The 60,948-nt window shown below is 38.6% G+C and overlaps 5 protein-coding genes and 2 non-coding genes across 7 annotated transcripts; 4 read left to right on the plus strand and 3 right to left on the minus strand.

Moving 5' to 3' along the window:
* The first annotated feature begins 3,751 nt into the window (after positions 1–3,751).
* On the plus strand, positions 3,752–11,399 carry LOC128226559 (protocadherin alpha-12-like). The gene is made up of 5 exons (XM_052936496.1): positions 3,752–6,888; positions 9,259–9,450; positions 9,697–9,829; positions 10,050–10,631; positions 10,898–11,399. Exons 1-4 carry the CDS (start codon positions 4,186–4,188, stop codon positions 10,523–10,525), a joined length of 3,504 nt encoding a protein of 1,167 aa, XP_052792456.1. The 5' UTR covers positions 3,752–4,185; the 3' UTR covers positions 10,526–10,631; positions 10,898–11,399.
* A 3,664-nt stretch (positions 11,400–15,063) lies between these two features.
* On the minus strand, positions 15,064–39,951 carry LOC128228281 (sushi, von Willebrand factor type A, EGF and pentraxin domain-containing protein 1-like). The gene is made up of 37 exons (XM_052939498.1): positions 39,738–39,951; positions 39,364–39,522; positions 38,997–39,164; positions 37,493–37,660; positions 37,137–37,292; positions 36,532–36,699; positions 36,136–36,303; positions 34,759–34,914; positions 34,351–34,518; positions 33,487–33,654; positions 33,102–33,269; positions 32,570–32,737; positions 32,189–32,356; positions 31,807–31,968; positions 29,523–29,693; positions 29,092–29,259; positions 27,878–28,033; positions 27,488–27,649; positions 27,138–27,305; positions 26,698–26,853; positions 26,181–26,348; positions 25,526–25,693; positions 24,746–24,913; positions 24,150–24,317; positions 23,415–23,582; positions 23,030–23,185; positions 22,635–22,802; positions 22,318–22,485; positions 21,933–22,088; positions 21,550–21,717; positions 21,132–21,299; positions 20,630–20,797; positions 20,246–20,413; positions 19,663–19,830; positions 19,336–19,497; positions 18,701–18,898; positions 15,064–18,400 (listed from the first exon to the last, which is right to left on the minus strand). Exons 1-37 carry the CDS (start codon positions 39,949–39,951, stop codon positions 17,742–17,744), a joined length of 6,687 nt encoding a protein of 2,228 aa, XP_052795458.1. The 3' UTR covers positions 15,064–17,741.
* Positions 24,974–25,045, plus strand: Trnaa-ugc (transfer RNA alanine (anticodon UGC)). The gene has a single exon. It is a non-coding gene; the product is annotated as a tRNA-Ala (tRNA).
* On the minus strand, positions 26,438–26,509 carry Trnaa-ugc (transfer RNA alanine (anticodon UGC)). Its single transcript has one exon. It is a non-coding gene; the product is annotated as a tRNA-Ala (tRNA).
* A 46-nt stretch (positions 39,952–39,997) lies between the features above and the next one.
* On the minus strand, positions 39,998–45,428 carry LOC128228197 (uncharacterized). Its single transcript, XM_052939360.1, has 8 exons — positions 45,041–45,428; positions 44,098–44,293; positions 43,606–43,709; positions 43,219–43,347; positions 41,632–41,814; positions 41,320–41,444; positions 40,792–40,924; positions 39,998–40,135 (listed from the first exon to the last, which is right to left on the minus strand). The coding sequence occupies exons 1-8, from the start codon at positions 45,108–45,110 to the stop codon at positions 40,119–40,121; spliced, it is 957 nt and encodes a 318-aa protein (XP_052795320.1). The 5' UTR covers positions 45,111–45,428; the 3' UTR covers positions 39,998–40,118.
* A 2,556-nt stretch (positions 45,429–47,984) lies between these two features.
* LOC128228287 (uncharacterized) lies at positions 47,985–50,858 on the plus strand. Its single transcript, XM_052939511.1, has 7 exons — positions 47,985–48,088; positions 48,319–48,502; positions 49,134–49,240; positions 49,445–49,576; positions 49,880–50,065; positions 50,320–50,429; positions 50,682–50,858. The coding sequence occupies exons 1-7, from the start codon at positions 48,019–48,021 to the stop codon at positions 50,856–50,858; spliced, it is 966 nt and encodes a 321-aa protein (XP_052795471.1). The 5' UTR covers positions 47,985–48,018.
* Positions 50,859–51,263: 405 nt separating this feature from the next.
* LOC128228198 (uncharacterized) lies at positions 51,264–56,289 on the plus strand. The gene is made up of 5 exons (XM_052939361.1): positions 51,264–51,414; positions 51,755–51,916; positions 53,172–53,342; positions 53,526–53,754; positions 54,020–56,289. Exons 1-5 carry the CDS (start codon positions 51,312–51,314, stop codon positions 54,396–54,398), a joined length of 1,044 nt encoding a protein of 347 aa, XP_052795321.1. The 5' UTR covers positions 51,264–51,311; the 3' UTR covers positions 54,399–56,289.
* Positions 56,290–60,948: the final 4,659 nt, after the last annotated feature.

A 60,948-nucleotide genomic window follows, 5' to 3' on the forward strand; every position in this document is an offset into this window, starting at 1 on the left:
GGCGATGACATTTATTCCACTCTATATATACTGATAGCTGTGATCGCTAGAAGAAATAAGTGTTAAAAGGTGCATACGTTTATTTAATTGGATTAAAGACGAAAACAAGAGGGTCATAAGCTTAATCTTGTGTTCAATAAATCCCTATTTCGGTGAAAGGTCTTTAATTTGATTACTTCACCAAAACAAACATACCATATTTTACTACGAAACATTGATTCTAGATTAGGGGACTGGTATTTTATTCATGAACATTCATTACAGAAGAGAAAACTTGTCACAATCACATTTTTTTGAGAAAGGAATGAATATCTCCATGATGAATGGCCCCAGAAATACCTACCCGACATACATCAACGTGTTTTACTTACTGGTCAAATCAAAATGATAAAAATTATGGCTACAATCAATCATCCAGGCTGATTAGGTCGAACCCAGCAGACGGCACATGTAAAACTCTGACAGGAAGCAGTGGCGCGTGTGCGCGCGGACATCTTGTGCATGCTCCGCGTCATTTATCGTCTGCTAATGAGCGGTTGAGTCCCCCAACTGTCTGTCTTTTGATCCAGTTATTTTTTTAATATATGGAAATCTTAATAATCGAAGATTTCCAGAAATTCCATATCACATTGGATATTTTGCTACCGTCTTATCTTTGCTCATCAAACAGACAGACAAAATGGTGATACATTTAGTGAGTAAGTGATACACGAAAAGTAAAAGCTTCCATAGTAAACTACTAGAAATGAGGTACGCTATTTTCTCAGTCTTTTTGTATTTTTGCAAAAGGTTTTTGATTGACATGCATACAATTGAAAATAAACCCGGTACCCGTCACATGCTGTAAGTGTAGAGAAGGTACAAATGGTGGAAATGAAGCTTGGCTTATCAGTCAACTGATTCGATTGACCCCACGTGAACCTGAGGTAATTTGATTCAAAGGTTTTCGAGCATTTTCTGATAGTCAGTTGATAAAAGTGAGAAAGAAATTGGCAGGCTGGTCCTTGGTCACGATTTGCACCATTATGAGTTATATTTGAAACGACAATATATCAGTAGAGCGAATAATGAAAGATTTCAAATAATACGAGAGTAATACAAAAACGCACGTACAAACCTCTTAACTGTGGTATACTTCCAGTTATTGTATTGTGTTTTGTTTGTGTTCATTATAACAGTTGTGTGATACTGGCTGAATGATAACTCAGCCCCATTGATTGTCAACCCTCTTATCAACCTCTCTTGTACATATACAGTCAATCCCCGACAATCCAAACCAATCGTCCAATGTAAGAGGCCGCCTCAACTGATGACCTTCACCTTGAATGGTGGGTTTGAGAACAACTACCTATCAACGAACGTTACGTGCCGCACAGGGGCTTGGAGTGGCTGCTGATTGCTGCGAGCAACAGGCTAAACATAGATCCATGTGCATGCAAACAATGCCCTTAGCCGTTGATTTTTTTATGTTGCAAAAACAGCTCGTGAGAACATCTCCAGATTTGCCTTTTACAGCACAGGAGGGTGGGGATTGCTGATGATTGCTTTATAAAACAGGGATAAATCTGACTCGTGTATTACAATTTTATTACTTTTGGATAGTGGTTAATAGTTAGGAAATGAAAACGTCCAGAACCAAACCTTTTCTAAGTTATTTTCATTATTTAGGATTTCACTTTTGCGTTTCTAAAGATAAATATGTGTTGCATTTTTTCCCAACAGCTGCGTTAAGCTACACATGAATATTATATATTCCGGATTTTCTTCATGTAATATAACGTCAAAAATGCCGAAGATAATTTTATGTTCTGGCAAGTATGTGCATAAAAGACATAAGAGCTGTTTTTTATTAAAACATGCAGCTGCCAAAGTATGTCCGAACGACACCCATTTGGTGCGCAATATAAATGTCTGTAGATTACGTTTGGCGGAACTCTATAATTATGAGTCCTTTTATCGCTAATATCTTCCCCTGAACGTATCGATGACACTAAACTCTGACAAAATTGTCACTTGTTCATGCCCAACCTTCTATTAATTCCAATTAGTGATTTTGGACGAGATATGATCATAGAAGCTCGTCGGTTTAAGGTCCCCTTCGTGTTTTTATGAGATATCATCTTAAATCATAGCTTGAGGTGTCCTGCATTAAAGCAATTATTGAGTATTAAAATCATAAATTGATAGTAATAATGACCACGAGTTGTCACTGAGGTTTCAGTGTGTTTTTTCATGTTCGAAATGGGAAATAAATGAATTCGTAATTGCAAATATTATTATACTTTAATCATAGTCATTACTCCACAACATATTTTATTAAAAAAGACAAGCAAACGGTTATTTCAGAAAATCTATTTTAAATTATTACGAATGAAAAATGACTGTTTTCAAAGGAAGAATATTATGTCCTATACAACCTGTGAGGAATTATTACATGAAACATTAGGTTTGATAGCGATCAAAAGACCAGCCAATTTCCTTATATCTTACCTCGGCTTTATAGAACTACAAATATTGAAGAAAAATAAATTAAATAACTCAGAGCTTTATAAAATCGAATTTTCAACCCAAACGGTCGAAATAACCAGTGCTAGATATTTAGAGGTTTGATAGTTTTTGATGGAAAAATTATAAATCATTTTGCTAATCGGTTTCCAATCGGAGCGTAATGTAGACCCGTAGAGCCCATGAAAGCCCTGACTTTGACAGTGAAACCTAAGCAGATAAGCACAACAAAGGATGGGATTATCAACATTGTGTCCCGTATTATAACTGCTGAGCCGGGCACTTTGTGTTCGAGTCCCGCTTCCTCCGTATTATCATAAGAATTAGGAAATGTGCGATGGCTCACTGCTTGAGTCTTTTGAAGGGCTAACGTGCTTGATTTCAAAGCATCCGTATGGAGACATTATCCTATATTGTTCTGAAGAGTTCCGTTCTGCACATGGCATATTTGGGGAGATAATCAATTCTTTTTTATCTAATAGCATTAACAATTAATCGCAATGTTTGTTTACAAGTTGCCTTTTAAAATTGTCCCTTTACCCTTTACAAAATTAAAATAGTTCATAGAATAGGTGTAGAATTCTTTATTTATTATTATTATTATTGTTATTATTATTATTATTATTATTATTATTATTATTATTATTATTATTATTATCATTATTATTCATAACATTTTATTTGCATTAATTACATAGTACATTTGTAATACATCTTTAAATTTATTTATTTTTTTATTTTATTAAGTTTATAAAATCCAGAAGTCTTAAAGAGGTCGCAAGTTTGATTAGAAATGAAATGACTAAACGGACAGACTGATACCAGTGTAAACATATGAGTCATCATACAAATTATATTATTATTTTTGTTGTCCATATATCTCTAAAATTTTCAAATCTTATATATCAACATTTAAATATATTACAAAAACAAAAATATTTTAAATAGAAAGTGAACTGACTAAACAGACAACAGACGTTTCGAATTATAAACTGTAGGAAGTGTCATCGAGATAATTCTGAATTATCCCATTAACTATCTTGATTGCTGTAATGATAATTTTAAGCATAAAATTAAGAAACAAAAATGTTTTCTCGCTTGAGTCGATAATTGGTCCTATTGGTCATGTCACTGCGTATTGATTCCGATAGCGCGCTCTGATTGGCTGAGCGCTGGAGTAGGCGGGGCCAACAGGTGTAAATCAGTACTGTAAATATCTGCTTCAAGCCATAGAGCAGTACACAATTCAATTTCATGTGCATTGACAAATTGTATCGGAATTCTGACTAAAAAAATAACAATATCATTGGATTAACTAGTGCTTATTTGATATTACGAGGGAGATTCATTTACTGACTATTACAGGAGAAAATCCTTTTAGTAAAGTGGACTTACACTGTAATAGGATAAATTAGGTTTACTGTTTTCCTTCTGTTGAAAGGAAACAAATGTGCCAAGGGCTGTGTGTATAGACGAACTTCTACGTGAATAATAGAATTACATTTGTTTGTTTTGATGAGAAAATAATATTTATATTCGGTATTGTACAAATCCATCTTTGACAAATAGTGTAAAACCGACCCGCGTCAGATGATAACAAGGATCGGTGGTGGTCAGATGACAAATAAGGACGTAATATTTCATCTCAGCAAGCCTTGAGATACTTGAAGAAGCCTTAGCATGGCTGCTGCAGCTGCTGAGTTCCGTCGGATTTACAGTAATGTCATCGTAGTGTTAATGTTATGTTTGTATTGTCGGGGACAGGAAGTGTTGCAGTATTCCATCTATGAGCAGCTGCCTTCGGGATCTTTCGTCGGGGATGTGCGGGAGGACTCTCATCTGCGGTCAACGGCGTCTGCGGAAGAGTTTTCTCAAATTGACTACAGTCTTCTATCTCAGGGTAAAGTCTACGAGCAGTATTTCCATGTGGACGGACTTAATGGATCTCTCTTTACCAACACTGTCATTGACAGAGAGACCATTACGGAGTGTGTTTATGAGACCGAATGTGTTCTACCTATCAGCATTGTCGCCAAGTCAAAAATCAGTGCCTTCTTTCGGACTTTAAAAGTAACAGTGTCAATCGTGGACATAAATGATCACTCACCAAAGTTTCCTGTGGAATTCAAATCCCTCACCGTATCGGAGGTGGCCACAGTCGGTTCGTCCATGGCCCTCGACGGTGCCACCGATGCCGACAGCGGAAACAACACACTGCAGCGATACTTCATCTTAAACGAGGACGCCCTTGATCTACCATTCACAACAACCTATGAAACCTATTTCGACGGCAGATCTGTTGTCAAACTGCAGATCAAGGGTGACCTTGATCGCGAGTCACGTGATAGCTACAGCCTCGTCATCGTGGCAGAGGACGGTGGCTCCCCGCACCTAACCGGAAGTATGACGGTAACCATCACCATCGATGACGTCAACGACAACCCACCAGTGTTCGGCGAGTCCGAGTACAAAGCCACCATCAACGAGACGCTTGACGTTGGAGAAGAGATCATCCGCCTTCTGGCCACAGACGCAGACATTGGCGTTAACAGCCTGATCGAGTACAGACTCAGCAAGAACCAGATCGGCAAAATCCACGAACAGTTCAACCTAGACATCACATCCGGTTCGCTGACACTGAAGGAAAGATTTGCAAGCGGCGGCGAGTACCGGATCATCGTGGAGGCAAGCGACCGCGGCTCCCAGCCGCTTATGTCTCAGGCGGTCATTATCATAACCGTCCTCGACTCAGACAACAACCGACCTCAGATCAAGATCAACCTTTTCACTGACTCCGACATGGGAACTGTGTCTGAGTTTGCAGACGTGGGGACGGTCGTGGCTCACGTTGGCATAACCGACGAAGACACGGGGGCGAATGGCATCATTTCCTGTGAAATGAACAGCGACAACCAAGTGTTCAATCTGCAGAGTTACGATGACAATGAGTACAAGGTCACGGTCGCAAAGCAGATTGACAGAGAGACAATGGACTATATTTATGTTATCATCAACTGTCATGACAAAGGCACCCCGCCGCAGAACACATTTGTGGAGTTCACTGTTCAAGTTCTCGACGAGAATGACCACTCACCAGTGTTCCTTCAGGAAATATATTTTGTTGACATTATGGAAAATAATATAAAAGATACAGACATAGTGCAAGTTTCAGCCAAGGATATTGACCTTAATCAAAATGGGGAAGTGACGTATTCACTTTGGGCGTCAGGGGAATACCGGTTTACCATGGATCCCCAGTCCGGAGTCATCAAGACTCAGTCAGTGTTTGACCGCGAAAAGAACGCTTCTATTATGTTTTACACCTACGCGATTGACCAAGGCAAGCCAGCACGCACGTCCACTGCCACCGTGCAGATCAACGTTCTTGACCAGAATGACAATGACCCTGTGTTTGGGAAACCAATGTATGAGTTGTATGTATCCGAGAACGCGTTCACTGGGCTTAAGGTAGGAAATGTCACCGTCAGTGACGCCGATGCCGGAAATAACGGTCGCGTCGGTCTGCACATCGACCCAGCGCTTCCGTTTCACATGTCCACTTCCGGAGACCTCACACTAAAGAATCGCCTAAACAGGGAAGCAACGGCAACGTACAGCTTTCTGGTGACGGCGTATGACCACGGCATCCCAGCCAGAAACACGTCAGCCAACGTAGTGATCCACGTCACCGACGTCAACGATAACCCTCCACGTTTCGTATTTCCCGACTCTGAAAACTATACCATAGAGGTCGACAGCGAATCTGCACCAAGATCGGTTATCGCCAAGATCAAGGCCTTCGATCTAGATCAAGGGGTGAATAGCGAATTATTCTACTCCATTGAGAACCACAACGTGACGGAGCTGTTTGCCATCGACGCCGAGACCGGGGATTTGATCCTCACACGGGTGCTGCACGCAACTGATCGCCAGATATACAACATTTTGCTGCGGGTCGAGGACAAGGGAAACCCTAGCTTGTATGCCACCACTTCCATGAACGTTTTCATCGTCAGAAAGGTTCGACCTTCTCCGGTAACCGACACAAAAGGTGAAAACTTACTGATTGCCATCACTTTGGGAAGTGTGACCTTCGTCCTTGTTTTCACTATCGTACTTGTCCTGTGTATACTCAAGAGGCGCTGGAATAACAAACGAAACGAGTCCGGCTCTGAGGATGAATTTTGCGGCTCGGCCAAACCCGGGAGAAGAGTCAAGTTTGCCGACACTGTGGACGATAAATCTCCGAGTCCCGTACGTGACCACGGGCATCCTCCGCTGAACTCCATGACGACATTCAGCTGTGACGGAAACGAAAGTCGCGACTCGGATATGACGTCATCAACGGTTGACCTAGAAACACCGATCCTTGAGAAGCAAATGGTAAGTGTAATAAGAACAGCAATTATTGCAATTAACTTTCGAATTTGCAATAAAAGTAATTCAAATAATGTATTTGCTTTCGTGGGGCATCTTTCTTTTTTTTCGAAACAAATTGGTAATATTAGTACCTTGGTCTATTTTTTCTACTTAATTATTGTTAAATGAATGGACAGGGGGTCATAACTAGGAAGCCAAATATAGTTATTGTCCATATTTATCCCAGGAAAGCATGAGTTAAGAAGTTTGAAGTAATTGTAGATATAATAATAAGTTCCCGTGACTAATCTAGCCTGGCCTTTCATGTCGAGCTATTATATCGGCAAGCCCATATCTGAAATTAAATCTTTTAAAACACTGTCAGGTAAATTGGTGAGAGTTTCATTAGAGTAGATTTAATGCCTCATCATGGAAATGGAAAAAATAAGTAATTGGTGATTTTTTTACCAAGTGAATACGGTAAAACAAAGATGAATATTACAAGAGCATTTTTCAGGATGTCTCTGCCCTACTTTTGAGAACACGTTAGTGGCAACGTAAGCGTTAAATGTGTACTGAACTTGAGCGAAGGGTTACCCTTAAATGTTGAACGAAACAATCAAATAACCCTTACACTTAATTTCATTCAAATAAAGAAACATAAAATTACTAACTCTTACGAACTTAAGATCTCAACATCTTTCAACTGCATCATACCACAAGTGTTAAATTTAACGACCCAATGCGAAATAAAATTACTTTCATATAATGCAAGAATGAGCTTTCATCCTACCCTTATTCAATTAAGCTACACTTTTTATTGCCAGATTTTAAACCTAAGTTTGAAGTTCAGTTTGTAATTGAAATGTTTCATGTAATGCATGGTTTTAAATACTTCTGAATCTTGAGATTGGGTCGCATTTAATGTGCTCTTAATTTTTCATTATTATTTTAATTGTTTGACAAAAACTTTAAATCCCCAAAAATAGTTTACTAAAGGCCTTTCATATCTATTGATGTGGCACACATGAATATAGTTTTTCGATGTTCAATATCAATTACTCACAGTTCCATAAGAACGTGTATGTTCCTTCAAGGAATAGAAGACACAGTTTAAGTATTTTCTGTAAGGCAAAAATCGAACTCCAGCATCGATCAGTTGTTTTATCTTTACATATTAAGCATCATAAAGCGACAATTTAGTGAAACGTAACCTCAGAAGGTGAGCATTTCTCATCTATAATTGATCATCATGGCCGTCTTGGTTCTGTTCCATCAGCAACATTGGTGCACATAGGAAGTAAATATTTACTTGATGTTTTTATTTATTTCATTTTCTGCATGATTCAGTTAGATGGAACTGTTGTTTTATGAATACAGCACTGCGTTTAGTTGAAGGTCGTTCATTGTAGCCTACTTGAGCTTTCACTTAAAGCCATCATGAACCCACCAAAAGAAGCTAACATTAGTTTTCATTTCTATGAATGAAGTACTAGAAAGGAAATCTTAAGTGTGAGAATTTTGTTACAAACTACTATACAAGACTGGTGCAGAATACTTAACGACCCCTAGGATTGGTAAAAGTTTTAGAACTGACCCCACTCTGCTCATAAAATGGTAAGGAAGTCACATTCTGTTAAGAGCCCTAGTAATAACTGGGTGTCCTATCCACTTTGTATTTCAAATATTAACGGAATAATAGGCAGAGCTAGGAAATCAATTAGCGATCGTGTCGCTGTGTTTAACTTTCACGCCTTTCACATTTAACTATTTAATATTACAATTAATAAATACAAAGGTACAAGACTCATATGAGCAGATGATTAAAGTGATGCATTTTTATTTGACTGTGAAAATTAATCTTTCATCACTCGTCGCAGTGAGCCCATTGTACAGGCTGGAAGAAAAATCTATGGGCAAAATTGGGTTCCATTGTGGGCATATAATACAGCTGGGGTTAAGCAAATAGAATACGATGCCCTCAGTATCTCAACCAGACTTTTATATTTCATAAAACTTGTTTATTACATTAACATTTTATTCTGATATTTTAATTAAGAGGTTTCGGTATATAACTGTCACCGACGTGCTCTGTAAATTGACTTCATATTGGACATCATAAAAAGTCGATTTCCTAAGCTTTTAGGAAAACTCTACATTTCTTATTTATATAAATATTTATGTTCAATGCTTGGCCGCATTACCTAACACATAATCTGTATGCGATTTTAAGGGTTACAAAAACAAGAAAATACAATGACCATACAGACTCTTAAAGAAGTAAGACATATAAAAATATTGCTTATTAATTGTACCGTATGACCGAACTGTTGTTATCATTTGAATACCGATAAATTTTCAAATAAAGCTAATCATTATGACTTTCTACTTCAGAATATTTCGAAAGACAGTGCTTCTCCGTCTAGAAGATGTGACGTTTTACCTGGTATCTCGGAAAGGCGGGAAATACATCATTCCACGCCTCGTTCCGGTGACAACCAGTCTCGCTTTGAAAATCAGCCTCGATCTGACTACCAGCTACAGACTCTCCAATCCCATAATTCCCTACTCAACTCCACAGTCAAGGTATACATAAAATAATCCCAAGCTTTTTAAAAAAACATAATATTTCCAATATAACAACAGCCAATTTTACTCTGACATAGATCACAGAAAAATACTCTGGTAATGTTGCTGTAAAATTTTGATTGCAAACGACACACCGCTGTAAAAATATAAACATCTTTAAGAACACTATTGGAACAAACTATTACATAAATTGCGTGTCTTGAACTTTTGCACATTCACAAACTTCTCTAACCATTATTACAGCCTGGAAGCAGTGTATTCGCGCATGACGACAACCAGTCCCAGACTTCCGGTGAGACGGCCACCAGCGACAGTGGACGCGGTGGCAGCGAGTCAGACATCCACAGTGCCAGTCTCTCACAGTCACATGACTCGGGTACGATACTTAATGAAAGTTGTTAAAAAAAAATAATATTAAAATAAAAAAGAATCAAAACCTTGTATACGACTATTTTTTGTTGTATTAACTTTTCAATTGTCGACAGTTTCTGTCGAATCATAACTAACATCTTGTCATCCTGAAACACCCCCAATCAAGCCTCTTTACATCACAGCTGTATCAATATATCTTTTGAACGTAGTCTTATATGTTTCAGACGTGAAACCCACGGCAGAAATGCGGTACCTAGACGGCCCAAAGCACAGTACCTTCATAGACCCGCCCAAACCTTGGTTGAACCTGGCAGATCTCCAATACCACAACTGCAACAAACTTCCAGTTGTCCAACAGCTCCACGATGACCGGAAACACCGCCTCCAGCTCCGTAACCTTGGCGATAGGAGAAGCAGCCGACCCGCATACACACCTTCAGAACATTTAAAGACCGCTCCAAGAACACAGAGCGATCGGAATTTCGACAGGAATCGACTTCCGGGAATCGCGAAACAGGTGCACCTGTTTCCACCTCCTCCTAGTGACATTGACCGGAGTTTTATGACGTATGAAGAGGAGGAAGATGATCTCTCAACTACCACTTCCGGTAGCTACACGATTGACCACGACGATATTAGTCTCGATTTTAGATCGCCAATTTCAAAGAACGGTTCGGGTCTTCGAGGATGTCTTGTATGATGACGTTATTAAATTATAGTGACGTCATATGGCGGGGCTGAGTCGCTGGCGCTGCAGGTTGAATTCAAAAGGATCTCCCTCAAAGAGAATGATCTAACTTATTAAGGTAAGATCGGTTTGTTATGTTGTAGTAAAAATATACAGCAATGATAATGAAAATATAAAAGTTAATGGTGCTTTTTATGAACATACACCTTACATGTACATGTATATCAATTTAACATTAAATCAGAGTATAACAAAAATGCACGTTTCTGTCCCCAGTCAACTGAAAGTGTTACAGCGATAGTTAAAATTATGAGAAAAAAAATCAAATTGATACGATATCATAATTATATCTTTTATTTAAATGTGTTCCTATTTGTCTTTCAGAAATCAGACGTTACGAGAGGGCAAGTGGCGATAACTCGTGTCTGGTAGAGGGAGGGATTCAACCTTGTCGGCTGGCCGGCGCTGGGTGGCTCATGTGCAATATAGACTGTATCTCTCGTGGTGCTCGGATTGTCATTATGATGGACAATGTTACTATTGGTGTAAAACAATAACAAGACAGCTATAGTGTGTTTATTTATTTTTGATATGTACACCAAAACCTTCCCCTAGCAGAAGGATTGAGACGTGGGTATATTCTTTGAGTACGTTAATTTTCTATATAGTATAGTTTTCGAGAGAGTGATAACATATAGTACTAGTTTACATTTTCTATTTTATTTTCAGGGTATCTCATTTCTTTAATTGTATATTATTTAAGATGTGTTCATATTGTACATTGTACTTGCATGATAATGCTAACATTTATTGTTATTTTGTATTTATTTTTCTACGCAATGTATTGTTACCGTTGTTAAAGATTGAAGGATGATAAAACAGTGAATAAAACTTATAAACATGTATAAGTGTTATTGTTATCAACAAGAAAGGTGAAGGTTAAAAAGAGTCACGATTGACAACAAACAGAACACGGTAGCCCGAACATGGTAGCCCGAACATGAGAGCCCGAACATGGTACCCCGAACATAATAGCCCGAACATGATACCCCGAACATGATACCCCGAACACGGTAGCCCGGACATGGGAGCCCGAACATGGTACCCCGAACATGGTAGCCCGAACATGATACCCCGAACATGGTAGCCCGAACATGGTAGCCCGAACATGGAAACCCGAACTTGGAAGCCCGAATATATAGGTTTCCGGCAAGACAGGGCCGTTTAGTTTCCACTAACAACTTTGTTTGGGTGTTCAAGTTTTATAGGGTCAGACATCGACAAATAAAATTTCGTGTGAAATGTGAACAAAATGCTTGTCAAAACACAAGTTAAGAAAAATTCTGTATCCAATTGTATAGAAGGTGGATAAATTATCCATATCTAATCTGTTGGCGAGTTTGCCCATTTAAATGAGTTCATTAGTCAATATTAATAATTGGATATATACATGGACATGCATTGACAAATCAATGAACATTTTGGCTAATTTTGACCAAACGAAAACGTTAGTCCTAGACAATTGGCTGCTTAACATATATTGACAAATGTCGTAAAAATGCTTTATTTTGCCGAAAAGCGCCAGCAAAGCAACAGAGAGTTATGGCTGAACACTTTAGATGAGAACCTTTAAGATGCTGTTTGGTGGTTGTTAAATACATGTACATCAACACTAACACAGTTTAATTGTCGCCAATAAAAACAGCACGTAAACCTGTCCCTTTAAAGGTTTTTAGTCTGAAAAATAATGATTTTAAGTATGTGTTTTTCTTCCTTTTAATCAAATCGTCGAGGGTGGCAGTGTTTATATATTCCCCGTTATTGTTTCTGTGTCGTTTATAAGTCTGTCAATTACACCTCTCCTATTATTGCTGTGGTCACTTTACACTTACTGCAGTTCGAACGAAGTTCAATACCTCATAAAACTTGGACTTAGGCGACAAAAGGAATATAAAGATGACCAAATATTTAAATGTACAGTTCTAAGGTGTTTGTTGTCTTCTCAAACCCAGGTTTAATGAGTGTCAACCATGTAACTCGAGAAGGCGCGAAAATGTCGTCTGCAGGAAAAAATTAACACTAAAAATGTTTCTAGAGCCCTAAAAAAACCTGTAAACGGAAACTCTGATTCACCAACATGGTCTCCTATTCATATGCGCCCCTTTTTGGACCCTAGCAAAGCCTGATGGGGGTAGAAGAAATTAAACTTGCTATTTTATGACTAGATTTTTTGACGACGCACATCTGTTTCGATGGGCGTTTTCCAGGAGCATTCGTCCGTTTGATCAGGGTGACATAGGTGCTTATTGGGAGACGTTGAAAAACCGAGTGTGGGCTCGCACTCAAATAAATAGCAATAAAACCTACATAAAAAGTGGTTTCTTTGTGAAATTCAATTTCGGAGGCCGTATCAATGGTCTAACGCCATGTAATTAAACTTTTAAAAGTTTATGTTTGTAGTAAATTCAGGTCACCTGCAAAATTTGTTGTGACCACAAACAACAAAAATGTTGATGCCTTTAAAGTCAGTTTAGTTGACAAGTATGAAAGGTTATACCTGCTATAACGTCCCTGTATTTTGAATTTCTATTTAGGTCTGCCAGGAAACTTAATACTGTGCCTACGTGCTACTCCTTTAATAAACGCATTGACTTCTTTTGTCATCAAAATATTTCGCAAATTAGTCAACTCATAATTTTCAAATCGAAACGTAGATTTTCTGCCTAATCATTGAAATTGGCCAATTGGTCTTTACGACAAATTAAACAATTTAATTTTTGTGATCAATGTTTCATAATGAAAACTGTTTCTTTGTAGTTTAGATCCAAAATCGATGTAATTACTATTTTTACGTTTTCATTTTAGTTTATTTTGTTCATATTTTGTCGGTAGACGCGTATGATTAGGCGTTAAATTTTATAAATTTAAGAGCGTACATTATGAATTCATTGGAAAAACAATATTTGGTTCAAACATCCCAATGGAACCAAGCAGCTGCAAAGCTTTTAAATTGATTTGTTGGACAGCTTTAAAACCGAATAATAAAAGAGATATTCATGCAACAAAGCACATGTGGCTTTAACCTTCACACGAAAAAATGAAACGTTTACTCGAATGAAATGTTTGGAACCAGATTCAGCCAATATATTTACTTCTAAGTAACATCGTCGTCGGTCATTATTCATTAGAGGTGTTAGGAGAAGCCTTGGATCTGTCTAAGAAGACATATACGTGTATCCCGTCCAACTAGAAAGACGGGTCTAGCCTTGTTCATGATCAAATGCAGACTTTTATGAAAACACAATTAACCAGACAGGCAGGTCAACTGTGTCCGACAAGTACATGTTTAAGATATAGCAGTTTATTTTGATTGCCTAAACTTAAAAGAAACTTATTAGCCGGTGATCATTTGTGTGGACAGGAATGCTAATTGCTGCTGGTGTATGATGAGATGGTAAAGGATGAGATCAATCGAGACGTTGGAATGAAGGCCCGGGCCGGGGCGCGGGCAAGGCGCCTCTGGATATGAATAGGACATCAGTACGGGCCAGTATTTGTATGGCCAACACCTTTGTACGTTAGAATAATTCATTCGTAATTAAACAAGGATTATTGAACTCCTCCAAATGAAGCATATATCTGCATGTACTGCTATGTATTGGTACTGAATAAAGGTTCTTCTATGCCAACGGCACATCCTGGTAAATAAATTGGCTACAATACCTGAAGCGAGGTCCTTCTTGCATTTCTCTAGATGGATATGTAGATTGGTTCTGTTCAAGTGGCACATATAGTGTAGCTCATGGGTATATACTCTGCTTACGGTTTGCAAGTTTGGTTTAAGAAACAAAGATGTCCTCGTATAATATACTGGTATAATGTTAAATACAACAGTTAGATCCTATGTACGATGCCTCGGTGGTGCTCTATTCATCGAGGTCCGTTTTAATTGACTAATATACCTTTATTAGAAGTAAAATGCATACAAAGAGTACTCAAGTTTAGTGGGCCCTTGTATATTTCAAGTCCATGTTTGAATACCTGTTTTTTGCGTTATGCTAATCACAGGTGCCCGACGAAGATAACCCTTCTTATAACGCGCCGTAATTGACTGTCAATGATATACCAAATATCGCTTTAAAGGTAATTATTATGTTTTTTATGATCATTTACTGACAACTAAAGCTTGATCCCTATGATCTTCAGTTTTCAATAGCAAAACTGTAAAACGACCAATGCGCAGTGAAACGTACATAATAGAGGCATAAATATTTAATATATGAGAGAATACGGAGAGCCCGGGCTTAACAACCCAGCAATTAATTCGGGTAGGCGGTGTGCCCGTTCTTTGAGCGGCGGGGATCTAACCCAGAATTATAGCACCATAAACTGGCTAAATTAAGGGCCAGTGGTGTCGAAGACGCGCGGTGGTCAACACAGGTAATGCTTGATCCACAGCGTGTCTAGTGTTTAATACAGCTGACCTTCAAGAAAGAATATGCCCATGAAAAGGTTGATATGGATTGGAAGAGAAAAGAACAGATGCCCCATTCCATTGTTGATTTATTGTTTTAGTATTAAAGATGATACAATTGCCTGAAGGGTATACGTAGTTGAACATCATATCACACGGAAATGTCCACTGACAGAAGTTTAACAGCATATCACACGGAAACGTTCAATGACAGAATATACACATAATGTTACACGGAAATGTCCAAGGACAGAAGTTTAACATCATGTTACACGGAAATATCAACATCATGTTACACGGACACGTTCAATGACAAAGGTTTAGCATCATAAAACACGAAAATGTTCAATGACAAAAGTTTAACATCACATCACACGGAAACGTTCAATGGCAAAAGTTTAACATAATTTCACACGGACACGTTCAATGACAAAAGTTTAACATAATATAACACGGACCCGTTCAATGACAAAAGTTTAACATAATATAACACGGACACGTTCAATGACAAAATTTAAACATCATATAACACGGACACGTTTAATGACAAAAGTCTAACATCATATCACACGGACACGTTCAATGACAAAAGTTTAACATTCTATCACACGGAAATGTTCAGTGACAGAAGTTTAACATCCTATGACACAGAAATCTCCAATGACAGAATATACATGTAATGTTACACGGAAACATCAACATCATGTTACACGGACACGTTTAATGACAAAGGTTTAGCATCATAAAACACGAAAATGTTCAATGACAAAAGTTTAACATCATATCACACGGACACGTTCAATGACAAAAGTTTAACATTCTATCACACGGACACGTTCAATGACAGAAGTTTAACATCATATGCCACAGAAATCTCCAATGACAGAATATACACATAATGTTACAGTGCATGTTGAACATTACATCACACGGAAACGTTCAATGACAGAAGTTGAACATCATAATTATAAAACGAATACGTTCAATGACAGAATATACACATCATGTTACACGGAAATATCAACATCATGTTGCATGGACACGTTCAATGACAGAAGTTCAACATCATATCACACGGAAACGTTCTATGACAGAATTAGAACATAATATTATACAGAAATGTTAAAACAAAAGTTTAACACCATGCTACTCGGAAATGTCCACTGACAGCAGTTTAACATCATATCACACGTAAATGTCCACTGACAGAAGTTTAACATCATATCACACGTAAATGTCCACTGACAGAAGTTTAACATCATATCACACGTAAATGTCCAATGACAGAAGTTTAACATCATATCACACGTAAATGTCCACTGACAGAAGTTTAACATCATATCACACGTAAATGTCCAATGACAGAAGTTTAACATCATGCTACTCGGAAATGTTCAATGACAGAAGTTTAACATCATAATACACGTAAATATCCACTAACAGAAGTTTAACATCATATCACACGTAAATGTCCACTGACAGAAGTTTAAGATCATATCACACGGAAATATCACAACTGTGTAAGTATTTGGACGAATTTATAAAGCAAAAAAAATATCGCAATTTGAAATGAATCATCATTATGATAATGTCATACACAAGAAGTATCAAAATGCATGTATATAAAGGACCTCGGCCGCCATCTACCTCAATTTGCTTATCATAAATATGTTATAACGTGTATAATTGTGTAAACATTTTCATATGATAAATAAACCAATTGTTCTTTATGTTTTAAAACGCAAAACTCGTATAATATTATGGAATAATTTAAGTATTTTTAACTCTTATGTATTTCACTTCACGTTAAAATGAATAAGTTTCTATTAAAATTAAAATTGGTCTCCCTATGCCCCAAGAAAAGGTGTCACATTGATGTGTATTATATTAAAACATATCTTCATATTTGGTGAATATATTTTGTTGATGCAAGGAGATGACCGATACTTTGAATCCGTCAAACCTTCTACAGTATGGTCTACAGTATGGTCTACAGTATGGTCTACAGTATGGTCTACAGTATGGTCTACAGTATGGTCTACAGTATGGTCTACAGTATGGTCATGCAGCTTTCTATTTAATTGCAACCCCCCAATGACTGAGTATATCTCATACACTTGCTGAACAAATGATAACTAAGCTCCATAGTATATATGACTGAATACGTTCATACATGTAGAAGGATTTGTTTTAAGATACTAGTATTTTAATGTTGTTGTTTTTTGGTCATTTAAATGCATCACTATTTTAATGTATGCAGATTTGTGATATATTTCATAGGCTTTAGAATGGCTAATAAATGTTTAATAAATCATAAGGCTATTTCCATTTAAATCTGCCCCTTTAAGGCACATGCGATAGCAACAGTGTGATGAGTTTAGATAAAATAAAATAAGGTTCATCTTGAATGACAAGAACACTAATAATTGCACTTATATATAGCCGATACAAGGATATGAATTTAACAAAAAAAAATCGACTTATTCGAGATTAGCTATATTGTGCACCGACAATAGGCAGATTTATAAAGATGAGGTACTTGTGTTTTAAAAGCACTGTGAAAACGAAAACACCAAATCTAATCTAATGACCCTGAATGAGTAAGAAGTAACAAAACGGTACGTGTTTGTGCAGCTCGCACATAAACATGGAACCGACTTCTACACTCAATTATTCATATACAATACACATGTTGATATATATATATATATATTCTGAAAAAAATATTATATAAAATTCAACGCCAATGTTTTATTATACAGAGCTTTCCGTGCTTGATGTACGGTTCATCATTCTCTGGATGGCGGACAGCGTTCGGCTTTGTTCGACGCCGGACACAGGGCGGCTTGGCAGCGGCGTATCCATCTCGTGGCAATAAACGCGCTGAATGTAGTCGAGGTTGTCAGATTGTAGCATGATGGGCGTGTCACCCCGACCCAGCTGGATCTCTATTGGCGTAGAAGTGGTCGTTTCCGGGAGCGACAGGGATCCGTTAGAGGCACTCGTGTCAGTTGGCGGCCTTAGCGGCTTCCGTTCTTCATCTTTGCGGCGGCGCTTCCGGCGCGTTTTGCCCGTCTTTGACGGAGATTTTGTTGGCGTAGATTTTGTAGGAGATTTTGGTAGCTTCTCTGGAGCGGTCCTAGGGGATAGCGCCGGAAGCCTCACGGCGGCTAGGGGAATCTTCCTTGCCGGAGTCCCGACATACTCAGGCAAATTTACAGCTAACATTTCTGGGGCAGAATTTTCAACAATCGCACCGTTGTTTTTATCAACGGATGGTGTAGACAGCGCCCTGCCGTGCAGTGATTTTGCATTGAATGTTGTTTTAGTGTTTTTATCAGACTCTTCGTTTAGCAATAAACTTTTACTGTTGGTGACATCTGGATTGACGGTATTGAAGTGTGACCCAGCCGCTGGAACAGAAACATGAAATGGTTTATATATATCCTTTGCATGGTCACAAGTATAAACTCAAGCGAGGTAATTCAGTCGGTACCCTAGGTGCATTTTCTCAAAGTACCTCAAAATGGCCACAAGTAAATATAAGGTAACAACTATAACCCATCAATGGTCATTTAACGATGATTAGGAATTTATTTTAGTCAGACAAATTAGTTGTGTGAGTTGTCCAGCATCCTCTGCCAATTCTGCCATCATTGTTTATGAAATTAAAATTTACCTTATTAATGATAATAACTCAAGTAAATGTTTACCCCCGTTGGGAATGATTGCGGCCGATACGCGATACCGCTCCTTCCGGTATCGCAGCCAACAACAGGCGGCGGTAATGGCGAGGGCAACAAGGAGCAGCAACACGAGCACCACAACCGCTATGAAGGCCGGCGGCGGAATGGACAACACTGTGTCGTCCTGAGACTTCCGGGGTGCAGGCGTCGTTGGCTCGATGTAGTCTGGAGAAATATAACTTTAAATATAAAGATCAAAGGTGTTTTTGTTGGTAGTAAACTAGTTTTTGTTTTATACCGGTTTCTCAAACGGTGTATATGTTGTGACATTTTCACTAAAACGAAAGCCTTAGGCATTATTTCTGAATTTATTCAATAGCCCGTTTACATGCAGAATAATGCCGTTGAAGCGGTACACAAAACCATGCATTTGTTACTTCAAACGAAACTTTCGAAACCACCGAAACCCTTGATACCAAAACTGAAACTAGTTTGGTATCAACAAAAACGCTCTTAATAAAAGTTCAGGGGAGAATACTGTTATTCAGGAAACTTTTGAACTAGTCACCCATGCTAAAATGTTTGAAACTGTTAAAGGGAAGTAATACAATATATTTCATTTTAAACAAAATCAAGTAGTTATCTCCTATTATTAATCATACCGCATCTAGGGTCGGTGCCGTTCCAGCCGGTGCCGTCCGTGGAACAGAGGCGGAAGCCGCCGCCCACTAGCTCGTACCCTGAGTCGCACGTGTAGTTGACCGCCATCTCCCCGTGCATGAGCACATAACCGCCGTTTATAATAGCTTTGGGCGGGTCGCAGACTGAAAAACGGCATTTGAAATGTTTAGATCAGCACATAAATAATTGAAATAATCGAAACTTTATATTCATACTTAATATGCTTAAACATCCGGATACTTAAAACAAAGAGGGCACGTTAACTCTTTCCAAAGCTATAAATCTGCTATGAAAATGTACATTCTTACCACAGAAGGGGTTCGGGAGGTCCCAGTCACCGTCCGTGCCACATAAAGTGACGGTGGTCGAATTGGTGCTGTAGCCCGTCACACACCGGAAGCTGGCAGACGTAACAAGGCCGTCCGTGCTTAAGGTCACACTGCCGCTTGGTGGGTCGTACTTCGTGGAACATAAGACTGAATAATATCGAGTAACGCATTAACACATCATGTTGTTAGGCAACGTTCACAGTGGCGTGATTATAGGAGCTCAACTCCATCCAACCCGAATTCCCTTTCTTACATGTCATAAAATGAAGGAAAAAAAAGGTTATGGTATGTCACAAACGGGAATTTGTGCTTGATGGACTGTTTCGACTTATGAGTTCAGCTGCTATCTTCAAGCCACTGTGGCATCGTGGTAGTACATGCAACGCTTGTCAACTGGTTTGGGTAGAACTCCGTGAACTAAGTTGATGCTGTGTTGGTATTTGTAGAGCTGTCTGAATTTGTTTCGAAGATCTTTAAACATTTTTAATATTTAGTTTCGGGCGTTAATCAAACGAAAAAGATTTACAACTGTAAACCGGTTATGGATGACATTACTACTTACCACAAATAGGCTTTTGGTGGTTCCACACTCCCGTGGATGTACACGTGTGCACGTGCTCTCCAGACAACGTGTAGTTCAAGGCGCACGCATATAATGCACGTGTGGAACTACCGTTTGTGCTTTTGACAACCGTCAGCTCTGGTGTTGTAGTTATTGTATCGCATGAAGCTGAAACGAAATAATATTCTGAAGTTCAAAGTGTACATACGGAAAAATATCTACAAAAACGAACATTGACTCAATCGGTGAGTTTGCAACATTTCCCGCTGTCGCAGAAGTTCTAAATAAAGAGTTTGAAAGAACTAACCATCGTTTCTTTTAAAACTATAAACTTAAATCTGATAAGGTTAATGGTTTTATGTCGTTGTTGAAAAGCAGTCTTACTGCATGAAGGATCCACATCCTCCCAGCCACTAGCATCATCAAGGCAACGCCGCTGGGTTAGGCCGGAAATGCTGTAACCAAGGGCGCATCCGTAGTTTGCCACCTGGAAGCCGGAAGTCTCCGTGATGTACATACTACCGTGCAGTGGCGCACCCGGTGAGTTACATTCTGAATGCAAATAAAATGTACTTTGTACAATGGAATCCAAATTTGATAAATATTAGAAACTCCAGAATTTGGGGCCTGGATTAGCATGCAAGATATACGACCAGACAAAAAAGAAGGTAATAATAGTCCGCAAACTTCACGCCGCTAGGCCGCTTACTTCACGCCGCTAGGTCGCTAACTTCACGCCGCTAAGCCGCTAGGCGGCTAACTTCACGTACATAAGGTCTTCTTAAACAAACCTGGTATGCCGGTGACAAAGGTTTAGGACCAAACTCTCTACAGCAAAGGTCCATTATACATGGAGCTTATCTTAGTGCATAATTAATCAACATACTGCATGTGGGTGAGGGGTTGCTCCATTGACCAGCTGAAGTGCACGTAGCGGTCCGCTGTCCACTCAGGTAATAATCGGCATCACAGGCGAATGTCGCCATCGTCACCAGCGTGTTTGAGGTCAACGACACGTTACCGCTTGCCGGGCTTGAAAGTGTAGGACAGGAAACTGCAAAAAACACAATTTCTTAGAATGTATATTTACTAATACTAATCCGACATGTTTTTTCTATATATTTAGACTAGTTCAACAGATAGGAAAATTCAGAATAACCATTCTAGTTTTTTTAATTCCCTAAAATATTTCTTATATTGTAACACATAGTTATGACCAAAACATTAAATTCTCACTATTTTTTCTCAATTTAATGTAATGTAACAACATTTGCAACAATATCAACATCAAAACAAGGACGTACCACACTGTGGCGGACTAAAGTTCCACGTCCCGTCTCCACGGCACGTTATAGTCACGTGACCGTTCAACGTATAACCTTGTATACAGGTAAATGACGCCGACGTTTCCACGCCGTCAGTATCGAGAATCACGGCGCCGCCACTTGGGATTGAGATCGTCAAGCATGTTGCTGAGGAAAATAATATATGAATATGATTGACCATTGTATGTTACACGTTAACTGTTTGATTTATTGATCGGTTAATTGATTGATTTCTTTCACTGATTGATCAATCGAAATATAGTCTATTACATTTCGTTAAGCAAGAAAAAAATAGACAATCATATAATAATTTTGTAAATGAATCGTCACGATGATCATGATGATGATCATCAAACACCTACTGCATTCAGGGTCAGCTCCGCTCCAACCGGAACCGTCATTTGCGCATACACGCAGATGGTCGCCTTGCAACGAGTATCCTACGCCGCACGTGTAAGTCGCGTGGGAGTCGTTTGCCGTCATTGATCCGTGCTGTGGCACCGTCGGGGAGTTACAATCTACATTAAAATGAAATCGTGCTTGTACGTCAAAGTTATGTCTTATCTAATAACTGATAAAAATATCCAGCTGTAGGAAATACTCTAGAACGGGTGTAAATAATCGTCGAAGAGGTCAAGGTCACACTCACATTACTAGCAACCGCTGCCAATTGGGAAAGTGGCTATTGAAATTAAAATACAAATTGTATGAGGGTGTTATTTACGTCATCAACATATGTGTTCTTACAGCAAGATGGCGTTTCCAGGTCCCATGATCCGTCTACTTGACACACCCTCTGTCTCGCCCCCGCCAGAGTGTAGCCCAGAGCGCACGCGTACTTCGCCAGGGTGGCGTAACCCGTGGACGCCAGGTCAACAGTCCCGCTGTCCGGGGTTAGCAGCGGATGGCACATGGCTTTCGAACGAAAAGTAAGGGGAAAACCGTGAAATGTGGAAAAATGATTTAGTTTTGTTTTTGAAAATGGACACACATCTAATTTCGATGGAATTTTAGACACGAAAACAGTAGCAAATCTGCTACAAAAACAAATATCCAGTACATACAACATGTGGGTGGTGTCTCCCAGGCGCCGCCACTGCTGCTGCAGTACGTCTTGCTTATACCGGACATGGTGTAACCCTTTTCGCACGTGAACAGTGCAAACGTCTGTGTGCCCGTTGAATTCAATGTGTAGGACCCGCCATTGGGGGCTGCCAGGGGGCTGCATTGCGCTGTAAAGCAGTGAAGTGATCTCATAGAGGTCATATTAATGTAAATAAGTTTTGGTCTATCTGAGGAGATCGAAGCACTTTAAAACTGATATATTCATCAACACAACTAGATGTACACGGCAACTATCATGAGTCTATAAAATTCTATTGACTGTGATTTCATTTTTTGGTGTTCTCTTTTGCGGTGCTTTAATGGATGCAAATTATATCTAAAAATGTATGGTTACTGCAAACTGGATCGGTGTCGCTCCATCCGGTCCCGGCAACGCTACAAGTGCGGATTATGTGCCCTTGAAGCGCATACCCGACGTCGCACGTGTAGTTAGCTGTTTTTCCGTCAGACACCATGGTCCCGTGCAGTGGGGTAGCGGGCACCTCGCACTCTGTGTGAAATCAAATAATTAATTGAAAGTTACTATGCAAACTTTATCTACTATAAGTGGCTAGTTCACATTTTTATCGCTGTTGTTATAGTTGTTGGTGTTGTTCTATTCGAAATTAAGTATCTCTTCATAGTTATTTTATAATTTGGATTATTTTGATAACCTACAGATAACCAGTCAGATAAAACATAACCATGCTCATAAAAAATGCATTCGTTTGCCTGCGTACCACATGTGGGTGTCAATCCGTCCCATACGCCTGTTGTGAGGCACACACGCGTTGCCGCGCCTTTCAGCGTATATCCGGTCGCGCACGAGTAAGTGACAACGCTCGTGACTCCGTCAGTGGTCAGGTCCACAGATCCACTTGCTGGGGTCCCAGGATTAGAACAATATGCTGGAAAACGATCAAAGGAGTTCAGCTAATACATATGATCAATAATCAGCTTAATGTGTATTGCTATTTGTACAGCGGGGACTTATCGGTCCAGCCAATCCCATGTAAAATCCCCGCCCTGCGGAAACAAACTGCTGGTATAATCCCCGCCAAATGCCCCCGGACTCCAGGGACATCCTAGGTAAGGCTCATTTCCCAATCACGGCCCATTTCCCCCGCTAATACCCGAGACCCCCCCCCCCCCCCCCCCGGACCGGGGGTGTGGGAGCGTGGTTACAATTGACTGGTGCATAAATATATTACAAATCATGAAGGAGAAGAAGGAGTAATCTTTGATGATTGTACAGTTTTGGCAGGTATAGTATTATAATAGGTCGCCCTTCATCTGTTGACCCCAAACTAACCAATGAAAATACGATACGGCAATGCGTAATAATGATAATGACTAGAAACGAGCGTTTGACGACGACGACGCGGGACAAAGAAACGTCATGCAGACGACAGAAAGACATTCTGAACAGTGAAAACGCTTCCCGGAGAAAAAAAAACACAACAACATGGACTTACCACAAGTTGGTGCCAAGGGTTGCCACGAAGTGTCAACCTGGCAGACCCGGATGTTGGACCCCTTCAGCGAGTATCCCACCACACACGTGTAATTTGCCGTGGTTGTCTGTCCGTCTGTAGACTGCGCAACACTGCCGCCCGTCGGATTGGAAAGGCTGGTGCAGCGCTCTGAAAAAAATAGATTTGTAAAAACCGTTACAAAGAATTTTCCAGAGGCAACATGGCTACACAGAGGCAACATGGCTACACAGAAGCAATATGGCTGCAAAGGCAACATGGCTACATCTATTTCACTATTTTGCACGAAATGTCGGTATGTCACCTGATAAACGATACATACTTTGCTACCAAGAGAACACAAGTTATAAACTTGACGGAAATCTAGCGACAACGTTACGGATAAGTGGTTATAACGTTCCGCGTCTCGAGCGCAAATACCGGAAGTGTTGTTTCACGATTTCGACTCTAATGCAATCTACACCACACTTGGGATAAGTTAGTTATTGTGACATATATTTTCACACTGATGTGAATTATGTGCAATCTACCGGAAGTAGACACACTCTTACTTGAACAGACCCTGAACCTTGACTCACCGCACGTGGGATCTGTCGCCTCCCAACCCGTTCCGTCATCCATGCAGCGTCTTGTGCCTAAAGCTGATATGACGTAGCCGAGATTGCACGTGTAGTTGGCATATTGACCAAAAGAGTTGTCATCAATTTCCACGCTACCTTGAAGCGGAGCAGATGGCGCCACACATCCTGTGAATAAACTGAGCCTTAGATGTGTTTTCATAACAATATCATACATTATAATCACGTGGGGATGTGGCTCAGTGGTAGAGCGTTCGCTTTGCATGTGAAAGGCCCCGGGTTCGATCCCCGGCATCTCCAAATCATTTTTTAGTCGCAAGTGTTTCTCTCTTATTCTTGCGGAATATGGTAAGGCGGCGTCCATCCAATGAAAGACGTAAAAAATCCTTTAAAATGCTCAGCGATATTGTGACAACTTAAAGCTGTGTTGTGAAACCTGTCCTCATCGACCTCATCGTTAGATAAACTTAAAAATTTACAAAATTGTTCAGTGCATCTATTCAATATAGATAAGGGGATACGGCTCGGTTGTAGACCGTTTGCCCTGGATGTGAAAGACTCCACGTTCCATCACCGGCATCTCCGGCATATTTCTTTTCTGAAAGACCTAAGTCGACGATATATATTTTCATAACTATACAAAATTTTAAAATGTTTCCCGAGATTGGTACATATATTTTACTTCTTTCCTTTACTTTGAAAAACTTAATTGAATGCGAAAATCAGATTTCCTTTTACCCGTGTTTTTATATTATTTGTAACACTTTCTAAAGGCCTTACTGCACACAGGCTCGTTGTATCTCCATAAACCTGAAGTAAGGCACGTGATAGTTTCCGTTCCGCTCAGGAAGTAACCAGGGAGACAGCTAAACGTGGCCTTAGTGGTCATGGTATCCGTCGTCATGGTAACGTCGCCACTCGTTGGGACGTTCAGGATCGGGCATGTTTCTGAATAGTCAATGAAGGGTGTGTGTCAAACTATACTACAATCTATAATCTATTTACGTTTTACTAACACACTATTGATTATTTGTATACATAACTAAATGAAATATTTAAGACCTATCTGAATGTAGTACAAGCTTCTAAGACTCTTCTACGCTTATAAAACTCCACTCGGGTCTGATCCGGGCTCGTCGATGTTTTAGTAAAAAGCATAGTTGTTTTTCTTTAAAAAAGACTTAACTGAAAAGAAATAATTGTTATCCCGACATGTAGTAAAATAAGCGAGTGATGGGGTCAAGGCTATAAATGGTGGCCAGTCAGCAAAAAAACTATTAAAGTCACGCTAATCACGACTTATCTAAATATAGCGAACAAGAAAATGCAGCGACATTGACCTTTAAAAGTGAGAACAGAACACATTTTATTGCAGCAAGGCAAACCATTGTTGGGAAATGCCAATGTTGTTTCCCCAACATATCCTCTCGCTTACCACAAACCGGCTCACTGAAGTCCCAGGATCCATCACTTCTACAGGTGATGTTGCCCTGGCCATTCAGGGTATACCCCACCGTACAGGTGAAGGACGCGGTTGTCTCAAGGCCATCCGTTGACAGAGAAACCATCCTTCCGACAGCAGTTGAAATTGTCTGACAGGGCGCTGTAAAAATGAACACCGTTAAAAATACTTTCTTAAAGAATAAAGGGATAAATGTGCACATAGAGCGAGAGAGAGAGACGCAAAATAATTGGAGATGCCGGGGATCGAACCCGGGGCCTTTCACATGCAAAGCGAACGCTCTAACACTGAGCCACACCCCCACACATAACAATGATTTACGGATCACGGATTTACAAAATATTATTATTATCTATTATTTTTGCTCAGTTATCTGAAAAAATAACAGTGTTGCAACATGTCTGTTACGAGAAATGAGAACTTTGAATAGTGCAGACAACTTGTATAATTATATGACACCACTACATCTATACATTAATTTGATACATACTGCATTCAGGGTCTGTACCGATCCAACCGGAGCCGTCATTTGCGCAAACGCGCACTCGGTCGCCTTCCAGTGAGTAGCCAACGTCACAGATGTACGTCGCGTGAGAGCCGTTAGCCGTCATGAAGCTGTGTTGGGGCATCGGAGGGGAATTGCAAGCTGGTAAAAGCACATTTCAACATATACATAATCAAGCAAGGAATTCTATATTAGTAAAAAGTCAATTAAACATTGAATTTCACATTGAGTATTTTTTAATCAAATTAATAAAGAGCTCTAAATATGAAACAGGAGTGTATATAATTTACGGCCAATATGAGGCTACAGTGTTGAAAACTAACATAGGTGTAGCTTATGTGGAATGCATAAAATTATAACATAACTGTTCTGTGTCTTGTTTTTAAACGAATTATTACTGCAATTGTATTATTTAACCAGCTTACAACATGTGGGTGCTGTCAGGTCCCATGAGCCGTCATCCCGGCAGGTGCGAGTTTCCGTGCCCTGCAAGCTGTACCCAACGTCACAGATATAAGTCGCTGACGTCACGAGTGCAGTTGTCGACAACGTCACGTCCCCACTGCCAGGTGGCGGAAGAACGTCACACAGAGCTGAAGTTAGTGAGCAGTTACAGTGAAAGAGTTTATGTATTGCCGCAAATATATGACTGCGGTTGTCTTGTTTTGTGTAGCTTACATTGGATGGCAGTATTGTTTCAAATACGAAACGACTAATTTAAATTTCCAATTCTTTTATTTTTTAGCAATAACGTCTATATATGAAAACAGCATACTGCAAGTCGGTAAGGTATCCCAAACGCCCCCGTTACAGTATACTCTGACGTCACCAGACAACGTGTAGCCTACGTCACAGCTAACGTCAGAGAACGTCTGCACACCGTTGGCTCCCAGCACGTGGTTTATGCCTGCTTGAGCAGCGGGCGGACCGCAGCTCTCTATAAAGCAATTTCCATTTTTATTATATTATTTCTACTTAATAAAAAGAAAAAGTAACATGTTTCCATACAAATTCTTCACCAGCGTTGAATGATAGTGCAACATTTTTACACAATACAAGCAAATTAAAATGTGCATACTATCTTAAAACTACTCTAATGTATCAAATGAATAAGGCTGTCCTAAAATACATCAATTTATAAGCATCCGATATATTATCACGTTACCACAGGTTGGGTCACTGTCGCTCCAGCCCAGTCCGCCAGACTGACACGTGCGCATGGCTGACCCGGCCAGTGAGTAACCCTGACTGCACGTGTAATTTGCTGTTAGTCCGTCAGCTACCACGGACCCGTGCTCAGGTTGAGTGGGATCGTTACATTCTGAAAGAGGATGTTTTTGCGTCTTGGAACTCATACCTTCGTAAAAATGTCTATAACATGTGTAATACATTGATCCATGCTTTCTACCATTACTGTTACATATCGAACGCTACAGTGTCATTATTAAAGAGACGTTCTCGGCGAATGCGATCTCATTTGTGTATACAATGTATTAGGATTGACAATATAACAAGCTGTTATGGACCTTCAAAACACGTTTCATTTATCAAATACAGTGTGTGTATACCACGTGATAAATAACGTCATATATGCTACGTCAGAAGGCAACATTTTGCTTAAAATGAAGACTTAAATCAAAGATAACTTTTCTTTAAGTACACCATTTTGAATGAAACAAAGGGCAGTCTATGCCGCTTAACGAGCCACGCCTTCGTTTTATTACCGGAGTTTGATAAGATGATAAGTTTCATCAAACACTTCGACAAATTTGTTTCCAAAATAATGTTTTGACAGTGCTCCGTCAGACGGCCGCATTGCGAAAAGGTTTGTCGAAGTGTTAAAAGAAATTACACTCTCAATCAAACTCTGGTAAAAGACCAAAGGCGGGCCTCTGTAAGCGGCGTAGACTGCGCTATGTTTCCTTTAAAATGGCGAAGAAATAGGAAAGTTATCTTTGTTTAAAGTCTTCATTCGAGGCAAATTATAGCCGACGTAGCATTTATGACGTAATTTATCACGTGGTATACACACACTGAAAGAGCTGATAACGATAAATGTCGACAAAATGATAGCTGTTTTAAGTATGTTTAAACCGTCTAAAACAAACCCTAAAACGTTCAGATGCTGACAAATGACGTCGCATTTAAGGACTTTTATATGCCATATAAAATACAACTGCAATTTCCCTCCGATGCCCCAACAACTCAGTGGCGTAGACAACAAGTATCCTACTTACTTTGTTCTCCTCTATTTTTCAACGATATCTTTATATTTCATTTCTAATCCTATTGCCTAAAGGTGATTTTATATATTGCCCGAAATACAGGCAAGCTTATTGGGCTTTGTCATTAGTTAAAATTACACTATTGTACACATACCGCATGCTGGTGTTGTTCCACTCCACACTCCTGACGTCAGACAGGTGCGTGTGACGTCACCAACAAGGTGATATCCAAGACCACACGTCGAGTTTGCTTGACTTGTAAGTCCGTCCGAAAACAATTTTACGTCGCCACTTGAGGGTATCCCGATATTAGCGCAATATACTGGAAGACCAGTAAGTAAAGTGAAAAGTTAAACTAATTACATTAACGTGCTTTTATAAAAAGGAATTATAAGCCAAACTGATGTTTCCATCACGTCGAACCGAACCATTTGATCGTCATGCGACCAAAGACATGCTTTATTTTTCTAATCTCTAAAAATTCACATTAACAAGATTTATGACACATTTACATCAAATCGATGTAAGGATTTCAATTGTGTCCATCGGAAGGTCATAGGATAAAAATTAAAGACCTGTACTTACCGCATGTTGGCGGGTCTGCCGGTGACCAGGAGCCGCCTGGTTGACACTCCCGGAAGTATGCTCCGTCTAACGTGTACCCCACCACACATGTGTAATGGGCACTTGTCGTTGCCCCGTGCTTGGTGGCCGTCACAGTTCCACCGCTAGGGTGTGCAAGGGACGCACACCTGTCTGTTGTTCATTTGATTAAGAAGTCTTATTAACATACGCAGTCGACAAAACACACGTAAATGACATTTTGGGACAAAAACAATGAAATGTCAACTTTGTTGGATTTTTCAAAAGCGTTAGACAGCACACTTCAAGGAAGTCTTAAAACTGATCTTAGTGTTTAACGTAGTTATGTCAGCGAAACTCAATCCGTTTTAACGTAATTCGTTTATGTCATAACGCATAATTACTGGGATGAAACATAGTTTATTTTGAAAATCTACTCGGTAAGGTGTCCGTTAAGGATGATACGTTTGAAGAGCTTCATTCTCACAATTAACTTGTCATTTATAACGTGATCAGAAAAAAAGGGTATAGACTTTGAAATTTATTAACAATTGCACAGTGAAATATAGAATATACTAAACACGAAAACAATAATACGTTACAAATGATACATTTTTTCTTTGTTTTCAGCAAATTTAATACATGTATTACATTTACGGAAGTAACAGTTTAGATCATGGCGGTTGGGAGCATTTGGTAGCATGCAGATGAACACTGGAAACACATACAACAGAAAACTATGGCTCGACAAAGATATTACAGTAATAATTAAAGTATTTTGTTCGAAATGCGTAACTAATTGAACAATTTTGTTCTGACTTGTTTAGTAGACATCTTCAGGCTACCCATTGATCGTTTTGCACAGTATTCCCATGCCCTGTCATTTCAAACCCAATATTAATTTCATGTTCTTTTCTCGTCTCCGTAGTCTCCGGCTTGTGCCTTTTCCCGCTCTTTCTCCGCTTCCCCTTTCTCTTCACCACCATATCCTTGTCAGGTGGCGTTTCTATGTCATACACATACTGAGGCAGTATGTAGTTGAAATTCTCCGACTGTAAAAGCTCAGGGGTCAATACGCGATCCCTTCCTAGCTCCTTTAATTTCTCAATCGGCGTCTTTGGTCGCTGATGTTTTGGTTTACTGGTCTTTAATTCGCCAATCTTCTTCCGCTTCGTTATCCGTTTACTGTTGACTTCATGTCCTGTTGGTGGTTTGCTGGCCAAGGACGGCAGCCGGACAGCGGTTAGCGGGACGTTGTCACCCGTACGGTCAAATACAGAGTTACCGTTCGCGAGAAAAATGTCTGCGGCGCTGGCACTGGAATCAGGTCTCGTCGACGAAACTGGGCGCCGCAGTCGGGCGCTGTAACTCATTCGCGAATCCGAGGACCGTGGCGGAGGGAGCGTGTCAATGTCTGCAAATATATGTACAATGAACAACAAAATGTCAAAATGTTCATGGGAAGTAAGTGTTAATAAGCTTAAGGAAATATATCAGAAAGAGGCCGCTGCCGTTATTAGAATTAATTATATATTTCAGAAATATCACTTTTAAATTATACATGACAATCCGTAAAATATCTTATTAACCATTGGAATGAACATATTGTTAAAGTACCTAGAGGCGGTCTATTAGCGTCTTCAATCGCCTTCAAAGCTACACTAGTAGACGACCCGGGGCGACGACCGGATGCGGAGGCGACTCGCGTCGTACCCTGGCGGAGGCGAAAGTAGAGATGGATGAACACCGCCATGACAATGGTAACGGATATGAGAATCACCAGGACAACGACAATGATGGCGATATACAGTGTAATGTTGTTTCCGGGGTCCTCCTGGCTCTGGCCAAATGCAGGGTCAACATCTGGGGGGGAGGGAGTAAGGCAACAAGGTTTAAATAAAAGTGTATACTGTAAAAAAAAATTCAAGTAAAAGTCGATACAATTCAGTAAAATTAAACGGATTCAAAAAGCTGCACTCCATGTACATTATATAAAAATCCTAATTAGCGCAATTATACTTATTCTACATGATTTTTCATTCAATTGAGAATAAAAATGGTGTAATTGTTTATGTATTTGCGCTAATTAGGTACTGGTGTATATAGACTACTTAAATTCAATGAACTTACATGAGGGAGCACGAGGACAGGAAAATCCCGAAAACGGGGCCATAATTTCAACTGCAAAAATCGCGTCAGCCTAATTAGCGCAAATCACCTGAAACAGTTTTAAGGTTTGGGAAACACTGCAAAAATGCGATGACTTGAAGGACCTGATGTTTCTTACCGCACGTTGGGGCGAGGCCGCTCCATCCGGTGCCGTCACTTTGGCAGGTGCGTGTTTCAGAACCAACCAGAACGTAATTGACGTTGCACGTGTAGCTCACAATAGCAAAATCGGCAGTAACGTTGAAACCTCCGTTGGTCACCAGAGGTGGTGATGAACAAACTGAAAGCGAAGCAATCATTAACAAGCTTCTTTCATGACGGATAAGTGTCAAGATGGCGCATGCATTTCTAGATCAACAGATCTTGATATGGCGAAAGTATGTATGCCGAACTCGTGTTTTACCACGGTACGATTTTTTTGAAAACGTACGCAGCAGGGCATCATAAATTATCATTTAAAATTTGACAGTGAAAGTAAGATTTATTCTAAACATACACACCGCAGTTCGGACTCGGCAGGTCCCACGTTCCGTCACCGCCACAGGTCAAGGTTGCTGTTGACGTCAACGTGTAGCCAGTCACGCACGAGAACGTTGCCGTGGTTGCCAGGCCCGAGCTCGACAGTGTTACAGAGCCGCTGTTAGGGTCGATGAGCGTGTCGCATGTAACTTAAATTTAATCAAATGTAACATTTTCATTAGTTTTAATACTTTTTTTTACAATTAATTTGTTAAAAGAATACTATAGCACCTGTACGTGTTAGTCCTCTCATAGCGGAAGGATACATTTTTGTTTCAACCGACGTCTGATCAAGATCAATAGACAAGATAAAATCGATATTAACGAATGTAGTTTTTTACATATGAAGAACACTTTTATACCACATGTAGGCGGGGCGTTATTCCAAGTGCCATCTGACTGACAGACGAGCTCGCTGTTGCCTTCTAAGGTCGTTCCAACGTTACATGTAAACGTCACTTTAGTGTTGGTAGAGCTCGTACTCAGACTATACGTCCCGGCCGTCGGGGTTGAGATGGTCTGGCACACAACTGTTGCAATACGTGTGAATGTAATGCACATTGCAGAATGAAAAACATAATGAACACAAATATGGCATACAACTCAGGTGAGCTATCCGTGTAATAGTTTCCTCATACGCATTCTTTAGACAATTTACTTGATGGAAATAATTGTTTTGTTTTATACAGTATGACTCCATAACATTGCATGTGACCTTTCCGAAAATACGGACCACTGACATATAGTTATACGATAATATTCTATTTCAAAATTAAGAATTTCACTGGTGACTTAAACAGATAAAATGTTTAACATTATGGTAGGATTATGTTGTTGTGTTGATCACAAAAAAATTGGTCTATTGATAAATTCACAAAAAGCAAAAAGACTTACCACAGATGGGGTCGGCGCCCTGCCATCCGGAGCCGTCCGCCATACAGAGCCTGCTGGCCAGTCCCGACAACGAGTAGCCGACGAGACAGCTGTACGTGGCGGTGGTTCCGCCGGTACTGTCGGACACCGACACCGCCCCATTACTCGGCGTCGAGGGGAAGTTGCACTCTGCAGAGATAACATGATATTGTAACTTGCTTTGACGTTCCATGTAGGAATGAAACTTAGTATGCATTTGGTATAAACTACCCAACAATACCAAGCCGGCATGTCAGGTCATGTATTATTACCTTGTGTACGTTTACCTTTGAATGTAGAACTAGTATGATGATGAGCAAATTGAAACTTAAACGTATATTTTGATACACATGCAAATAATACATACTGCACGTGGGTGATGTGTTGTCCCAACTTCCGGTTGTCTGGCACGTGAGCAGATAGTTTCCGCTGATATAATATCCGGTCTGGCACGCGTAAGTCGCAGTGGTAACGCCTCCTGTCGTACTGACGGTGACAGTACCGCTTCTTGGATCTGACAGGTCCGGGCATTTCGCTGAAAATTAATATACTTATAAGCATCATAACAGAAATACTAACATTACTCACAGTCAGGTCATCACTATTGACATTTTTTCACGGAAACTGGGTTGTTAGAATGGACCTGTCGTTGTACATGGCGGGCAATCATTGGAGCCACAACATTTTGTTATGTGTTGAAAATGCTCCAACGCGTCTTCCATTATAGTGCCAATGATTGGAATATGGTTGTAAACAGTGAGTATGGTTTCTTATTTTTCATTTTTAAAGGTTTATACGAGTAAATTAAAAAAAAAATGAAGAATGTAGTTCCACATAGTTCCTGTAGTCAGAAATGGCTATTTTAACTTTTATTCAGAACTTTTATATTTAGAACAACTCACAGCCATTCTTATGTGAAACTACATTCTCCAATTTTATTTTTGTTTCGTATATCCTCTAAAAATTAAAAATAAGAAACCATACTCACTGTTTACATCCATATTCCTATCATTGGCATTATAACGGAACACGCATTGGAGTATTTTAAACACATAACAAAATGTTATGGCTCCTATGATTGCCCGCCGTGTTGTATGGGCGTGGAACTCCATAATTTTAGGTTGGAATGATATATAGTGATGCACCATCCTTGGAATGTCGTCAAAACACAGTTTTCTTAGACAGTGGTGAATCATTTCCGGCCCGATCAATCCTACCCCCATCCCCTTACCGCACATAGGCGCCGCGAAGTTCCACGTGCCGTCGCTGCGACAGGCGATTGTTGCGGCACCGTTGAGCGTATATCCAGAGTTGCACGTGTAATCGGCCTGCGTGTTTATGCCGTCGGTGCTCATGCTTACACTTCCACCGGTAGGGTAGTTCAAGGTTGCACACACACCTGACACAATAAAATATGTTAAAACATTTGTTTTGCCGAGTTCATACTACACCTATATATGTTCATAGATATGTCGACAAATCTGCAGGGGCCGTGTCATAAGTCTAAGCAAAAGTTTGTTTAAAATGTTATGTTTATTTACATTATATGGGACAATGAGAAAACAATATTGCTGAAAATTGAACCACAAAGGACAAAATAGTGCTAATTTCAACAGCATTACACGTTTTAATCACGTACTGCAAGAGGGGTTACTTCCGGACCAGCCGCTGCTGTCTGTGCCGCACGTGCGCGAAGAAAGTCCGGCGAGGGAGTATCCCAGGTGACAGGAGTAGCTGGCCGTGGAGCCGTCATGTGTCATGTCGCCATTTGCAGGCGTCAGCGGGGCCTGGCATGCTAGGAATGAAAGGAAAAACTAATCAAAATCAAGATGGTCTTTTCGAAAGACTCTCTCTCATTCCAAAGTGGCAGATATAGAAACGTTTCATTTCAAAAGTTATACTTGTATGAAAAAATACTGCTTGTAACAAAGGTTAGTACTGCCTGTAACAAAGGTTAGTACTGCCTGTAACAAAGGTTAGTACTGCCTGTAACAAACGTAAGTACTGGTTGTAACAAAGGTAAGTACTGGTTGTAACAAAGGTTAGTACTGCTTGTAACAAGGGTAAGTATTGCTTATAACAAAGAAAAGTACTGCTTGTAACAATGGTAAGTACTGCTTGTAACAAAGGTAAGTACTGCTTGTAACAAGGGTAAGGTAACAAAGGTAAGTACTGCTTGTAACAATGGTAAGTACTGCTTGTAACAAAGGTAAGTACTGCTTGTAACAAGGGTAAGTACTGCCTGTAACAAAGGTAAGTACTGCCTGTAACAAAGGTAAGTACTGCTTGTAACAATGGTAAGTACTGCTTGTAACAAAGGTTAGTACTGCTTGTAACAAGGGTAAGTATTGCTTATAACAAAGAAAAGTACTGCTTGTAACAATGGTAAGTACTGCTTGTAACAAAGGTAAGTACTGCTTGTAACAAGGGTAAGTACTGCTTGTAACAAGGGTCAGTACTGCTTGTAACAAGGGTCAGTACTGCTTGTAACATGGGTAAGTACTGCTTGTAACAAGGGTAAGTACTGCTTGTAACATGGGTAAGTACTGCTTGTAACAAGGGTAAGTACTGCTTGTAACAAGGGTAAGTACTGCTTGTAACATGGGTAAGTACTGCTTGTAACAAGGGTCAGTACTGCTTGTAACAAGGGTCAGTACTGCTTGTAACATGGGTAAGTACTGCTTGTAACATGGGTAAGTACTGCTTGTAACAAGGGTCAGTACTGCTTGTAACAAGGGTCAGTACTGCTTGTAACAAGGGTCAGTACTGCTTGTAACAAGGGTCAGTACTGCTTGTAACAAGGGTAAGTACTGCTTGGAACAAGGGTAAGTACTGCTTGTTACAAAGGTAAGTTATGCTTGTAACAAAGGTAAGTCGTCATAAAAAGTTCAAAGGAGATTTCTTTTGTACATAAACTTTACAATATAAGACATAGTTTTTGCCAAACAGTTTTGTACATTTTGTACATGTTATTGTCATTTTCTATAACAGTTGTATTGCTACTAAAGAAACATACTGCACGTGGGAGCTACGAGGCTCCAAGTACCGTCCGAGTTACACAGTCTGATCGTGTTTCCGTTGAGGTTATATCCGGACGCGCATGCGTATGTCGCACTTGTTTTCGAACCGGAACTCGTCAAAGCAACCGTGCCGCTGGAGGGATCCGTCAGTGTAGGGCATTGTACTTTTGGAAAGTGAAAAATAAAATGTCAAAATTGAACAGAGTTATCTTTTGTTAACATAGACTGAGGTCTGATCTGGAATCGGATAGTTCTTTTTGTATAGTAAATATATGGTAAATTCAACCATGAAAAAATCGCATCAAATAACAACTTCAAATCTCACATTCAGTTACTATGTATCAATCCTTTGACAAAAGTATGTCAAACAAACAACCTAAAAGAGGCATTACCACACTTTGGCTGTACGTTATTCCACGAACCAGACGACTCGCATGCGATGGACGACGCGCCGTCAAGTGAGTAACCGACGTTACAAGTATACGTTGCTGACGTTACCGTTCCTGACGTCACCATTGTGTAAGATCCTCCGGTGACGGTGGTCAACGTCTGGCACAATGCTGGAAAATACAAACAATATCAATATACGTATTATGATAATAAGCATACAGCTTGTTTTGGGGGTCAGTACATCGACAGCAACCACGGTACTTTTTTCCATTACACTCCGTGCATACGCAACGAAACATGGCGCAGAAGTGTATCGGGGATACTAGACGATGAGGTCAGTATAACGTACGAGCGTGCATGACAGTAAAATAGTGTGATAAATAACTAGAGGGTAGGGTGATACAGTGTAGGTGTCCACCTCTCACCAAAGACGACAAGGGCTCGAGTCCCACTAGCCACAATTTCTCATGTCCTCTTGTAACGGACACCAGCACTGTTGGGATTTAAAACTATCAAAGAAAGTCACGAAGGGGCTAAAGAAATCAATATAAACTAAATCAAAATGTTACCAGGAAATTAAGATATAAAATACATGTATATAACTTACTGCAAGTTGGATTAGCGCCGCTCCAACCAGAACCGTCCGTCTGACAGTTGCGCGTCGACGGGCCGTTGATGGTGTAGCCCTGTGTGCAGGTGTAAGTGGCCACAGTACCGTTAGACCTCACAGTTCCGCTGGCAGGCGCGGACGGGGCATTACACGCTGTGTATTGCAACGTATAAAGTCATGCGATGCAAACAAATGTATCTTAAATCTAAAATACACACTTTACACACTTTCCTACTCAAATAGCCATTTATCTGTGGACAAAACGAGCAATAAGTGTATTTGATACAGTTACAGCAAAAAAGTTATAAACAATTTTATTAGAAAATTGAAATAAAGACATTGCTGTTATTTACTGCATGAAGGCATGACGCCTGTCCAGGAGCCGTCTAGCTGACAGGTGCGCGTGTCGTCGCCTTCTAACGTGTACCCGCTGCTGCACGCGTACGTTGCCGTGGTGACGCTACCGTCTGACGTCGACGTCAACGTCCCACTGGCTGGGTTAGTGAGCACGTCACATATAACTAGAAATCACGAGGACACTCACGTTTAAAACATTAATATGAAAAAAAATCAATTAAAAAGAGGTTAACTCTCACATGTATAAAATTAAACCAGTAACAGAACCCATATGGTGTTGACTTGTATATCACCGTTAGAGGTCAACGAATCTAAGGAATGAATTGCGGGGTTGATGTCATTATTGGACCCGGTATAAACACAATTAGGCTGGTCAAAGTGTGTGGAGTCCGAAGAAATCCACACGTACTTTGACCAGCCCAATTGCGTTCAAATCCCCGATAATGACATCAACCCCGCAATTCATTACTTATATTTACACAAAAAGTTCTTTATTTCATTCAAGAATTGTTATAAAAATAATTTATTTCAGTTAAGAAAACCTTTCAGCAACCCTCTCTTACCCATTCTGTAAATAGAACGACCTGACTGTAACCGGAAACATTTTTTTCAAATGCCGTCACAATAACGCGGGAAAAGATCAACCACTTGAAATCACTTTAAAACGTAAAATCGATACCCTTATGGCAACAATACATTTAAAATATAATAAATTAACACTTTCTAAAATGTTGATTTAAATTAACGGGACCTGCTGACACAATAGTTTTCATCTATGTTGTTATGCGATGAATTGCGATCCGAAATTATCCGAAGATGTTGCGTTCATCGATTGATAAACGCAATTGCCGAAAGGCAGTTAATTTAAGGAAGGGAAGTTGAGATGTTGATATAAACATATGTATACATACTACAACACCAGTCTACACTTGATAGCAAATAGCAACATATTGAGTTTGATTTCCTTAACATTTTATTCATTTTCAATATACGCAAATTGAACTAAGACCAAGTCATTATTGAAAATGAACACAAAATTGAGGAAATTAAACTGCGTTTACCGCCATTGTAACGTTTATACATACATGTGTATTTGATAAGATTAATAAGATTATTGAATTTACGAGGTCGATCGTTTGATGAAACGAGCCCTCTTTCAGTATAGTATCTTAGTTGTAACGTCACACGTGCCAAATACTTGGTTTTTGTATAGTCTAAGTTGGTTGTGTTGAACACTCGCACATATATGTAGCATAACGAAACATATGACACTAAGATCATTTCCATTTATAACTAAGATCAACGGCGATCTTTATGGAAACAGACTCATGGCTCTCAACCAATCAGATTCGCGAAAGCGCGACAAGTTCATGGTATTAGTACTCATTAATGAAACCATTCATTCGTCATGAACCTCAGTGCTTGTAAAAATGTTCTGTCTTCCAACTGAATAAGAATATATCGCTATCCTGGCACCAAATGTAATGACCGCATACATACCACATTGAGGTTGAAGTCCATTCCATTGCCCCGAAGATGAGCACGTGAGCTGTAACGTTCCGTTCAGCGTGTATCCCTTCGCGCACGTGAAACTCACGGACGTCATTGTGTTGTTTGTTGACATCACTGACGTCTGTCCGGTGACGATTTGCAGTGTATCGCATTTCACTTGAAAAAATATTGTTTTTACAGAAAAACTAAAACACTAGACAGTAACAATGAAGTAAAATCATTTCAGAGTTACAGTGAATCTCTTAAGTAGAAGCTCACCTGTCAAATGTGCTTTTAACAACTCTAACAGGCCGCATTATAAAATTTTATCTTCCTATGTTAAAAAACGTACGGTAATAAACCCATATAGACGTACCACACCCAGGGTCTGCATCCTCCCATGCGTTACCGTCTATACATGCACGTGTAGCGAGCCCCGACAACGTATACCCCAGCTGACACGTGTACGTCGCCGTACTGCCGTCCGTGGATACCGTCACAGCACCGTTTGCAGGGACTGGCGGGCTCGCACAATCTAGATTGTGATTATGTTTTTAAAATTGCCCTTTTTTAATTTTCCTTTCCCCATATAGTTTTGAAAATAAAAGACATACATACAAAGCAATCATATCATTTGGAAAAATAATACATTAGTTCTCTTTGAGTCAGTTTTTTTTTTTTTAATTTCAATTTGAGTGTGATTCAAAATGTGCATAAATGATTTCTAAAATACAGAGAAAAAACTCATACTGCAGGAAGGCTTTGATCCAGACCAGGTGTCATCTGCTTGGCATACCCTCGTGTCATCTCCCCACAATGTGTAGTTGTCTTGACACAAATAAACTGCTGACGTCACCGCCCCTGTGGTTGTCACAGTAACATTGCCTCGTTCTGGGCCCTCCACTGCTGGGCATGTGGCTAGATATTGAAATAGATCAATGTATTTCATGAACGGGTTACTCATATATTACCTCTATATAAAAAGTTTCTTTACCAGTAAGATCTTCCTCATAGATATTGTTTTAAACCAACAAGTTTACGACTAATCGTTAGTGATTATTTATTAGGCTTGTGAACCGTCTTTCAAAAACAATAAGAAGTTTATATTTGATAAAAAAGTATAACCAAACGCTACTTACGGCAGGTCTCTGTAAAGAGTATGTGAACAGACTTATTAAAATTTGCATTTAAATTAATACCAATGCAGTGAATACAAATGCAAAACAGTCATCCACTAACGCCCAAATAACAATAATAGAGAGGAGCCCATGTAGATCCCTGTTGAACACCGCGAAGCAGCGAATGGAACGAGAATTGATTACGCCCAAATCTTAAAATGAAGTTTGATTAATTAAATGACATAATAGGTTGTTCATGTACACTTCGTTCTAATGGATAACTCTGTGTGAATAGCGAATAACAGAATAAACACTATCAAATGCTTTGGTAAGATCAAATTAGCATTGCTCAACATTTCACCTAACAATGCATGCAAGTAATGTTGAAGAACTAAATATTGATCAAAACAGGAATAAATAATATAGTTTTTTTTTTATTTCACTTGCAGCTTTACTGATGGTAAGATTCTAGTAGATTCTAAATAACACTGAAAACCAAAACATGCTACATTTTGATACAAATGGTTGTACAAAGGTTGTATCTTACTACGCACATCAGATATTTAAAAAAATAACGGAGTTAGAATTGCAAATTCCGCTTTTAGGTTGCCTGATGATTTGACAGATAAGTGGATCACCTTTGATTATCTTAAATGAAAATTTGCTGAAACGGATAAAGTGTGTACCTTTTGCTGCGCCAAATTCCAGTTTTGAACCAAGATTATTACCGCTTGCTGTCTGAGCGAAGTCTGTCGGAATCTGGTTTGGTCGACAATACATTGGGGCCACGGACGCTGCGCTGCTATCATCCGATATTGCCTGTATTGACGAATAATGGTAGGTCAAGTTTTCGGAATATTTATATGTTCCTCTGAGATTAAAGTTAAGCATTTGACAGTGCTTGTTTAACGGGAAGTAGGAATTATTCAGAAGATGAAATGTTAGATATCGTAGTCTTTAACAGCATTCGGACATTTTGAAAGGGCATAAAAATAAAAGGGTTTTATTTGATGGTTATCGGACCATTATACATGCAAGCTTCAAGCTGCCTTCAGAATTTTGTTGTGATCATTTTGTTTTGTGCATGCATATAACTTGTCCATTTTTTCACGTTTTATTGCCAAAATAATCCTTTAATTATGATCAACCTTTTAAAACTGAAAATTGATTTTTTTTTAAATAATTAGTCTCAAACTCATTTGAGAATGGCGTACCATGCACGTAAATTTGTAGAAATCGACATTGTCAATCAAGGCGTCATTGTCGTTGCCGTTAAACAACATCACGTAGTTTGTGTCCCCATCGGAAACTGTGTTCACACACCATACTGTGTCCGACTCTGTAGTATAGATATTAAACAACCTTATAAATAGGAAACATTAAAGAGGTGTCACATGGGAATATTTCTTTATTAAACATTCAAAGTTTGTTTGCCAACTTTGTTGGTGATTCACAAGCTTCCTCAGGACTTATACGAGACAACACTAGTTCAAATACAATTAGTGTCTGGAATATATGTTACTTACGTGAATATGAGACTCTGGTTGAGCATGCGGTGTAATCAAAGGTAAATTGTTGCGTATCTGAACAGACGCCAAGATCGGAAGTTGTCAGATCGCATGACGTATCACCTGATGACGTAGTATACGTGTAGCCATAGCGACCAAGGAGCGGCCAGGGGCAGTCGACCTTTGCTTGTTGTTCAGTTCCTGAATCAATTAAGGCTTAAGACTAGTACAAATCTACATACAATCAATTATTTGAAGAGCTCTTCAATTAGTTATAGACCTCTTCAATCGACACAATGCCGATAGCGATATGGTTACATCTACAGTGTCAGGTGACCCCTAAGTAAGGGCCCTCCGACAAGTACGTAGAAGCAGACGATAATAATACAGAGGCAATTCTTGACGATGAGAAAAATGCATGGAACGTGGTAAACATTGCAATAAAAGCAAGTATATCATCCAATAAGTATATTATTATTATTACTTGAATGCAGTGTATGATTCATGTAGAAATAGTTTTATGTCTAAACTTTGAAATGATTTCTTCCTAAATAGCTTCGGAATTTTGTAACAGTTAAAACTAAGGGAAATTAAACGTGTATTAATTTCCTTTACGAAAGTCAACAAAAACGACGTTTGTTTAGCTCAAATGGTAAAACGCAATTAATTTCGCTGTTTTTCTTCCTTTCTCCATTTAGAATCACCTGCTTTATATAAGTTTAATGGATTATTATTATTGATATAAGTTCCTTAATGATTCTCTCAATGTATTAATATCCATATTAAATGAAATGCAAAACTGTTCTAACCAGCAACAAAGAAGTTAGAAATGATCATAGTCATAACAAATGCACAAGTTTATACTTTGACTTGTGGCATTTACGAAGGTGATTTTATTTTATCTATACGTATACACTTTCTGTGACCTTAAGTTATATGATATTAGATATTTCATCTACATTTAAAAAAAATGTAACTCAACTGAGTTGTCATCTCCTCTAATAGTATGTCCAAACAAACTTTCTCTAGTCCTTGAGGATAATATTTTGTATTAAACATATAGAAAAGAGCGTGATTACACTATGGCTTGACCCCGTTACATCCCCATGTGTGACTTTAACAAAATTTTGAATTCAACCAGAGTAGTTTCCTAGCTCTGACTATTGGAGATGGTATAAGTGCAGAATGTCGGAGGTAATGGTGTATAGCAACGGGCAACTGATGAGCCCCGCCTAATCTGGACACTGATTGGTCAGTCAGGTATCGAGAAACTAGTTTGATCCAATCGAGTTAATTATATTAACATGAATTGAACTTAGAGATCTCTCCAAATCCGAAGTTTGTGCAGAGAGCACCGCAATTCAATTGTACATGTCTCCAAATCAACTGAATTAGGGCAATTTATCATCCATTTAATTAGAGACCACTCTTATTCAATAAACCGTGATAGAGTCGATTTATAAATTTGGCCGTGTTGTCATATTACTGCTACCTGATTTTAAATGAGCTGTCACTGCCTTGGAATGCTTGTGTTAACGATACTAGAACTATAACTTAAACATAGTACTGGTGTTGGTATATGTCAGTCGTGTCATCTAGTCCTACCTATCCGTACAAGCATCTGGTACTCTCCACCGGAAGACCCCAAGTTTGTTGAGCAGATTGTTCCCTGGTCCGTGAGGCTGTTCACTGGGTATATGAACAGCCGCTCGTGATTTAAGTTCGTCTCTATTCCTGCAACAGAGATACATAAATGTGGATGCATTTGTGGTTGGAATGTGCGGGAGGAAGGGGACGTGTAGTCGTTTTAACGATTGTCTTTTAAACGAAATCGTTTGAACTTTGAACGAAATGTTAAGATAGAATAGAGTATAATGAAAAAACATGCATGCTTCCGTAGCTTTGTATAATCCGTTCTTGTGCATACCGCCGTTGATACGAGGCATATAGAAAATGTAATGCATTCGTGATAAAACCCGTATTTGTTCGTACTATGGTTAATGTAGTACATGTACGAGGCGGAGGTCACGGAGGTAATGGTGATACACAGGTAGGCGTAGTACTGTTGGCTGAACAGGGGAAACGTCTGATTGGTTCTGAAATGTACATGTACACAGGGTGTGTCAGACACTTACAACAAAGTATGCAAAATGTGGGTCGAAAAAGAAAGAATTTCAAAGGTATATTGTCAAACGAAGCGTGAAATTAATATGGTAGAACTTCAACTCAAACAAAGCAGGTGTTTAAGAATGAGTATGGGCCATAATGTGGGTTAGAAGTTGAGAAAGTGCTTGAACAAACAATTAATGCAGAAGTAATTCGAAAAACTATAAAGCAGTTTCTGTATAAAACGTTAAAGCATTGAAAATAAGATCGATGTAAACCTGTCCTAAAGGGCTCATTAGTGTTGACTTAGTTTTTGTTTGGTAATTTGTTAAATGTTTAAAAAACTTTTATACAAATAATTGGTATATAACCACTTACACCATCATTATGACACCAGAGGACGAGAACGCGCTGGCGGACAGACATTCCCACCTCGAGTACACATCACCAGAACCGGCTGTCGGCTCGAAAGCCCAGCCTTCCATGGTGGTCGTGAAGAATGTGAGGGCACCCCGGGAGCTGTCGTAAAACTGGGAGTCTCGGAACTCCGTTGGCCACATGCATGCGCCATCACCTGCAAATACATGTAGACGACAAGTTGACTTTTGTTCGATTGGATCTAGTATTTTAAATATTGTATGCTGACCCCATATCGAATATAGATCAACGTAAAGTCAGAGATGAAAGGATGTGATGAATGGTTGGGATGTGCGGTAAGCATCCCCGAATGTGGATGTATTATGTATGGTGGCTGAGTTCTGCCGCTTCGTGCTGGTGTGTTATGAGAGGTATCGGTGCCCAAGATTAATTACACACTTGATCAGGTCCCTAAATGTGTTCAATTATCTCGTTCAGACAGTCGTTCCTGGTGCTTTATAGGTTTCAAACCAGCTTCACATGACTCGTATGTCATTTTTATTCGTTTGTAAACTACGCACTTAAAATTGCTAATCTCAATAGTGATTACTATTTATAACTTTTCATAATTTTAAATTTAATGTACTAGCTGAAGACCTTGCATGGTAGCGTAAAAGACTTTTCTGACTTAATCTTAGATTATAAAGTTCAAGTCCGTACAGTTAAATAAAAGTAAATTGTTTACAATTATGTGGTGAACGTATCTTTTAAACAATCCCATATTAAATTCCTGTTTTGAATCTTTCGATTATATAACTGGGTTTTTTTACATCAAGAACCTCAATTTCAAACACAAAGTCTAAATATATGATAATTTATATAATAATAATCTGAACCATTAACTTATAATATTTATAAGTTTACACAAATATTTGTTAAGGCTTGTTGTATGAAATATACTCACCTTTTCTAAATAAATGCACTCCTAGAAACAGAACAATTGAAACTAATCCATTCTTATTTGAAATCAACATCTTCGGAAACTTTTATTCGGTATAAATACATAGTTTTATTAATATGTTCCTCATTATTTCACAACATGAGTATACATTGCCCAGTTCGTCCGTTCATGTTTTCGGTATTGTTCTGAATTACCTACGAAGTAGAAATTCCCCATTGTTTTAAAACATTACCCGCAAACAATAGAAAATCCGTGCATGAAAAAAAGTGTTTTGTTTTATTGTTGACGATAGATAAATGGCGAATATGAATAGTTTATTGAGTATGTCCTTTCAATAACGGATAAAGTGATTTTCAGTGATTTGCGAGATTAACTATGTATTAGTCAAATGGATAAGCAGTCGCGGATTAATCATTCAATACGTTTTGTAGGAGAGAAACGTTCACGACTTGGACAAACGATATTGAATTCCCATATGTGACGAAATAATTTAGTCAGAAGTCAATCCAATATTTAAAGTGCCATACCCCTATAATTCAATGAATCGATCAAGGAAACAAGAAATCAATCGATCAATCGATCAATCGATCAATCAATCAATCAATCAATCAATCAATCAATCAATCAATCAATCAATCAATCAATCAATCAATCAATCAATCAATCAATCAATCAATCAATCAAAAAATCAATCGATCGATCGATCGATCGATCGATTAATCAATCAATCAAATTTCTCAAATTCAGTCAATCACTAAGTCAATCAATCACTAAATCAATCAATATTCCATCAATATTTATAAAAATATTGCACCCACTTAAATACCTAAGAGTAGTGGAGCATCTTTTTTTTAAATAAGGTAATAGTCTTTTTATCATGGCTGGCAGCAGACTTTATGTTTGGCCATGGCATATTTTATAGAATAAATCTGTGACAGTCTATATGTCATCCTATGATGCACAATCAATCGGTGACAGTCTACATGTCATGCCATGATAAAGGATATATCGGTGACAGTCTACATGTCATGTCATAATATAGGATATATCGGTGACAGTCTACATGTCATGCCATGATATAGGATGTATCGGTGACATTCTATATGTCATGCCATGATATAGGATATATCAGTGACAGTCTACATGTCATGTCATGATATAGAGGTGACAGTCCATATGCCATGCCATGATATATCGGTGACAGTCTACATGTCATGTCATGATATAGGATATATCGGTGACAGTCTATATGTCATGCCATGATATAGGATACATAGGATATATCGGTGACAGTCTTCATGTCATGCCATGATATAGAGGTGACAGTCCATATGCCATGCCATGATATAGAGGTGACAGTCTATATGTCATGCCATGATATAGGATATATCGGTGACAGTCTATATGTCATGCCATGATATAGGATATATCGGTGACAGTCTATATGTCATGCCATGATATAGGATATATCGGTGATAGTCTATATGTCATGCCATGATATAGGATATATCGGTGACAGTCTATATATCATACCATGATATAGAGGTGACAGTCTATATGCCATGCCATGATATAGAGGTGACAGTCTATATGCCATGCCATGATATAGGATATATCGGTGACAGTCTATATGTCATGATATAGGATTTATCGGTGACATTCTATATATCATGCCATGATATAGGATATATCGGTGACAGTCTATATGTCATGCCATGATATAGGATATATCGGTGACATTCTATATGTCATGCCATGATATAGGATATATCGGTGACAGTCTATATGTCATGCCATGATATAGGGTATATCGGTGACAGTCTATATGTCATACCATGATATATCGGTGTCAGTCTATATGCCATGCCATGATATATCGGTGACAGTCTATATGTCATGCCATTATATAGAGGTAACAGTCTATATGCCATGCCATGATATAGAGGTGACAGTCTATATGTCATGCCATGATATAGTATATATCGGTGACAGTCTTTATGTCATGCCATGATATAGGATATATCGGTGACAGTCTATATGTCATGTCATGATATAGAGGTGACAGTCTATATGTCATGCCATGATATAGGATATATCGGTGACAGTCTATATGTCATGCCATGATATAGGATATATCGATGCCAGTCTATATACCATGCCATGATATAGGATATATAGGATATATCGATGACAGCCTATATGCCATGCCATGATATAGAGGTGACAGTCCATATACCATGCCATCATATAGGATATATCGGTGACAGTCTATATGTCATGCCATGATATAGGATATATCGGTGACAGTCTATATGTCATGCCATGATATAGGATTTATCGGTGACAGTCTATATATCATGCCATGATATAGGATATATCGGTGAAATTCTATATGTCATGCCATGATATAGGATATATCGGTGACATTCTATATATCATGCCATGATATGGGATATATCGGTGACATTCTATATGTCATGCCATGATATAGGATATATCGGTGACAGTCTTTATGTCATGCCATGATATAGGATATATCGGCGACAGTCTGTATGTCATGCCATAATAATGGATATATCGGCGACAGTCTATATGTCATGCCATAATAATGGATATATCGGCGACAGTCTATATGTCATGCCATGATATAGAATATGTCGCTGACAGTCTATATGTCATGCCATGATATAGAATATGTCGCTGACAGTCTATATGCCATGCAACGCTGTAGTATATAGCGATAACAGTCTTCTATGTCATGCCATAATATATCATAATTATATTGGTGACAGTCTTTATGTCATGAAGTTATATAGGATATATCGGTGACAGTCTAAATGTCAAGACAATTACAGTGTTCGTTTGTAATCAAACACTTTTGGCTATGAACTTATTGTTCTGCATAATTAGTTGTTTCTGATTACGTTTCAAATGTATATTTATACATGTATGTTTAAATCTCTAGGCCGTTAAGTAAAAAAATGAAAACTTTGGATATCATATCTACTTGGATACGTATTGTGATTTTTTCAGACATCTTAAAATCAACAGGTACATGTAGAAAATATTAAAATTTCGAAAAAAGTATTTTGTCGAACGTAAAACAGAGAAATCACAACGTTCACGGTACTTGTATTATTTAAGAATTTAATTTCTCGCGATTAGAAAGTATATCTTGCAATACATACATGCGATTTAGACCAATTTAAGGGAATTTAAGATACCGACATGTTTGGTTGTTGTTTGTTGAGAAAAACTATTTAACAATAGGTATTTTCCAGGTTGTACGTGTCAATGGCCGGATGGTCTGGCGGACAGCACATGGCTGGACAGTGAGAAGGGTGAGCTCTTGTTTACGTCAGACCACGTGACCGGATATGACGTCACGCATGTGGTCACTTCCAGCACATTTGACACGTGGGACTGTTGGATTTATAATGAGACAGGCGACATTCTCGTCATGAGGTAAACCTGGGGTAAAGGCATACAAATTAGTTTGCCCTTCTTTGTTCGCTTATGAAATCGCTATATTACATTTGAAACGTGAAAGTTATTTCTCATAAAATTCCAAGACGCCTGGATTTACACGATCAAACTGAATTGCGTTCGTGACAAATAGGTCACACTACAATTTTGTTATCGTTCATATTTTTAATTTTATGGAACATATCAATGAGCAAAATTGTCACTATCCAGAATATGCCATATTTTTCAAGTTTTAATGAAAAGATGGCTACAGAACAAAACGATGAACTACGTTTCTAAAAGAAATAAAGTGATTTCAAATGTGTTCAGGTACCAAATTGTATTTTAACATTATACTAGTTTTGCATAAACGATTGCTTCACATAGAATAATAAAATTATATGAAAAATGCCGATACAATGATTTGAATACAAACGGAATTATATGCAATAGTTGATTTATAAAAGAAGAATAGTACACCAATAAAACAACAGACAGAGCAGAACAGAACCGAACAAAATAACAATATAAAATCCCTTCTGTGTGATTTCTACATTTTCATTATCATCAAATATTGTTGAATCGTGGATCATCATCCTCTGTATGAAAACATTGTTATCTTATTTTCCAGATCGGTCGATGCATTTGCTCCATTTTTCGTGACATTTTCTACAACATACAGATGTTTGCAACTGAAGAAAATTACAGATAACTCCTACAGATATTACGAGCTATCCCGTACGTATTACTTCCCTTTGCCCGAAACTCGCCAACCCCAAGGCCCGGTGGTAATGTTTGCGCACTCAGTCATTCCGGACGTTACGGAAATGGCATATATTATCTTATTTTGAATTGTAATTGCACTTCATCGCAATAGCTTTCACACAAGATGTGCAGTATTTTATATTTGCTTTAAATAATTCAAAGCGTATTGCTCGACAGCAATTCAAGAAGACATGGAGAACGCTGAGCGAATGTACGTCAACGAAGCAAGTGACGTCACGAACATGGCAGAGCTGTGTTCACGTGACCTAGGGGCAAGCGGGTCAGAGTTCAAAGTCATGATCAAATCGGGTTGGATGTTATTATTGATTGTTTGTTTTTTATAGATTTTCTGCAAGCTCTAGTTCACGACTGTGATTCGGTTGTAACGAATGTAATGTCTCAAAAGACTTCTTTTTTTTATTTGATAAACCGACCCAACTTCAAACGTTTACCAACATAAAAAAGAACTGTTTCTTCCATTTCCTCCAACTTTTTCTTGTCAAACATTGCTTTAGTTATTCACAAATGTCGCATCTCATAATAATTGTGAAACAAGTTATGTTCCCGAATACCAACTACCTTTTTTAGTCTTACAAAATCCCATACACACAGGAAGCGAGAGTGCTGCACGTGTAACGTGTCCATACGCCCTACTGGCGGACTATACGTTCACTTACACGTCAAGTGACGGTAGCGTTACTTGTAGAGCGGATGATGTCGGAACTCTGGGAATGTGCGCCAACACGGAGGAAGTGGCCGTCACAGCGCCGTCTTGTTCACGCTATCCACTCTATGCTAGTAAGTATATGGTTCTAGTATTATTTCGACAAATAAGTATATGAAAGTTAACATCTTGTCACGAATATTGTTCTGGCGATTTCTTTAAAATCAGCAATTCTAGCTACTATTACGAACTGAGCATAAAATTCTTTTTTTTTAATTTATCATTAATTGAAAGAAATAAGACTGAGTGTTCATGCCATTCTTTGCTGCCTTTGCTCTGTGGAAACCAAGTAATCTTTAAACTAGCTTGTTTCTGTTGTTTACGGTAGGTAGCAGCACGAGCGTGTGTGTTGACGTTCTGGAGGTCAGTGGCCACACGTACACCAGTCTCTTCAACGGCGGCTCAACGTCTACGGACAGCGCATTGTTTGCATGCGTGGTACGGCGACTGAAGTTATTAGTATGACACGGAGATTTTCAGTGGAGTCTCGCGTGTCAATCATTCATTTTGAGTTTCGAGTCTTTAGCTTGGAATGTAGTGTTCAAGAAGGTCTCAGCTTACAATGAAATGTACTAATTTGAGTTTTTAGACTTATTGATAAAGCATGATGCATTCAAAAATTCAAATACGAAAACGGGAAAGATCTAATACGTTCTTTATTATGTTATCGTTTTTCTGTTTACCTGGTAGGGTCTGAGTGCTGACGGACTCTCACTGTCCGTTTCGCCCCTCTACTGTCGGAAGAATCAGGTTCCCACAGAACTTCCGGTTGCCAACACAGGGGCCAATATAGGGGCTGTGCTCAACCTCACTGCTACATCCGGTATTGAATTTAGTAAATTTGTGTCATGTCCTTTCTACAAGTAAAATTTAACTGTCAGCTTTATGCAAGTCGAATACTTATCTTTAATAGTTTTCATTCTATGTCTAAAAATCAGCCCATACTATTACTCAATTCCTGGTGGATTAGGCGATAATTATGGCATTGGAGGCATTTCATAGCTTTGTTTGTAATATCATATTTCACAATGTGTATAAAATGTGTATAATTAATAAAACACGTGTTTCCGCTTTCTCCTTTCAGCACCTTGCCGTGAGTATACAAATGTTATATTGTTAGCTGTCTTTTCAATTAAGCATAACGACTTTCAACCATAGACTAATTTTATTTTGTCAAACTTCATTTTGCCTTTATCATCTTCTTGTAATAGCATAAACGTTTATACTGGGGTGCGTGCATCATTCATTCCAGCGCCTTGCCCAGTTCTAACTGACCCTTTCAAAGGAAACGTTTCCAAAGGAACAGACGGTTCTGTTACTATGGCAACATACACATGTGAGAACAATGCAAGCCTCGTCGGGAACCCGACCATGGTTTGTCAGGTTCAGTTGGGCGCTTGGAATGGAACAGAGCCACGTTGCTGTAAGTCTTTTAACGGATTAAGGTTAATACCCGAAGGTTTTTAATCTAATTGGGTTGGCTGGGTAGGCTAACAGGTTAAGTATTATTAGTTTTGAAAATGGCACAAATGAAACATGTGAAAGTTTAATGTTTATTTTACTGATGAACAAGTATGTATTATTATTCACTTAGCAAAGTGGTATTGACCGCATTTTAATGATCTGTCAACTGTCTTTGTGTCGCTGTTTTTATTGGGGTTATACGTCCATAACCTATATTCACAATTACAAAGTAGATCAGATTAAAACCATTTTTAAATTATTATCCCTTTCTATTTTAATTATTGCATTATTGCAACTAGCTTGCCCGTTCCTCAACGATATCGAAAATGGGGTTGTGACAGTTGACGAAGCGTTTTTGACAGCGACGTATGTGTGTGACGTAAATTACACGTTGACGGGAGGCGTATTAAGGACGTGTGATAAGTCAACGTATATTTGGTCCGGATCAGAACCATCCTGTGGTAAGGACAAACATACATATGCGTCTAAACACTTTACCTATCAAAGAAACACACACATTGAAGTCACTAGTTGTCAATAACAGTATAAATAACGTGCCTTAATTTATGCACAGTCACTTTTTCTTAACCAAATTTGTAAAAAAAAATCATAACGTATTAATAATACTTAGATTTAAGTTACATTGTATGTGTGCTTTTGGTTATTCTTGTTTTAATTCTAAATATGTCCAACCGATAATATGCTTATCCTGAGTTAATGTCACACACGGACAATGGATAAGTCCAATGTCACACACTGACGATGGATAAGTAGAATGTCACACACCGACGATGGATAGGTGGAATGTCACACACTGACGATGTATATGTCCAATATCACACACCAGCGATGGATATGTTGAATGTCACACACCAACAATGGATATGTCGAATGTTACACACCGGCGATGGATATGTTTAATGTCACACACTGACGATGGATATGCCAAATGTCGCACACCGACGATGGATATGTCCAATGTCGCACACCGGCGATGGATATGTTCAATGTCACACACTGACGATGGATATGTCCAATGTCGCACACCGACGATGGATGTGTCCAATGTCGCACACCGACGATGGATATGTCCAATGTCACACACAGATGATGGATATGTCCAATGTCGCACACAGACGATGGATATGTCCAATGTCGCACACCGGCGATGGATATGGCCACTGTCGCACACCGACGATGGCTATATCCAATGTCGCACACCGGCGATTGATAAGTCCAATGTCGCACACCGGCGATGGATACGCCCTATGCCGCACACCGGCGATGGATAAGTCAATGTCGCACATCGACGATGGATAAATCCAATGTCGCACACCGGCGATGTATATGTCCAATGACGCACACCGACGATGGATATGCCAAATGTCGCACACAGACGATGGATATCACTAATGTCACACACAGACGGTGTATATGTCCAATGTCGCACACCGACGATGGATATGTCCAATGTCGCACACCGACGATAGATATGTCCAATGTCACACACAGACGATTGATATGCCCAATGTCACACACCAACGATTGATATGCCCAATGTCGCACACAGATGATGGATATGTCGAATGTCACACACCGCCGATGGATACATGAAACATGCTGTTTCTATTCTCTCTTGCAATACTCGTGACTCTCAGTTGCAAAAATATTTGAACCTTTTCTTATCTTCTTCTGTTACTGCAATTTCTTATTCAGTCATAGAAGAAGCCACGGGTGGCGGAGCCGAGGCCACCAGCGGGGGCACTAATCTACTTCCAGTGGTTATCGTGTTTGCGATTCTCACTGTTGTCTTCGGCGTGGGGTTTGCCGTTGCTCTTCTTTACATCTTTAAGCTTCGCAAAGGCAAACACAACAACAAGAGACCAGGTAAAGCTTTGGTCATTGAAGTATCGTGTTATCCATACGTTAACCTATTTCAAATGTATCGATAACTGAAAGTATTCATCTTGATGTATTTCAATAAATAGTCGGGTATTTTACAATACCATCAAAACCGCAAATTCACCTTCGTTACACAGCTATTTATAGTAAAACAATGCATTGTTTCAGAAAACCACCCACCACCCAATTTTGACGCCAACCATTTTAAGTCCTCCAAAACCTCTCCACGTAGTAACGGCACGGACGACACAAATAGCCTTTTAGCAGGCGATGGCAGGCTACACAGCTTCCAGTTCCTGTCGCGTCCGCCCATGGAGCACCGCCAGCATCTCCTAACTTCCGCTTCCTCCGCGATCCCACGGTCCTCACGAGCGCCACATGGTCACATGAATCTGGGGTAATGCTATAACTTTAATGTGGTATTGTATTGTTGTTATGCAATGTATCATTATTGGGTGTCATGTATAACTATCTTGTAGTTTAGTCACTCAATATTCTTGTTTCCAAATGGTAAACTTCTTATACGATGTTCATGCAATTCATTATTTATTGCTGTAGTATTTTTACCGTACACTATAGTTTCAAAAACGTTACTTTTATTATTTTCGTGGTAAGCGAAATGGTTTAAACAATCTTGTTCAGTATCTTTATGATTTTTATAGAAATTTTCCAAAAGGGAAAACGCAGTCGGATATATCTGCTGGAAACTTGAATCTTCATCTTATTCGTGAGACTACGACAAGCTCCATATATTCAGGCAATCCTGCCCCTTGGAGTAAACACGGCGACAACGACGCCCTGGAATCCTCCATGGATTCCACAATCATTAAATCGCACAAAAAGAACATACTTCCTGCCATCATAGAAAAGAAAAATAATTCAAAACCGTTATCTAGCCCTCGAAAACACAAGAAAGAATCGTTCGGAAGGCGACTGAAGCGTCAAAACTCTGTAGGAACGACACACGGAACGGAGTTGTCCCTCAAAGACGGGCAAGGTGAAGTAGTGTTGGGAATCGGACATAAAACATACTATCGATAATTGGTTTATGAAACCGGTCAATGATCGATTATTTATCGATTTACTTATTATTTAATGATCTTTCTGTACAGTCGTGATTCCTACTTTTTGACATATTTATCAGCTAGGTATATATTAATAATTCTATATATATGTTGTAAGTTAAAGGGTTAGATTCTAAAACTACAGTGATCTATAATAAAGCACATTCTTTGACGAGTACTTTGCTTGTATAATGCAACAACTAGCTGTTTATTTTATTTTGATTGAGTCTAAACAATGTCATGTCCAAATCTGTCTGTGTTTGTTTGAAGATTGAACACATCTTAAACAACAATAACCTAATTAAAAGAGTCCGCTAAAATATTCATTCATTTAAAAGGAATCGCTCAAACAAACAGTTGAGAGTGTTTTATGGCAAAATAAAGGTGACGAAACCAAAGAAGGCTGCAATTACAGAACATCGATCCAAATTACGTTGTATTAGGTCATTGGAGTAATTAACCAATTAGTGGCATTGTTTATTTCTGGCTGACACGAAAAAGGATGCCAGCATTTGAACAAAAACGCTCTTTGCGTCACAACTGTGTTTTGGTCCAGAAATTTGATTAAACCTGCAATTAAATAATAAAAAAGTAAAGAAGAAAACTGCTGACGATTAAAAAACTGTTTATCATGATCAATACCGGTTCTTGTAAATGTTGTTCACTGAATTGAGGCATATGAATCAAACAGAAAAAGGATATAAACCATGGTACATAACGATCTAAGACGAAAGTCTCCCAGAGAATTTTTAGAATATTAAAACCATCGAAGATGGCAAATGGTGTCGATAATATCACTCTCGAAGAATTCCAGGCTTGTTTTTAGTCACCTCAAGTCAGATGTTGATTCTCGTGATAATGATGACTATGATTATTTTGTAGGTCAGTTTGATGAAGATTTAGAACATAATGTTACGTTTGTTTCATTGGATGCACCTATCTCTAATGATGAAATAAAGAAAGCAAGTGGAGAATTAGGTTAAAATCCTCTATTGATCATGTGTTATACGAGTATTTTAAGGTATCAGTTCCACTAATTATTGGACCATTGAATTCCCTTTTATCATATATTGGACATTAAGTCGTTTTTATGGCTTGGGCGTCTGTCGTTATTACCCCAATCCATAAAAAGGGCAACCAATCAGATCCTAGTAATAACAGAGGGATAACCTTAACCAGCTCGGGCTTATTCAACCTTATTTACTGTTTAATTAATTGAAAGATTTAAAACGTGGGCTAAGGACAACAGTATATTAACCGATGCTCAGTTTGGGTTTAAAAATAAGTACGCACTGTGGATCTTTTTTTTTATTTTGCACGTATTGATTCGAAAACAGGTTGAAGGAAAAAGAAGCTGTACTGTTGTTTTATTGGTTATAAAAAAAAAACTTACGATTGCATTGATAGAAGCAGACTCTGGTATAAATTTATAAAGTTGGGACTTGATGGTAACGTTTTGTCCCTAGTAAGAGCTTTCTATAATGTGGTGAAACTGTGTGTAAAATACTTGAGAACAGATTTATTTATAGTTAGATTGGCCTGTTTCAAGGGGATATAACCTCGCCGATATTCCTTTTCCTTTATGATATTTAAATGCATTTACAAACAAACCTGGACTTCGGTATTAACATTGACCATTTATTTGCTGCTTTTTTGCCGACGATGCGATTATTGTATCAGAGGCTAAGGCAGGATTGCAGAACTCTCTAAATAGTTCACAATCCTGTTGTCGCAAATGTAACCTCACTAGTATCATAGATTAAACTAAGGGTATGGTTTCCAGGAATGATGGAAGATTAATGATAAATGGTTTTATAATAAAAAGGAAGTGGAAATTGTTAGCTCTTTCAGTTATTTACTAGTGGTGGTTTATTTATGCAAGCTACAAAAACTTTAGCTTGAAAGGTGTAAAAATCTCTCCTCTTTTTGATTGCGCGTAATATCAAAGTTCCATATAACTATTATCAGTTCTTTACTTCAGTTCCGAAGTCTGGGGTTATATGAATTTGGAAGTTGTAGAAAGACTCCACTAGAAATTATGTTAATAGATGTTGAATGTGAAGCAGACTACAATTTGTTTGGCTTTGTATGGACAGTTGGCCAGGTTCCCTTTGTATATTGAAAGATATGTTAGAATGGTGAAGTATTTCTTAAAACTTAACTTAGTGAACCACGATAATGGTATTTTAAATGCTACAGTACATGATCAAATTTATCTTGTTATTCTTCTACAAACTGGGTACAAAAGTTAAGGAGATTGTCCAATTATCTGGTCTTTATGAAGTATGATATACCCCGGGTCTGTAAAAATTGGGTGTGTTCCCGTACTAAAAAGTAGATTCAGAGAGATTTATATCAGCAATATCAGCAATTGGAGGTCTGAGTAAGACTCGCCTTCTTCTCTTGATGTATTCAAAGAAATGAAGACCAGCTTTGAACAATCCTCATATCTCAGCCTGGTAGAAAATGCACAGTATATACATAGTTTATTTTAAGTACGCTTATCATCCCATAAACATAATATTGAGTTTGATCGACACAATGATGTTCCGTTGAATGAAAGAAAATGTATAATCTGTAATATGAATGAAATTGAGAACGAGTTTCATTCCTACCTTATATGCCCCGTATATGCAGACCTTAGACGTCAATATATATTCCGAGGTACTACTACACTCACACGAGTTTGGTGAAATATGTTGTTTTAATGCAAAGTTATAACCAAAGGTTAGCCCTCTACTGGTATAAGTCCTTTCAATTACGTGATTCTTGATATAATATTATTATATTATATTACATTATATTATATTATATTATATTATATTATATTATATTATATTATATTATAACATATTATAATATGAAATATATATATCTCACTTCGCTTGCAGAGATGACTATGAAACATGTTGTTTTGTTGATTGTGTCATAAACTGTAGTGATCAAACTTTGATTTGTAGTTCTTGGAAACATACATATTAAAAGATAAATAAACATATACATATTGTTATTGATTTCATAAATCAATGATATTCTAATACAGTTAGTCACAAAATTGTATGTAACTTTCATCATGAACCTTGTGGTTGTACAAATTAGCCGTGAAACAGTATACACATATTCACTGAAATAAATATCTACATATTATCAAAATCATAACCCATTAACTTTACATATTATACCTACATATGACAACATTTTTATATCTTTATGTTTATATACGTATTGTTATGGCGATGAGCTTTCAATGCTTAAGTCTAATAAAAGTTATGTTTTGTTCTGTTCATAACATCAAGGCTAAATGATCGAATCCATTGAAAGGATTTACTTTAGAACATTTAAGAAGGCATTAAGTAACATTTGATAACAGATTATACGAACTTTATGTTTTTGTCTGTATATATAGGGTTTCAAAGATATCATTCAGTTATCGCAAGGTGTATAATTTGTTTTGTACACATATCACCAGGAGGTATTAACCTCATTGCAAACTCTTTTTAAACTTGATAAGAACAAAAGAACCACTACTGAAACCCTTTAAATAAACTCTCGAGCGCTAAATTAATAGACAAATAATGAAACACTGTTTGAAACTTATCGCAACTACAAACATGACCCTAGCGTGTTTCGAGACAGAGTGTTAATAGAGTTTCCTTGTCCTCGTTAAGCAAACATCTTGGGCCATCTAGAACACTAGAGCGAAGTCGTACAAGAAAGATACATATTTGGTTGACAAATATTTGGTCAACTTATAACAGAAGTGGTCAGTATGTTACTAAAAATAGCATTACATGGTTACAGTATGTGTGTTTGACCACCGCTGACAATAAACCGACAAAACTGGGAGAACTTGGTTCATTTGTATCAAATAAATGGATTAATGTCTTTGCATTGCAATTTTAATGGAGTTATAACTATTTAATATCTTAATTAAACATACATACAGTCACTGACCCAGAATGAAATGTAATATGCCAACCACGTTGAGACGGTTTCGTAACAATGTACTTTTATTTCTTTAAAATCATGTCAAAATCTTGGACCGATTTTCCTTTTATAAATCACGTTTTGAAAGCTTACTCATACACGTAAAACTTTATTTCTTTTATATTATTTTACTTTGAGCTTACCACATATCTTTACACTCAATTATATCATAAACTGGACTAGTCTTAAAGACTTTGTTAATCTGTTTATCAGTTGTCAAATTGTGCATTGATTTCAAATGAATGATGTTTTGATAGCAGTCAACAAAGGGTGTGTTTGGGTTACACAATTATAATAATTAAAGAATCTGTTTACCACCGAAGAAGTATGTAAATGGGAATCACTGTATGCAAGACCACGATCTAACCACTCCGTCAGTGGGGGGTGGAATCTTTGACGCAGATAAATGTACGTTACGCTTTTTGAGGGATGGATGAATTATTTAATGGAATCGTGTGTCTGTAGAAAAGGAAATGTCAATGGAATCCGCCATTTTTCAACGCTGTGTTGTTGTTTGACTGGTTCATGACTGTATGCCGTGGAATTCATTTTGTTCAAGTATCAGACATGCAGCTGCATGTAAGCATATGTGTTTCAGTCTATTCGTCCTCCCATTCGTTTGTTTATTACGTCAGGTGCTTTGATTGGTCATGAGAGGGGAAGGTGTGGTGACGTCATTAATTCGCTTCTCTGAAAAGTTCCTTTTCGACAAGAGTTATATTACCAATTCATCGTTTTCACAATCCTCTACATTTGTGGTGATTTAATCGAAGTATTATGTGTCCCTCACTTTAATGGTTTAATTGTCATTAATGTCATTCAAGTTGCTTACGAAGATAGTCATAAAGCATTATGATTTGAGTAAAAAGTTCACTTTAAAATATACAGGGAACAATTTGTGAGCATATTTACTTGAGTATATTGCCTCTTTAGTGCAGAAAGGTGCCAACTAACGTTTTTTTTCCCAAAATGACGTTTTGGCGTACTACAATACAGTAACCTAATATCTACTATGGACATATAAACAATATGAATTGTCCACCTGTAAATAATACTTGCAACATCAAAAGCAAAAGGGTACCAAGTGATAAAGCATCAAAATTATCGGTGGAAAAGGGTCGCACATGACATTATGGCACCTTTTGGCAATGAACAATATGTTGGATGGAAATGGTTTAGGGTATGTAGGTGCAATATGTTGTGAAGGATGGAAATGGTTTAGGGTATGTAGGTGCAATATGTTGTGAAGGATGGAAATGGTTTAGGGCATGTAGGTGCAATATGTTGTGAAGGATGGAAATGGTTTAGGGCATGTAGGTGCAATATGTTGTGAAGGATGGAAATGGTTTAGGGCATGTAGGTGCAATATGTTGTGAAGTATGGAAATGGTTTAGGGTATGTAGGTGCAATATGTTGTGAAGTATGGAAATGGTTTAGGGTATGTAGGTGCAATATGTTGTAAAGGATGGAAATGGTTTAGGGTATGTAGGTACAATATGTTGTGAAGGATGGAAATGGTTTAGGGTATGTAGGTGCAATATGTTGTGAAGGATGGAAATGGTTTAGGGTATGTAGGTGCAATAGGTTGTGAAGGATGGAAATGGTTTAGGGTATGTAGGTACAATATGTTGTGAAGTATGGAAATTGTTTAGGGTATGTAGGTGCAATATGTTGTGAAGGATGGAAATGGTTAAGGGTATGTAGGTGCAATATGTTGTGCAGGATGGAAATGGTTTAGGGTATGTAGGTACAATATGTTGTGCAGGATGGAAATGGTTTAGGATATGTAGGTGCAATATGTTGTGAAGGATGGAAATGGTTTAGGGTATGTAGGTACAATATGTTGTGAAGGATGGAAATGGTTTAGGGTATGTAGGTGCAATATGTTGTGAAGTATGGAAATGGTTTAGGATATGTAGGTGCAATATGTTGTGAAGGATGGAAATGGTTTAGGGTATGTAGGTGCAATATGTTGTGAAGTATGGAAATGGTTTAGGATATGTAGGTGCAATATGTTGTGAAGGATGGAAATGGTTTAGGGTATGTAGGTGCAATATGTTGTGAAGGATGGAAATGGTTTAGGGTATGTAGGTGCAATATGTTGTGAAGTATGGAAATGGTTTAGGATATGTAGGTGCAATATGTTGTGAAGGATGGAAATGGTTTAGGGTATGTAGGTGCAATATGTTGTGAAGGATGGAAATGGTTTAGGGTATGTAGGTGCAATATGTTGTGAAGGATGGAAATGGTTTAGGGTATGTAGGTACAATATGTTGTGAAGTATGGAAATGGTTTAGGATATGTAGGTGCAATATGTTGTGAAGGATGGAAATGGTTTAGGGTATGTAGGTGCAATATGTTGTGAAGGATGGAAATGGTTTAGGGTATGTAGGTGCAATATGTTGTGAAGTATGGAAATGGTTTAGGGTATGTAGGTACAATATGTTGTGAAGGATGGAAATGGTTTAGGGTATGTAGGTGCAATATGTTGTGAAGGATGGAAATGGTTTAGGGTATGTAGGTACAATATGTTGTGAAGG

Source organism: Mya arenaria, chromosome 3 (genome assembly GCF_026914265.1).
Source record: "Mya arenaria isolate MELC-2E11 chromosome 3, ASM2691426v1".
Taxonomy (NCBI): Eukaryota; Metazoa; Mollusca; class Bivalvia; order Myida; family Myidae; genus Mya; species Mya arenaria.

Bases quoted from the DNA above. Each gene is read 5' to 3' on its own strand.
- LOC128226559 (XM_052936496.1), top strand. From the start codon at position 4,186: ATGGCTGCTGCAGCTGCTGAGTTCCGTCGGATTTACAGTAATGTCATC. The intron at 6,889-9,258 runs GTAAGTGTAATA...TTTCTACTTCAG, and splicing joins CGATCCTTGAGAAGCAAATG to AATATTTCGAAAGACAGTGC. The intron at 9,451-9,696 runs GTATACATAAAA...CCATTATTACAG, and splicing joins TACTCAACTCCACAGTCAAG to CCTGGAAGCAGTGTATTCGC.
- LOC128228287 (XM_052939511.1), top strand. From the start codon at position 48,019: ATGAAAACTTTGGATATCATATCTACTTGGATACGTATTGTGATTTTT. The intron at 48,089-48,318 runs GTACATGTAGAA...GGTATTTTCCAG, and splicing joins AGACATCTTAAAATCAACAG to GTTGTACGTGTCAATGGCCG. The intron at 49,241-49,444 runs GTACGTATTACT...ATTGCTCGACAG, and splicing joins CAGATATTACGAGCTATCCC to CAATTCAAGAAGACATGGAG.
- LOC128228281 (XM_052939498.1), bottom strand. From the start codon at position 39,951: ATGAGTAACCCGTTCATGAAATACATTGATCTATTTCAATATCTAGCC. The intron at 33,655-34,350 runs GTAAGGGGATGG...ATTAATTTTCAG, and splicing joins CTTCGCGGCGCCTATGTGCG to CGAAATGCCCGGACCTGTCA. The intron at 23,186-23,414 runs GTACGCAGGCAA...GATTTCACACAG, and splicing joins CGGATTGACACCCACATGTG to AGTGCGAGGTGCCCGCTACC.
- LOC128228197 (XM_052939360.1), bottom strand. From the start codon at position 45,110: ATGTTGATTTCAAATAAGAATGGATTAGTTTCAATTGTTCTGTTTCTA. The intron at 43,710-44,097 runs GTAAGTGGTTAT...TGTACATTTCAG, and splicing joins TCTGGTGTCATAATGATGGT to AACCAATCAGACGTTTCCCC. The intron at 40,925-41,319 runs GTACGCCATTCT...TCGTCAATACAG, and splicing joins TCTACAAATTTACGTGCATG to GCAATATCGGATGATAGCAG.
- LOC128228198 (XM_052939361.1), top strand. From the start codon at position 51,312: ATGGCAACATACACATGTGAGAACAATGCAAGCCTCGTCGGGAACCCG. The intron at 51,917-53,171 runs GTAAGGACAAAC...TTTCTTATTCAG, and splicing joins CGGATCAGAACCATCCTGTG to TCATAGAAGAAGCCACGGGT. The intron at 53,755-54,019 runs GTAATGCTATAA...TGATTTTTATAG, and splicing joins CATGGTCACATGAATCTGGG to AAATTTTCCAAAAGGGAAAA.